General features: G+C 45.4%; 2 long non-coding RNA genes across 3 annotated transcripts; one reads left to right on the top strand and one right to left on the bottom strand.

The window, feature by feature from the left end:
* Positions 1-21,942: 21,942 nt before the first annotated feature.
* LOC136305161 (uncharacterized) lies at positions 21,943-30,144 on the bottom strand. Its single transcript, XR_010725087.1, has 3 exons — positions 29,999-30,144; positions 22,733-22,955; positions 21,943-22,565 (listed from the first exon to the last, which is right to left on the bottom strand). It is a non-coding gene; the product is annotated as an uncharacterized lncRNA (long non-coding RNA).
* Positions 30,145-31,205: 1,061 nt separating this feature from the next.
* LOC136305160 (uncharacterized) lies at positions 31,206-63,038 on the top strand. 2 transcript variants are annotated; one of them, XR_010725086.1, is made up of 3 exons: positions 31,206-31,492; positions 55,951-56,058; positions 62,824-63,038. It is a non-coding gene; the product is annotated as an uncharacterized lncRNA (long non-coding RNA). The 2 variants fall into 2 exon arrangements; XR_010725085.1 differs by lacking the exon at positions 62,824-63,038 and adding an exon at positions 57,094-58,413 and having other exon boundaries at positions 31,212-31,492.
* The last annotated feature ends 8,379 nt before the right edge of the window (positions 63,039-71,417 follow it).

The raw sequence follows: 71,417 nt of genomic DNA, 5'->3' as shown, positions 1-71,417 counted from the left end.
CAAAAAAAAAAAAACCAAACCTCCCCCCCCCCCTACCAAACAACTACAGCATTAATGACAAACGACAACAGTACTAAGAACTTTGAGGGCTTTGTTTCACAAGACCCAGGGCAGTTTGGTTTCGGTGTCTCTGCAGGATCTTTAGAGCACCAAGCTGAAACAGTGGAAAAGTCCCGGGCTGGTAGGTGGGATGGCAGAGTGTCCCGGCAGGCAGGGGCAGGATGTCCCGGCAGCGCAGGGAGTGCAGGGTCACGCTGTAGCAAGACGAGCAGCGCCGAAGAAAACCGAAGGAGAGGCAGGGCCTGGACCAGCTCCCCGCGGGTGGCCGGGAAAACTCAGGATTCAGGCCGAACTGGTGATAGTAGATTTCCCAGGACTGGATTTTTTTGGCCACAGTCAAACTCCTCCAGCCAGCAACAGCCGTGCTCCGCTCGGCATGCCTTGCGGCCGCTGAGATCTTCTAGGAGCGGCAGACACACGTCTCCCCGAAGGCCGGAAAAAGAAAAGCCCACAGTTGCCTCAAGCTTTGTCTTTTACTTGCGTTATCTCCCCCTTCTACCTTTGTCCACCTCTTTGTTTCGGTTAAGTACTCTCAAGTATCTAACACTTGGTCTCCTTGGTAACTTGTGGGGAAAAAATTCTTTAGAGAAAGAAGGAACAAACCTAACCCCCAACATTATCCACCCCGAATTTTTTTCCTATACCAACATATTACATTGAGTTTTAACTGTTAAAAATACATATATATATGCAAATATGGATACAGCCACATTGTCATGGGTAGTTCACCTTAAAACAAGGTCTCCTTGAGGTATGCATCGGGTCTCTCCATTCTTTTGCATTACCTAGCAGGTGCAGCCTGGTCTCTGAGCGAAGACAACCCCACGGATGGGATTGTCTTTGCTGGAGGCAGGATTAATCCAAACAGTTTTTTTTAGCATACTTCTCATGTGTACTACTGGAACTTTATCTCCGTCTGTTTTTTGCAAGGGCTCACATTGGGCAGGACTTGCTCGGTTGGTGGAACCTCGAGTGTTCACCAACCAGGTGGCTTTTGCTAAATTAATATCTTAATTTTTGAAGGTTCCCCCACCCAGTGCCTTCAAGGTAGTTTTAAGCAGGCCATTGCACCGTTCAACTTTCCCGGCTGCTGGTGCATGATAAGGAATATGGTACACCTATTCAATGCCATGTTCTTTAGCCCAGGTGCTTATAAGACTATTCTCGAAATGAGTCTCATTGTCCGACTCGATTTTCTCAGGGGTGCCATGTCTCCACAGGACTTGTTTTTCTAGGCCTAGGATGGTGTTCCGGGCAGTAGCATGAGGCACAGGGTAGGTCTCTAGCTATCCAGTGGTGGCTTCCACTATGGTTAGCACATAACGCTTGCCCTGGCGGGTTTGGGGAAGGGTGATGTAGTCAATTTGCCGGGCTTCTCCATATTTATATTTGGACTACTGCTCACTATACCATAAGGGCTTCACTCGCTTGGCTTGCTTGATTGCAGCACATGTCTCACAGTCATGGATAACTTGAGAAATACTGTCTATGGTTAAATCCACTCCTCGGTCTCGGGCCTACTTCTAGGTGGCATTTCTGCCCTGATGACCCGAGGCATCATGGGCCCATTGGGCTAGGAACAACTTTTTCGTGTGTTGCCAATCTAAATCTATTTTTGACACTTCTATCTTGGCAGCCTGATCTACCTGCTTGTTGTTTTGGTGTTCTTCATCAGCCCGATTCTTGGGAACATGGGCATTTACATGGCGGACTTTCACAGGCAGCTTCTCTACACGAGTGGCAACGTCTTTTCATTCATCAGCAGCCCAGATTGGTTTTTCTTTACGCTGCCAGTTGGCTTTTTTCCACCTTTCCAGCCAGCCCCACAGAGCATTGGCTACCATCCACGAATCAGTGTAGAGGTAGAGTTTTGGCCACTTCTTTCTTTTAGCAATGTCAAGGGCTAATTGAACAGCTTTGAGTTCAGCAAGCTGACTTGATCCCCCTTCTCTTTCAGTGGCTTCTGCAACCTGTCGTGTGGGGCTCCATACGGCTGCTTTCTACTTACGGTTCATTCTCACGATGCGACAGGAACCGTCAGTGAAAAGAGCGTAGTGTGTTTCTTCTGCTGGCAGTTGGTTGTACGGAGGAGCTTCTTTAGCTCGTGTCACTTGTTCTTGCTCTTCTTTGTTCGTGAGATCGAAGTTTTCTTTTTCTGGCTAGTTTGTAATTATTTCCAAAATCTCAGGGCGATTTGGGTTTCCAATACGGGCACGCTGTGTGATGAGGGCAGTCCATTTGCTCTATGTGGCATCGGTGGCATGGTGCGTGGAGGGAGCCTTTCCTTTAAACATCCACCCCAGCACTGGTAGTTGGGGTGCCAAGAGGAGTTGTGCTTCTGTGCCAATCACTTCTGAGGCGACTTGAACTCTTTTATAGGCGGCCAAGATCTCCTCTGTGGGAGTGTAGTTGGCTTCAGATCCTTTGTAACTTTGACTCCAGAATCCCAGTGGTCGGCCTCGGGTCTCCCCTGGCATTTTCTGCCAAAGGCTTCAGGACAAACTATTGTCCCCGGCTGCAGAATAAAGCACATTCTTCACATTTGGTCCCGTCCTGACTGGGCTAAGGGCTACTGCATGAGCAATTTCTTGCTTGATCTGGGCAAAGGCTTGTTGCTGTTCTGGGCCTCAGTGGAAATCATTCTTCTTGCGGGTAACTAGGTAGAGAGGGCTCACGATTTGACTGTACTCAGGAATGTGCATTCTCCAAAAACTTATGGCTCCTAGGAAAGCTTGTGTTTCCTTTTTGCTGGTCGGTGGAGACATTGCTGTGATCTTATCAATGACCTCAGTGGGGATCTGCTGCCGTCTATCTCGCTACTTTACTCTCAGGAACTGGATCTCTCTGGCAGGTCTCTTGACTTTGCTCTTCTTGATGGCAAACTCGGCTTTCAGCAAAATTTGGATGATCTTTTCTCTTTTCTCGAACACTTCAGCTGCAGTCTTTCTTTACACAATGATGTCATCGATGTACTGTAGATGTTTTGGAGCCTCACCCTTCTCCAGTGCAGCCTGGATCAGCCTATGGCAGATGGTGGGGCTGTGTTTTCACCCCTGGGGCAGCCGGTTCCAGGTGTACTGCACGCCCCTCCAGGTGAAAGCAAACTGAGGCCTGCATTCTGCAGCCAGAGGAATGGAGAAAAATGCATTTGCAATGTCAATAGTGGCATATCACCTCGCTGCCTTGGACTCCAGCTCGTACTGAAGTTCTAGCATGTCCGGCACAGCAGCGCTCAGCGGTGGAGTTACTTCATTCAATGCACGATAGTCCACAGTCAGTCTCTATTTTTCATCAGACTTGCGCACAGGCCAGATGGGGCTGTTGAAGGGTGAGTGGGTTTTGCTGACCACCCCTTGGCTCTCTAGCTCACGGATCATCTTGTGGATGGGGATTACGGCGTCTTGATTTGTCTGATACTGCCGACGGTGCACTGTCGAGGTGGCAACAGGTACTTGTTGTTCTTCTACCTTCAGGAGTCTTACTTCAGATGGGTTCTCTGATAGTTTCGGCAAGGTGTTCAACTGCTTAATGTTGTCTGTCTCTACAGCAGCTATTCCAAAAGCTCATCTGAGTCCTTTAGGGTCTTTATAATATTTATTCTTGAGGAAGTCTATGCCTAGAATACATGGAGCCTCTGGGCCGGTCACAATCGGAAGTTTTTGCTACTCCTTCTCGGTCAGGCTCACTTCGGCTTCAACTAGAGTCAATTCCTGTGATTCCTTTGTCACCCCGGCAATGGAAATTGGTTCTGCCTCCACATGTCCCGATGGCATTAGAGTACACTGCGACCCAGTATCTATCAAAGCTTCATATTTTTGTGGCTCTGATGTGCCAGGCCATCGAATCTACACAGTCCAAAAAACTTGATTTTTCCGTGCCTTTTCCTGGCTAGAGGCAGGGCCCCTCTAGCACTGGTTATTATTCTTTTCTTGGACATACATGGTAGAGGTTTTTTCGAGGGAATCTGACACAGCATTCCCACCTTCGTAATACCTGGCAGCTTGCTCATAGGAGGCTGAGGCTACCTTCATTCTAGTGGAACTCTTTCTGTTAGTGTTTCTCTCCTTGAGCTCACGTACTCATGCTGCCAGGACAGAAGTAGGTTTCCCATGCCACGCTCTCATGTCTTCCTCATGGTTCCGCAGATAAAACCACAGGTCAGCTCGAGGGGTGTACTCTCTCTCTCTCGCTGGGGGATGTTGGACTCTGATTCTGGGGCCTGTGACTCGCACCGGTGCTACATGGGAACTGTTCCTTCTTATCTCCTCTCTCATTTCTCTCATCTCCTCTTTGAGTTCTTTCACCACCGCAGAGACATGAGCTTGCATTGGGCCACTGATCATACTTTCATAATTTCTGAGCTTGTTGGCAACAGAACCCACTGTCTCTTGGTTATCTTCGGCATTAATTGTTGCGATGAATGTGGCGTATTGAGATGGTCTATGAGTTGCCAGATTCCATAACATGTGCCCTGTGCATTTAACTTTGTCGGGGTCATTATCATGCTGTCTGGTCCTTCCAAAAAGTACTTCCAATACTGCCACTTCTCTCAACTGTTGGATTCTTTCCTCAAGGGTCTTCCATCGCATTCTATTGTTGTGCTCTTGCATTCTGTCTCTGTGGACAAATTTCTTTCTCACACTTATTAGAAGTCGTTCCCAAAGGGGAAGGGGCCTTTGCTCTCTTACAAATACTTGATTTATACTTGAGTCCTGGGTCAAGGGTCTCAAATTTTTTGCTTCAGCACTATCCAGTTGCACACTTGTACCCATAAGGTCGTAGACCCGAAGTAGCCAGGCTGTATAAGCCTCATGTCCTCGTCGTGCAATATCTTTTTGCAGATTACGTAGACTTTCATATGTTAGGGACTCAGTGATGATCTCAGCCTGTGGCTCTTCTGTGGACTGTGAGGACCCTCCTTTTTTATCTTTAATACCAGGATTTGACGATTTCACTTTACACTTCCTTGTTTCCACAGGGGCGACTGCTGCTGGCTGTGGCTGCTCTTGTGGTTCAGCTGGAACTTGGACAGTTGTGACGTCTGTGGGTTCCACTGCTGCACCATCAGTCTCTGCCTTCTCGGGGCAGGGGGAGGGTTTTTCATGAGCTGGGGAAATGTACTCCTTCAGTATCTGGCCCATCTCATGCATTTCTTTTACCAGAACCTCAACCCAATCCGGGTGGGTCCTTTCTGAGGCAGGCTGTGGGGCAGAGTCAGGCTCTGGGGTATTATCCCTATTCTGTGGGGTAGGTATCAGGGTGGTTATCTAGGTCAATCTTCCCTTATCTCTGAATGCTAAATAGAATATGCATATTAGCAGCACCAGCCATTGTATGATATCATTAGCATTCAGAGAGGATTTAAACCTTTCAAAAACTGGTGGGGCAGACCTAAAGAGATGGGTAAAGGGTTGGGAAAAAAAAACCTCCCCCGGTGTCATTTCTTTACAGTGGGTACTATTGTTAAAGTAACTCCAAAAACACACAGTTAGTGTACAATAGCCCTGAATCCATGTGCCTGCCTTCCAGAGGAAATTAAAAATCCATGAGTTTTTCACCTTATTAAGCCATAAAATAAACTGGATGACAGTCACAGTAGCCTTAGTTATAGGGCTCATGTTTAGATAAGGGCCTCTAAATGGAAGGAATACAGCCACAACCACATGCCACCCAAACCAGGCTAAGTTAGACCACATGATGCAGCCTAATGAGGTTTTTATATTTAACGCACACAAAAGAAAGAACTAGGTTAGTTAAGAACTGTTATTTCTCTTCCCTTTTCTTTTCTCAGTGCCCTCAAGCCGCACGTTGGGCGCCAAAATCTGTCTTGGTTTGGGAAGACAAGTATCTGCTAGGTAAAATTACAATCAGAGGCTCTTTGGCAAAGATTTGGGAAATAGGAATAGCAGTTCTTTACTAGTATGTAATACAAAGCAAACAAACACAAAAAAAAAAAAACACTTCCCCCCCCCCCCACCAAACAACTACAGCATTAATGACAAACGACAACAGTACTAAGAACTTTGAGGGCTTTGTTTCACAAGACCCAGGGCAGTTTGGTTTCGGTGTCTCTGCAGGATCTTTAGAGCACCAAGCTGAAACAGTGGAAAAGTCCCGGGCTGGTAGGTGGGATGGCAGAGTGTCCCGGCAGGCAGGGGCAGGATGTCCCGGCAGCGCAGGGGGTGCAGGGTCACGCCGTAGCAAGACAAGCAGCGCCGAAGAAAACCGAAGGAGAGGCAGGGCCTGGACCAGCTCCCCGCGGGTGGCCGGCAAAACTCAGGATTCAGGCCGAACTGGTGATAGTAGATTTTCCAGGACTGGATTTTTTTTGGCCACAGTTAAACTCCTCCAGCCAGAAACAGCCGTTCTCCGCTCGGCGTGCTTTTCGGCAGCTGAGCTTCTCCAGGAGCGGCAGACACGCGTCTCCCCGAAGGCCGGAAAAAGAAAAGCCCGCAGTTGCCTCAAGCTTTGTCTTTTACCTGCGTTGTCTCCCCCTTCTACCTTTGTCCACCTCTTTGTTTCGGTTAAGTACTCTCAAGTATCCAACACTTGGTCTCCTTGGTAACTTGTGGGGAAAAAATTCTTTAGAGAAAGAAGGAACCAACCTAATCCCCAACACCCTACCCAATCTCAACCCCTACATACAATATACAAAACCCCAATAACACATAACAGAAGTCTGTTAAAAAGCTACTTAAATTAATTCTACCTCAAATATAAACAGACCCATCTACAAAGTTATCTTCACTCAAAAACCAAATTACACATAAAAATTAATACCAAAAAAGCTCCCAACAAAACACTATATATCACCAAAGAATGCAATATTGAATAAAAACCACATATAAATACCACTATTTAATAAAATCCCAAGTGGAGGGGGATTCATCCCAATTTAAACCTCTTTTTTCCTCACAACCCCCATGTTTTTTTCTAGGGGCACCAGGGAGGGGGCTGGCAAGATAAAATTGAAAAGGGAAAGGAGACACCCCCCCCCCCAACCTACACTGGCTCACCTACTGCTGTTGCCTGGCACAAATATTTGTCCCTTGCACCTCCTTTAAGCAATGCCCCACATCCAAGTGCATCCAGAGCCAATAATCCCACCATCATTCCATGAGACACCCCCAGTAGCCAACCCTAAGCCCCTCTCCTCCAGCAGCTCCATGCCAAAGTAAACTGAGGGAGACCCCCTCGCAAGAAGCCCTCGGCAGGAGCTGCCCCCTCATCACCCTCACAGCTCGCACCTGGGGTTTCTGCCACTCAGAGTGTGAGGGCAGGGGCAGAAGCGGTTTGCCAGTCATCCCCTGGACACTTCAATGTCTGCACCTCACACACTGGGGCACTGGGCTTTCCTTGCTATGGATAAGGACCCCCCTCTTTTCCTGCAGGTGCCCAAGGCTGAGACTGGGATTCCAGTTCCAAAATTCCATATGTGTGAGGTTCATAATTCCTAAGGAAATTCCCCAGCAATCATTACCCTTTATTTACAATTTTTGGAGGGGTGGTAGGTGGGACAGGATGGGAGGGTTCAGTTGTTTGGCTGACACTTTTTCTGTTCACACTGCAGAAGTGACATGATCCCTTCTGCTTTCCCCTGCTCCCACCCCCGGACCGGATAAGGGGGTCCTGAGGAGGAGGCCGGGGCGAACCCCGATCGGAGGAGAGGGCCCAGGGGAAGGGGCTGGGACTGAAGGGGATAAAAAGTCATCCCTCTGTCCCACCCCCCTCCCCCCAAGGGGGCTCACCCAGGGACCCCCTCCTCCGGAGGGAGCCCTTCCTAACCCCCTAGCCCAGGACCCCCTCCTAAGGAGGGGCCCTCCCTAACACTCAGCCCCCCCACCGCGGGACCCCCCTTCTCTAAGGAAGGGGCCCCCCTAACCCCTGCCCCAACTCCCCCAGGGGCACCCCAGTGTGATGTGGGGAAAGTCAGATCCCCGGGTGTGTCAGGCCGTGTTTTTAACTGCATGGGGGGACAGCCGCAGAGCAGGCCGGCCTCGTGTGGGGGCTCCAGCGAGGGCGGGGGGTGCCAGGCTCCAGCCCTCTGGGCTTTAGTCTCCCGTGCCCCCGAGACCCACGGATGCGGGAGGAAGCAAGAAAGGGGATGACGGGAAGAGAGGAGGGCTAGCAGGGATGAGAAGGGTTGAGCGGGGGTGTTGTCAGGGTGTGTTGGGAAGCAGGAGGGGAAGGGAAAAGAAGGGTGGGGGGGAAGAAGGCGGGTGGATGGGGGAGAGGGGGAATAGAAGTGGGTAGCGGGGTAGGGACAGGAGAGGAAGAAGTGGGGGGTCAGGTTTGGGGGGGAGAGGAGGGGAGTGCTTTGGGGACAAAGAACAGGAATACAGGGAGAAGAAAGGAAGGTTAGAAGGGGGGACAGGAGGGCAGGCCAGAATGGGAGGGAAAGGCTTTGGGGAGGAGAGGGAAAGGGGGAAAAGGGAGAGAAAGGAGGGGAATACGGGGAAGAGGAATGAGGGGTAGAGGGGGGGGACAGGAGGGGAAGCCGAATCCCGTCCTGTCCCAGGCTGTGAGCCCGGACAGTGGGCTCCTGTCTCCAACGAGCTCAGAGTGAGCAAAGGGCTGGCAAAGCGATTTCCATAGATTAAATCACTTCGTCCCGGCCCCGTGCACCTGATCCGAGCCCGAGACCCGCCCCTGAAGCCGCGTCCCTGGTACCCCCCTGCCCTGCCCCCGGCCGCCTCCAGGGTGTGCCTCACAGAGCCCCGGCCCTGTCCCAAGCCCGGCCCGGACCCCGCCCTGTCCGGGATGCTGCATTCTGCGGAGCTTGGCTCGGTTCGGCTGCACTCGGTGCCGCTCTATGTGTTCGGCGTGGCTCGGCTCGGTCGGCTGAACTCGGTGCCGCTTGCTGCATTCGGCCAATCTCGGCTCGGCTGCCTGGGGGTGGCGTGGGCCGGGCCGAGGCGCCGCACGGGGAAGCGGAGCTGCCTCACGTTAAACACGCAGAGCTCGGTGTCTTCCGGCTGCCGAGTCCCGCAAGCCGGCGCACGGACACGAACAGGGGCACAGGGTCCAGCAGCACCTCACCATGCAGTGACTGCACTCGCGCTAATTAATGGGCATGAGAGCAGGCAGCTGGGCTCGGCTGAGCTCGGTGCCGCTCAGCTCAGTTCGGCTGCACGCTGCCCAGTTCACTTAAACTTGGCTCGGTTCGGCTGAACTTGGCTAGATTTGGTTAAACTTAGCTAAGCTCAGCTAGATTCGGCTCACAGATTTCCTCATGTCAGCTGCTAGTAATTCTACATGACACAAACTGTAGCTTTTAAAGGGCTTGGGGGTTTTTAAAGAAATGAAAATTTAAACTCAAGTCTTGGTACAGAGCCAATGGCTCCTTTAGGACAAGAATATTTAAATGTAGAAGCAATTCCCTTATTTGCATCTCATTTTTATTTACCCCTTCCCTGGAAATTCAATGCATATCACAAGGAACTTGCAGTTCTGGTTTTCCCCTGTACAGTATTTGTGCAAAGGACCCGGGACAGGACGCAGTCATGAGTCAATTGAATAAATCCTGGTTTACCTTTCACAGGTGCTTGTTCTGGCACTGCATATTTGCAGATGTGGGGTGGCATGTTCAACTACCCTCATGGCCACATTCGAGAACAGCTTATCAGATTTTGCACGTATACTCAATAAGCAGAAAATCCTTTGGGGTTTAGTTCCATCTCTCACCTGTTCCAAATGGAGGGAAGATGGGCTTTTGTTGCACATCACAGCAGCAGTGATGGATGAGGGCTTTTTTTAATTAAAAAAAAAGGGTAATAAAAAAACCCAGGTCTGATATCAATGTCTTTCCAAGCCAATAAAGTTTTTTTAAACCCAAGAAGACCATCATGATTCCCGAGTTCAGTCTTTTATTCATACTGGTTTTGGTATCATGAAATCAGCCAGATTCTTCGAAATAGTAAATTGTCATGACTAAACCTCTGGCTCCTTGTCATTTGCACTTACAGCCCATTGTGGGAAGCTCTGCAGCCTTTTTTTCCCCATCTTATATTGGAGAGAAGATGGATATTAATAACACACACGTCCACAAACAGTCTCTCTGGTTCTACAAAAAGTTAAAAATGTCAGTAATAAAAATGATATAAGTAATATTCTGTCTCAGACTGTTCAAGAAAAGAGAAATTGAAGCTTTAATGTTCCACTGAGAGATACTGAATAAAATCTTTCCCCTAAGTTTGCACACAGTAATAAAATACTGAGTTTTTTTTACCAAACAAGTCAGGTCTGTATGAGAGCAGCTCAGGAGGCTTCCATGGCACACAGTGATGATGGCAGAGCAGAGAACGTTAAAGATGAAGTGTTAGTTCCCTGAATTAATGCCCTGATGTAGCCAAATTTTTTTTGCAGAGAGACATAATAGCTTCTTTTCCTTGTTTCTGAGTTTCCGAGTCATCCTGTAATTCATAACCTGCACGAGTGCAGACCCATCTGACATGAGTAAGTAACATATCCGGCTCCTGGGCTCCAAGCCACGTGTCTCCGTTGTAAACGGAAGTCAGGAATACAAAAACAGCTGTGGAAGAAAGATGAGAGAAAAATCAGAACAGATATTCTTCTCTTTCCACACAGTAATAAAAAACGGCCAAGCTGTTTACCTCCAGGACTACATTTTAAAATAGTTCCCTAACTAGTTTTCCTAGATGGAAAATCTGGAGTGGCTTTGCCCATGCCAAGCCAATGATCGTGCTCACAAGTGGGAACAAACCAGTTTCCTGTTAAATAAAATAGTTTGAAATCTGACCCGTCAGCTGCTATCATTGACCAGCAACAGGAATCAGCATCCATGCCCACACGGACCTGTTTTTTGCAGACTGTTTTCCCTCTTGGAATTACATTTCTTTTATACCTTTTGTTCCAGTTTAGTCCTTGAAAGGGAAGTTTCTTAGAAGGAGTGTGAGTGTTGTAGTGTCAGAAAACCTCATAGAGTAACCATGCTCCGTGCTACCCACCCCTGCCCCCATCCCAAGAAAGACACTGCTTCTGCTGTGGGAAGCCATGAGCCTGGGTGGATATGGGTAAACTGGTTTAAAACTGGATTTAAAAAGCCATGGAATTTCCTAGTTCCTCCCACCACTGCCTCGTAACGAGTGATAAGAACAAGACAAGGCACCTGTCTGGTCCGCATCCTCTTCCGTCGCTGGTGACAGGCACAGGGATTTCACAGGCTTGTGGAAGGTGCTGGACAGGGCCTGCTCCTCCAGTAGCTGCAACATGATGGAACTGAGCACTCCGAGCTCCCTGGAGAGCCCAGCTGAGGCGCTGCTGGCCTGGCTGAGCCGGGTGTAAAGCCTGAAGAGGTCGTTCCTCAGTGTCTCATCCCTGAGCATCACGTGCGCAGCCGGCAGGCATGGTGGGACGTGGTTCCGCAGCCACCTCAGGGCTGGGGACATGTCCTGCTCCCTGAGGAGGCTCTGCCTGGCCAGGGACCTCAGCAGCCCCTCGGTGACCACGTGAGTGGACGCACAGGTGACGGCCACTGCCTCGCCCCCAGGTTCACCAGCTCTGAGGGTCTCCCCTCCCTGTGTGGAGGGTGGTGCTGGGAAAACAGGGGCCCAATGGACTGCATTTCTTCAGCTCAGACACTTCCATGTCTGCAGCAGTGTCACCTTCTTCCTCGTTTTTTTTCTGAGAGTGATGATTTTTCTGATGAGATGAGGCTTGAGATTTGTTCTTGTCTTTAGTATTTTCTGTAAGAAGAAAACCCCACCAAAACAAACATCAGATACTCCAAAGGATTTTCCTGATACAAACTTGTGCAAGTAAGGTGCTCTCCTGTGTTGATTCAGTTTTTACCATGGTAGGCACCAGCCTCGTTAAGCAGCCAGATGGAGTCTGCGCCGTTCCAATGGGCTCCGGGAGCTCCCAGGGACTCCAGTGTGGAGAGTGTGATTGATAACTGGCTAGCTGCAAAAGGTCACGCAGACATGAGAGAGCTTTGCTGAGCACACAGGCACTCTCATGAAAACCAGCAAGGCAGTAAGCTTCGTATGTCCTTGAGCACAGCTGCTATACGATAACAAGACCTTGTAGCTGAAAGATATGAGGGAGAAGCACGGTAAAACTAAAACTTACTCAAACTATGTAACCACAAAGAAATGTAGAAAGAGGCGTAGCTGACTTTTAGTCTGAGCACCAATCCTGAGCTTAACTTTTGCAATATGTATGAGCTGATTATAGAAGATATAAATGTGTGTATGCTACCTGAAATAAACGAGATTTGCTGACCATGATAGCATGAGGCTCTTCTCCTGCGGCTCCGGTTAACCCAACATCTGGCGCCCGAACAGGCTTCTCCCCTACCCTCTCTAGAGCTGCATTGGGGTCGGGTCCCTTTGGACGGCGGATTTACGCCCGGGGTGGTCACATCGGTGCGCCCTGCCGCTACGCGCTGCCGATGCCTGGGGGTTTGCAACGGTACCGGTGAGTATGGAAAGGCAAGCAGCGTATGATCTCTTTACTGCTTTTCTTAGAAAGCGGGGATTTAAGGGGCTTGACTTAGATAAGGAGCTCCCCCCTCTTTTGAGCCATGCTACCTCTTATGGCTCTTTTGCTAACCCCCATACTGTTCATGAATTAGCCGAATGGCGCAGGTATGGGGATAAGCTTTGGGAATTAGTGCTAGATGATGATAAGCCAGCAAAAAAGATGAGCAAGTTGTGGAGAACTGTGCATAATGAATTGCTTATGTGTCAGGCGGAGAAGAAAGCTGTCGATAATGCTCGTGAAATGCACACTAGGAATAGGGCTTATGGGGATGACCCTTCCGCTCCAAACCCTCCGGTCTTTGCAACCGTTGACCTCCCGTCATCTGACTCTGTAGAGCCGGCCAGTACACCCACCGTTCAGCCCTCGCCACAGCCCTCTGCTCCACTAATGCCTTCACCCCCTACCCCCATGAATGCAGAGGCTAGGAATGCCCCTCCCTGTCCTGTTGCCACGGAGCCGTTCCCCGGAGCCTTATCGGACCTCGCGGAGGCTATGGCACGAGAAAGACGGGAGGTATGGGCGGCACTGGCAAATCAGGGCTGGCGGGAGGGAGATACGGATCTGGCCACGGCAGCTCAGGAGCAGATGTCGTCCCCCCTCGCCCTCCCAGTTATCTTTCACAACAACCCACAGGGAGGGCAACGGGCGGAGGTTACTAATTTAGACTGGAAACTTTTGTCACAACTACGATCTACCGTAGCGAGCTATGGGGTCACAAGCGAACCCGCTAAACAAATGTTAGAATTCCTTTTTAATATGAATCTCCTGTTGCCCGCAGATGTTAGAGGTCTTTCTTGTTTAATTTATACCCCACATCAAAGGTTACTGTTTGAAGCCCGATGGAGGGAAGAGGCGGCTGCAAGTGCCGCACTCCCTCGACCCCAAGGAGACCCCTTACTTGGCATTACCGTTGACGAGCTTATGGGTCAAGGACCGCTTCATAGAGTAGAGGCTCAAGCTACCCTAGGTCCTGATAAATTGAGAGAGGCCATGGCGGTAGCTAAAAGAGCTATGGAGAAAATTAGAGCTCCAGGAGGTGTTCCTCTTTATATGGGGATAAAACAGGGGAGGGAGGAGCCTCTTGGCCCCTTTGTGGACAAGATCATTGATGCTTTAAGTAAAGCAGGCATTGCTGAGCACATGCAAGATGCCCTAGTTAAACAATGTATCTTGCAGAATGGGAATGCTAACACTCGTTCCCTCATAGCTTCAGCCCCTGGGAATTGGAATGTTCAAGATTTGTTAGATAAAGCGGCAGCCATGCCTTCCGGCACTCAGGTATTTGTGGTAGAAGCGCTGCAAAAGATAGGTGAGGGGTTACAACAGCAGGCTCAGGCTTTTAGAGAACAAGCAGTATCAGCTCAGACTCAGGTTTTAGCTGCCCTCGCACCCCTCCAAGCGGCGACAGCGCGTCAAAGCCCCAATACCGGTGGGAGGATGAAGTGTTTCCGCTGCGGAAAGCCGGGACACATCCGCCGCGAATGTGGCGCCACGGGCGTATGGTGCGGCAAGTGCCGATCCAATACCCACAACAGCACCGCTTGCCGATCTGGATCGGGAAACTCCAAGACCAGCGCGAAACTGGGCCGCGCCGGGACACAAATAGTTCCAGCCACACCATCGATGGGCAACTCTTGCCAGCAACCTCCGGCAGCCTCGGATTGGACCTAGCAGCAGCAGTAAAAGTTACCCTATATAACAGCAGTCCACATGTGATTTCTACCGGAATTTTTGGACCTATTCTCATTAATGGACAACCCACAGGAGGACTCATTTTAGGTCGATCGTCTGGGTCTGTTTTGGGCCTAATGGTAGAACCTGGAGTTATCGACGCTGATGCTGAAGGAGAGATTTTTGTTATAGCTCATACACTTTTCCCGCCGGTGAACATTCCAAAAGGCCAACGGATCACCCAGTTCATACCTCTACCGCAATTAACTATGAGCATACCACCACGATCTGATGAGCCGCGCGGAAAAAAATGCCTTGGCTCCTCAGGAGGTATCACTCTTCCTGTCATAGACTTATCTACAAGACCCAAAAGGATTTGCTGTTTATGTTACCAAGGACAAACGATCATTTTGCATAAGGCATTGTTGGACACAGGGGCGGATACATGTATTATTGATACGGCCAAATACCCAAAGACGTGGCCGCTTTTACCAGCTAATACCACAGTTTCTGGCATTGGTAGCATTAAGCTTGCACAACGATCCCCCATTCTTGCTGTAGAGATCGACGGCAAACAAGCTAAAGCAGTGTTTTCGCTGACACCCCTGCCATCGGAGGTCGATTGCATCCTGGGAAGGGATGTTCTGACACAATTGGGATACGTACTTACCGATCGCCCTTTATTGTGATGGCCATTGCTTGGACATTCCCTCTACCATTGACCTGGACCTCTGATGACCCCGTGGTAGTTAAGCAGTGGCCGTTAAAAAGGGAAAATCTTGAGCAGGCACACCGCTTAGTTGCGGAACAACTACAGCTTAAACACCTTCGCCCATCAACTAGCCCATGGAATACGCCTATTTTTGTTATAAAGAAAAAATCAGGAAGTTATCGTCTGCTACAGGACTTGCGAGCAGTCAATCAGCAGATGGAGCCAATGGGAGCTCTACAACCAGGGCTCCCTAATCCAGCTATGCTACCACAGGATTGGCCTATTCTTGTTATAGATTTGAAGGATTGCTTTTTTACGATACCCCTACATCCAAAGGATACTAAGAGGTTTGCATTTACCTTGCCTTCCCTTAATAGGGGTGAACCTGATAAGCGCTTTGAATGGACAGTTTTGCCACAAGAAATGCGCAACTCGCCTACCTTGTGTCAGCTATATGTTGACACAGCTCTGCAACCTGTTAGACAAGCGATGCCTAAAACAATTATTTACCATTACATGGATGATATTTTGTTTGCCCAAAGCTCGCCTTTTACAGTCATACAGGTACAATCCATCATTGCCATGTTGAGAAATTATGGCCTTATGGTTTCTGATGAAAAAATTCAAACCCATGCACCATGGAAGTATTTGGGATGGACAATTACACAGAGACAAATACGCCCGCAAAAACTTACCATCCAGGCTCCACCGTCCACTTTGCATGAAGCACAAAAACTATTGGGAGACCTCCAATGGCTTAAGCCTGTAGTTGGCATTCCTAACACCCTTCTAGAAGCGTTGCGCCCCCTCTTAAAAGGCACGGACCCCTGTGCTTCGGTTATACTTTCTGCAGACCAAATCAGTGCCCTTCAAAGTATTTTGTGGTGTGTTGCCAATGGCTTTGTCACCAGGTACGATCCATCCCTTTCTGTTTCACTGACTATTTGGAATAACAAAGATCACCTTCTAGGAGCTATTACGCAGAAAAAGAAAACGGGGGAGAGGCCAGGAAATATGGAGGACTTGGGGGTCCTGGAATGGATTAGCCCTCCCTTACAGCAAAGAAAAACAATTACACAAAAAATTGAAAAACTTGCCTTGTTAATTATGAAAGGCCGATTACGCACAATAGAGCTAAGTGGCAAGGAACCTAGTGTGATACATCTACCTATGGAAAAAGTGTCTCTGGACTGGTTTCTGCTCAACTCCGCAGAATTGGCAGAGGCATTACTACAAGCACCGAGTTTTGTTACAACAGGCCCTCTTAAACCGAAATTATTGCACTGGCTAGGAGAATGGCAATTAATTACTAAACCTTTGAGAGAAGACCAACCTATTCCACACGCAATTACAGCTTTTACTGATGCAGGAAAGCGCTCCCGCCGAGCAGCAGCTACTTGGAACAAGGCAGGCCAGTGGCATCATCATGTGATTCCAGCAAGCCCACAGGACAATCTCCAGACGTTAGAACTATTGGCAGTTATATGGGCTTTTCAAACCTTCCGAGAACCTGTTAATGTAGTTTCTGACTCACTTTATGTAGTGGGAGTTGTCTCCAGAATTATAACGCAAGTCTCAAAGAAGTTAACAACCCCCGACTGAGTGAACTTTTCATGCAACTTCAGCGCACATTACAGGCTGGTTAAAACATTTGATACAAGTAGTGCTTGTGATTTTGCTTGTAATTGTTGTTTTGCTTTTAGTTTTGCCTTGTGTGTTGCAATGTTTGCAGCGTATGGTATTGTCAATGTTTGATAATTTTAAGATAACAATGATAGCAGTAAAAGAAAACGGGGGAAGTGTGGAGAGTGTGATTGATAACTGGCTAGCTGCAAAAGGTCACGCAGACATGAGAGAGCTTTGCTGAGCACACAGGCACTCTCATGAAAACCAGCAAGGCAGTAAGCTTCGTATGTCCTTGAGCACAGCTGCTATACGATAACAAGACCTTGTAGCTGAAAGATATGAGGGAGAAGCACGGTAAAACTAAAACTTACTCAAACTATGTAACCACAAAGAAATGTAGAAAGAGGCGTAGCTGACTTTTAGTCTGAGCACCAATCCTGAGCTTAACTTTTGCAATATGTATGAGCTGATTATAGAAGATATAAATGTGTGTATGCTACCTGAAATAAACGAGATTTGCTGACCATGATAGCATGAGGCTCTTCTCCTGCGGCTCCGGTTAACCCAACACTCCAGGCTGGAACTCTATTCCAAACTGGATCCCCCGGCCTGGAGGTGAGAGAAGCTCCCGAAGGCTTACTTTATTCCCCATGGATTCAAATAGCTAAATCCTCCTTTCAAAGAAATAACACCCAAATTCACTACTCAAGACACAAATTGAGGGTGAAAAAAGCCATTCATCTACCAGAGATAAAGAAATCCTCCTGGCCTTAATAGAATTCAAACTAAACAGAGGATGAAATGCAAACCGACTAAAACAAAGTACTTATCAAATACGTTTGATTAATGTGGCCAAAACATACAGAAATTCATTTACAAGCTGAATAGGAAGAAATTTCCTCTTCACCTGGGATTAATTCTTGTTTTCTCTCATCTAAATTTGTTAGCCCCAGAGTATGGAGTAAGGAAATCATTTTATTTATCACTTTGTTTTCCAGAAACCTGAAAAAAACCCCAAAACTAACCAAACAACAACAAAACAAAAGAGAAAACCACGTTTGGAAGGCAGATCCTCACCAGCAGCTGGTCCATCACCTACAGGCGACCATATCCTAGTGCACTTGCCTGAAACTGTCAGGGCGCTCTGTGCAGAAGAGATTTTTGGTGGATGTAAATGTATGTGAGGGAGAGGCAAGGGGAGGAGGAATGTTCTAGACAGCTCAAAGCCATTACTGTGCCAGTTCCTGTGCAGCAGGTCCTGTGACAGGATGTGAATTGAGGGTGTTCGTATTAGTGTCTTTACCTTTTAAATTCCAAAGTGCCATTTTGCTTTCTCAGTTTTTCAAGGAAGTGGTTTTCAATTCATGAAGCCCCTCCACCATCATCCCTCCTACCACAACCTGAAAGCATCTTGATTCTGTTTTCAAAACCACAAGGGACACTTCAGAGTTCAGCAAGTTGTGCCAGTCCAGCCCTTGGTGCGTCTGGCTCCCTGCCTGTCACTTTTCATACTCAGTCATGCAATTACTCTACCGTGGACAGCCAAATTGTTCCCACTTCTCCTGTACTTCTCTGCTTACCTTTTCTCTAAGCTGTGCAGGACCCATGTGAGGTGGCTGTGATCCTGGATCAGCTCATAGGCAGCTCTGCTGGCATGGGCAGCACTTTGGAATATCTCCAGCATACAACTCTGAAACAGAAAATATAACTTGTTCTTTTACCATCAAGATCTAATTATCTAACTTGGAATTAGCAACTGGATCAACTTCAAGGTGAAATGAACACCACCTGCTCTCAGCAACTCCAGGGAAGGAAAGACATTCTCTGTTCAAAGCTACTCTTACAAGAAGTCTCCAGGTAGCGAGAGGATTTTGTCCTTTTGTCCAAGATTTTGATACCTGAAATACTCAGGGTGGATGCTCCCAAACTTGAGAGCTACTGGCACATGAGTTTCCCTCCTGCTGAAGCGCAGTTCAGGTAACAAATGTGCTGCCTGGGGAATGGAGAGCCCCAAAAAAGAAAAGGCCCTGACTGTAGGCACAAAGGCACGGTGCCCACGTGAGGCTCTGTGATGGCAGCAACCTGTTCCAGTTGATAAGGGTTTTACTGGTTTAGACATAAGCAATATGTCTTAGATATATTGCATAGTTTAGACATAAGCAATTTTTTTCCCCCTCCACACATCCAGAAAATCAACAAGGAACAGGTTTTCAAGAAGACGGAGGCAGAGTCAGCTGCTCCTTTTTACTTTGTGCTTGAGATCTCAAAGCCATGCAAACTTCTGTGCTTTGGGGTGTTTCGGTGCTTTCCTTTTAAATTCTTACCTGGGAGCCCTCATCACACAAAGGACTGTTGAAAAAGCAGAGAATGACCTGGAAAATCCTCTGGCAGTCATGAAGCTCACCGCAATGTTTGTCACGCAGCCCTTCCCCAAGACATCCAAGGATCTGCTCACGCTGTGCTTTGTACTGGAAGCCGCAAAGAAAAATACCACCATCAGACATTTAGGCATTTCCAAAAAATAACTGCCCCTAAGAGCATAAAACCTGGTTCCCTGCCAGTGCCAGCTCAGGGCTTACCACAGCTTGTTCTGAACTTCTACAATTCCATTTCCACTGCATGTTTGGGCTGCAGACTGATTGTTCCTGATGGATGTTAGGGATTAAATTTGGAAGGAGTGGAAATTGGGAAGTTGCTATTCCTAAAACACTTCAGTGGAACTCAACATTACTAATCTAAACTCAGAGATGAATGGAAGCTAGCTGGGGCAGAATATGCTGTTTATTGCGCTCACAGAGCATACACAGCACAACTCACTGTGTGTTAGTATGAAGAAAACAACAAAGCCACCACAGGAATAGCAGTTTAAATTCCAATATGAAACAAAAGAAAGATGCTTCTAAATAACCACCGAGGGGAGAATGAGATTTCAATGTATTTTTATGGCCTTTTTCCATAAATTTCTGAAGAATTACTGGATACCTAAAACGGTACACTTACCTCAGAATCAAAACTGTAGAAAAGCTGGAAAAAACTGGTACTTTCCTCAGGTCCGAGTACTGATGTGACAGAAGAAATCTGTTTACCTTTATGTACATGTGCTCCTCTGTGAAGAGAAAAAGGTGGCATCATTTCTGCCACTCCAACAAACGGACTTGACTCACTGCCTCAGGTCAATGATAAGCTATTCAAACATTGTTTCAAGAATCCCAGGCTTGGAATTCTCAGCAACTGCTCAGCCTGGCTACTTCAAGGTATTTCCCACCCAGGGAACCCAGCGCACCCAGCCTGAAACACCACATTTGCTACAAAGCCGATCAAAAACTTGCACACACAGAGGACACGAGGCTCTAGCGAGCCCTCTTCGGGCAGCGGCAGCTCCCGGGGGGATGTGAACAGCAGACCCCGCTCCCAGCTGGCTCAGCCCGGACTCCCTGCAGCCCTCAGCCAGAGCTGCGGGAAGCTGAAACTGTCCCCGGGAAGCCCTGCCCGGACAACAGGAGCGTCCCCCCCACAACCCCTCTGCTTACCTCGGCCTCGCTCAGCTTTGCAGCAGAGAGCAGCTGCCTCCTGCTGCTGGCTACAGGACGGGGACGGCTCGGGGCAGCTCCGCCGACGGTTCTGCCAGAATGATTTTGTGTTTTCCTCCATTTCTCCGGGGCTGGAGGGCTGCAGGAAGGGGCGTGTGGGGACGGCGGGGAGCGGCGGGAACGTGGGGAACGGGACGGGCGCCCGGCACAAGGGCCACGCCCAGGCCACAGGCAGTGGCAGGACCTCGGCAGAGAGAGGCGTCCCCGCCGCTGCCTGTCAGCGCCGGCCCGGCTCCCGCCCACCCGTGGCGCCGGTGAGCCCACAGCCCGTGGCCGCGCACCTGGAAATGACGCCGAAAATCGCGACCGGGCGGCGCCGTGGTCGGGGCAGGGCACAAGCAAGTCAGGTAGACGCCCCCGGGGTCCTTGCCTTTTTCCCGCCGTCTTTGGAAGGTCAAGCGCGTCGTGCCGAGCCGCCATCTTGGAAGTGACATCACATGATCTCTGCCCTTCTTTGCTGCCGTCTTGGTTGTGGGTGAAGCCATTTACGGTCGTCCCACCATCTTTTTTATGGCATACCTAAGGCCCCCCCGGCGCCTTAAAGAGGCACCTGACTAATTCGACTGCCTGAACACAGCCACAGCACTGCCGAGCCCACATCCTGCATCCGCACACCTGGAAATGCTGTGTAAAGTTGTGCCCAGGCGGCGCCGTGGTCGGGGTCGCGCACAGGCAGTTGCCTGCCATGCACCCGGGGTTTCTGCATTTTTCCCGCCTATTTTCCCGCAAACTTTGGACGGTCGGGCGGCAGCACTGTCCCCAAGCTCACAGCCCGGGGCTGCCACGGACCTCGGGGACGGGCGACAGCTGCAGTGCCCCTCCCTATCCACAGGACGGCAGCACTGCCGCACAGCTCGGCCCGGGGATGCCGGGGGGGATCGCTGCAGTACCACTCTCTGTCCACACGGTGACAGCCCTGCCGCACAGTTCGGCCGGGGACACGCATAGGGGACAGGCAGAGAACAGAGGCAAAAAAGCACGTGGCCAAAAATCCTCTCAAATAAATGCCCCAAAAGACCCTCAACCACAACTTCAAACATCCTGCCTCTAACAAAATTCAACCCAAAAAAGCCTTTAGTTTAAGCTTTGTTCCACAAAAAATAAAATTTTTGTATTTATTTTTTTTATATTTTATCATTACCATTTAACTTTTATATTCATATCTACACCTACTATATATATTATAATATATCTCACATGCAATATTGTAATTAGTTATATAATGGATATTTTTTGTATTTTCTATTTCTATTTTTGTTCCTTATATTTTTCTATTTTTGTATTTATTTTTTAAATTTGTGTTTATTTGTTTATATTTTAAATGATATGAATTCATTTACCTAACACATCAGAACCACCATTATTTATAATAAATGAGCCTGGTTTTCTAAAGGGGTAAAGATTTGATTTTTATTTAAATAATATTGGCATACTTTCTCTTTCTGTGCTCTTTCTTGGGGGGGGTGGTTGTAGGGGCTTTTGTTTCAGATTTTTTTTTCTCTTTGTTTTGTTCTGGATTTCTTTATTAGTAAACAAGGAGGTGCAGAGAGTTACAAAAGATAATGTCAACTTTGTTTTATTGCTACCTCTGAAATACACCTTGACACCAAGTTACGGCTCGTAATACTGTGCATGGGTAGAATTAGCCGTGTTAGGGGGTTGAAAGGAAAAAAATGGCACCATGGTGGTGAATAGTGTGAAATAGCTTCTGATTTACCAACATGCATCTGGTAGATTTCCTTGGAAATGTGCTCTAAGACGTACAAAAATTCTAATCAGGATGGAAATTTGGAAAAAATAAATATTCCCTTACTAGAAGCAGAGAGAAAAAACATCAAATAAAAGGAAGGAATAATCTCTAAATCCCAGCTTGCCTGGAAAACAAGCTCAGGAATTTCTAACACTGAAAACTTTTGGAACAGTCATCAAGTTGGTGGAAGTTCATGGAACAATGGTTTAAAATCTGCCTCCTCTGCTCTGAGTTTAAAGGGAAGGGGGAATTGAACAGGTCTAGTTACTCCTATCCAAAAATTATCTGTGTTTTGTGGGAGTAACAACCCAAAGAAACTCCAGTCTTACTTGTATTTGATATCTGAAACTCTGAGCAGAGTTGGGAAGTTTCAGTGGAACAAAAGAGCCACAATTCCTGCAATAAAAAAATTTGACTCAACAAAAGCCAGAAATTTTATTTACAAATCCATGGAAGAGGAGGAGGATGATACCATGAACACACTCCAGCTGAAAGCAAGGATTTATTGGAAAAGGCAGGAAATCAAACTGAGAGTCTCTGGTTATGGTCAGGCAATTATCCAGGAGTCAGAGAGACCAGTGGGAACCTTGGACTGGGATAAGGCCTTCCAATGGCTTCACTTCCTACTGGCTCTTTCCTTCTTGCCAACAACCTGGAAAAGGAAAAACAGCAGGAATAAAGTTACAAACATAGGCAGGCCATCCTTGGTTCAGGCAAACTGAAGTGCAGCTCCCAGGGAGCAAGTCCATGCTGTGCCTCGGGGAGCTCCGGGAATCTGGGATTGCCTGTGGGATTAAAGGGCTGGAAAAGCACACCCACCTGCCAGGTTTAGTGCTGAGACAGAGCAAGGCCTGGGCTCAGGGGCAGCAGTTAGAGCTGGGACTGCAGGAGAACACCCCAAACCCGGGTTAAATATCTGGCATGACACACAGCACGCTCCAGGAGAAACTCAGGTGGGAGAAGCCCCTGGATCATCCATGTTCTTCGCCCTTGGCAGCTTTGCCAGGGCCTCCCTCAGAATTCTGACCTCACCGTGCAGCTCCTACAAAATAGGAGAACTTATGGAAATCATCCAGCAATCCATCGACTTACACTTATTAAGAACCAAAGCTGCAGCAAAATGTGCTCAAACTCTACTGCAAACCAGCAGGTCTGAAGAGACGCAGAAATTTCTTCCAGAGGGGGCATGTTGGTGTTACTGCTTTAATCTCCTGACACTAGAGCATATTTGTACAAAAAATTCATTGAAGCAACTAAATTTAAATGAGATTCTTTTACAGTAAAGCTGGCCAAAAAGGAGTCTCAAAATTAACATATAAGCCACCGAGTTATTTTTTAAAAAAAAGGTGTCTTTGGTGCATATAATTTTCCAGCGCCTCATGTGTTCAGTCCTTGCCATTTATGTTTACAAAGTTGATGCTTAAGACCTTGTAGAAAGCTCAAAAAAATATCCAGGACAATCCAGGTGTTTTCACAAGTACCCTCACTATGGAGCAGTGCCAGCCCCAAGTGTTTGCTCCCTCAGCCCAGCCCGGAGCAGGGTCGAGCTGCTGCCCAGGACGGTTGCCAAGGGACCCACTTGTTTGAAGCTGTAAATGCAAGGGGCCTGCACTGGAGTGCCAATAAATTTGACATAAGCGACTCTCATCTTTAACGGTGACTGATATTCTCAGGGAATCCACATCACCTTAGATGGGGCATTCCGCCATGGATTTCATCCCTCTGCATCTGAAACAAAGCTAGGACAAAAGTCAAAGGGCTGCAGGATAACTGGACAGCTCCAGACACCTGGTGGCAATCTAGGAATACCCTCTACAGCCCTACTACACCCCACATCACAAATTTCAAGTCCCCAGGACTTGTACTATTACCCATACACCCAGACTGAGCAGCAAGGCAGAGCAGCTCCGGGCCAAACACACACCAACACCCGTGAGACAGGACAGGACAAACAAGGGGACACAACAGGGACACAAATCCTCTGGCAAGAAGAATAACCCTGAAGGAGCAGTGAACTAAGAACGAGATGACCGAGGTAAGACTGAAGGCGAGCTGACCAGGCTCAGAGAACCCTGCAGGAAGAAGATGCCAACGGGATGACTTATCCCAGAAGACACAGAGACAGATGCCCAAGAATCCTACGGTCAGAATCCTCTACCTATCTTGGCATTCTTACAAGACCTAATCCACCGGAACGGATAAGGGCGGTGCACAGCTGGTGATACAGCTCAGAACAAGACTTGAAGAGGCATCAGCCTGCATGCTTGCGAAGAGAGACGGATTCCAACGCGTGTGTCCGAGAACACGAAACAAAGACGCCTGGCCGAGGAAGGCAGAGACCAGATATGCTAAGACGGATGCCAGGATTTTTAATAGGCCCCTCAAAGGGCTAAGGGACAAGACATGAAGCACAAGACACCCAAAAGACACAGAGTGCACAAAAGACAAGTGACACAACACACACCAGGACTGCTCTGCCCTGCACACCTCAGCACTTTGATCCAAAATGAGACTTTCTCTTCATGTAGCCTAAGGGGTCACATCTGGGACATCCCTGTCTCTAAACCTGACTCAAAAAATCCCTCCCACTGACCCCTGCCCTGGCACCCCGCTTTCATCCCCTCTGTGGGGCTCCAAGCCCTCCACTTCTCTCTCAGATGTCCAGGGAGGCAAATCCACGCCAGGTGCCAAAGAAGGCTGCCTCTCCCTCAGGGAAATTCCTGCTGTTGCCGGGCAGTTGTCTCCTAAGTCAGCTACAATCAAGAAAACCAAATATCAAAGCATAATCTTAGCAGCACGTCAGCCAAAAACCAGCAATTCTGCTACTCACCATCTCCTAAGAAGGCCCGGGTCCTCGGGCAGCACGCCTCAGCTGCGTCCAGAGGCTGACACTCACAGTGCCAAAGCCTTAGAGGCATTACTGGCACTGAGCCCACCCACCACAGCCTCCATTAGGGGTGTGAGCATCCCCGGTTGGGGCAGGACAGGAACGCACGGTGGACATCCCCAGTGAACCTCAACCCTGTGGACTCTGCCCCACCATGGGAACTTCCTGTCTGGCCCTAGCTTAGGGGTACTGCCTGCACCTCTCAGGACTTCTGGCATTGCCTTGCCATTAGGATTGCTGCCTGCACCTCTCTCAGGGAAACAGTGTTGGCAGCAGTGCTGTGAGGGCTGGTATACCTGTACTCTGACTTGTATCCTAGGCTGTACCCCTGATTTTCACTGTGTGTTCTCTAGTTCTTGACTCCTTTACCTCTCAAGCCCTGCCTCAGCCTCTGTATGTGTCACTATAAGCTCCCCCCTTCTGAACCCTACTTCTTTAGAGCCCTACACCTTCAAGGCGGGGACGCTCTACACCGTTAGTGTCCCAAGAGCTGTCCTGCAAGCAGGGCAGGTACATCCACAGTTGTTCCCTGCCTACCCTAAAAAACGTGGCCCTGAGACAGGGCAGAGGCTGACAGAGCCAAACTCTTTGCACAGGCAAAGGCACGAAGCCTTACCAACCGCCGCCCCGAGAGGGAAATCAGGAGCACTTCCACCGGCTGCGGAGAGACGGGGAATCCCAGGGTGGGTGGGGCGGGAAAACCCCCGTTATCCCCAGCCCTGCTGGATCCTGCTCCCCACTATCGCTTCCTGTCTGGCCGTGTCTGCACATGTCAGAGCGTCTGGTACGTTCCCGCACTAGGGCTGCTGCCTGCACCTGCTCTCAGGGAAAGCGTGCTGGTAGCAGCGCTGTGAGGGCCAGTATACCTGTACTCTGACTTGTATCCTAGCCTGTACCCCTGATTTTCACTGTGTGCTCTCTAGCCCTCGAGTCCTTTACCTCTCAAGCCCTCCTTCAGCCTCTGTGTGTCACTGTAAACCCCCCCCTGCTGAACCCTACTACCGTACACCTCGCAATCAGCATTGCCCTATAACAGGATGCTCCTGGGAAAGGGATCCCAGGGTGTGCTGGGCCAGGAATCCCCCGCTGCACCCTAACCCTTTGGACTCTAAAAGGAGACCAACAATGTCAAACTCCCTAGAACATGGAGATGGGTCAGAACTGCCCTGCCAAGGCTCTGGTGCTGCTGAGGAGAAACCCTCACCCTTTAATCCTGAGGGGATCATCCCACTAGGGCCCTCTCCTGTAAGGTAACTTTAAATCACCACCCAAGACTGAAAAGGTTTTCTCCCTTCTCCCGACCGCCAGCCCCAACACTTAGCTTTTGGAACACCAGCAGGCGAAATGCATCCTCGACAGAAACGAACATCTCAGCACCGTGGACGTCCAGAGGTTCTCTGCGTCCACCTCAGGGCCGCTGTACCCAAACTTTGGCTCCACACCTCCTCACACTACCTAGGATCACAAAACAGAAAATGCGACTATCCCCCTCCAGAAGAGTAATCCCCGGGGCTCCTCAGCACCGCTGTCGTGGCTCCCCCTCAGATCTTCATCCCGCTCCAGAGGCTGCCGGGAGCGTACCCAGCAAAAGGAAAAGGTACGTGCTGAGCACGGCGCACACCTGTGGGTCACTCTGCCTAAAGGCCGACTCACCAGCTCCCTCTGTTCCTTGGCACGCCTAGGACAGCAGCAGCACCCGCAAAGCAAAAAATCACGCCGAGTTGCTGTGAAACAGCACCTCCCAGCTCTGACTGAAGCACGCCACAAATATACCTTAATGCTGCACCCATCTGGCCTCTGGCATCCGGGGCCAGCACATCTGGTAGGGGGACACCCGAAAATCAAAAAAAAAAAAAGAACAGTGAATGCTTAGAGTTGCACCAGCAAATAAGACTTGAGCAATAGTAACTACTACTGCCTACCCATCACTGCTCACCTTGCCCGCTGATATCCGGCCGTACCTCCTAAAAAAAACGACAAAGAACAGCGCTGTAACATAGCCACCATTTACACCTCCACTGCAAACACAAACAGTGACTGACCTTCTCGGGGGAGCCCCCTCACCCAGGATGGGGCATTCCGCCATGGATTTCATCCCTCTGCATCTGAAACAAAGCTGGGACAGAAGTCAAAGGGCTGCAGGATAACTGGACAGCTCCAGACACCTGGTGGCAATCTAGGAATACCCTCTACAGCCCTACTACACCCTACATCACAAATTTCAAGTCCCCAGGACTTGTACTATTACCCATACACCCAGACTGAGCAGCAAGGCAGAGCAGCTCCGGGCCAAACACACACCAACACCCGTGAGACAGGACAGGACAAACAAGGGGACACAACAGGGACACAAATCCTCTGGCAAGAAGAATAACCCTGAAGGAGCAGCGAACTAAGAACGAGATGACCGAGGTAAGACTGAAGGCGAGCTGACCAGGCTCAGAGAACCCTGCAGGAAGAAGATGCCAACGGGATGACTTATCCCAGAAGACGCAGAGACAGATGCCCAAGAATCCTACGGTCAGAATCCTCTACCTATCTTGGCATTCTTACAAGACCTAATCCACCGGAACGGATAAGGGCGGTGCACAGCTGGTGATACAGCTCAGAACAAGACTTGAAGAGGCATCAGCCTGCATGCTTGCGAAGAGAGACGGATTCTACTATGTGTCGAAGCATAAGGTTTAATGGCATCAGCACCTCACCAAGGAATAGGATCTGTTAGGAACAATGCCTAGCATTTCCAAGAGGTTGTTCAAAGGCCTAAGTCAAAAGACACACCATACGAGACACCCAAAAGACACAGAGTGCACAACAGACAAGTGACACAATACACACCAAGACTGCTCTGCCCTGCACACCTCAGCACTTTGATCCAAAATGAGACTTTCTCTTCACGTAGCCTAAGGGGTCACATCTGGGACATCCCTGTCTCTAAACCTGTCTCAAAACCCCTCCCAGTGACTCCTGCCCTGGCACCCTGCTTTCATTCCCTCTGTGTCTCTGAGCTTTCCAATTATCTCTGGGATGTTCAGAGATGAGAATCCATACTGTGTGCTAAAGAAGGCTGCCTCTGCCTCTGGGAATTCTTTGCTGTCACCCAGCTGCTGTCTATCTAGTCAGGTACCATACAGAAAACCAAACATCAATGCATGATCTCAGCAGATCTATCTGCCGGTCAGTGGGAGGGTCTCAGTATACTACCTGTGGACCACCTAATTCACACAAACAGTAATGGATGCTTAGATTTACACCAGAAACACCACTACCCTGACCACACAAATACAGGAGTTTTAGAAAAGAAAAAACAAACAAAAATCCACCAAACAAAAGCCAACTATTATTTCTCCTAATCCAGCTACCAAATACAATAAAAATAACTCCTATGTCTAGTCTCCTGAAAAAACCTCCAAAGTAAATACCCAGGACCCCCCCACCCTAAAACTAAAAGATCCATTCAACTATAAACAGTATCTCCCAAATTATCCATAACTATAGAACACATACTATAGCCAAACAAGCTAAATACACAAATCCCTATAACACAAAAAAACAATAATCTGATTTTAAATATTATTATACTCCAAGAAATGAACTACTGCCCCTTACCTCAAACCCACCAAAAAAACACTACACACCATGATAAAAGCCACCCCTAAATAAATAAAACCGCCCCCATACCTCACACTACAACCAATTACACCACTGTAAACCTCAGGAAACAAATCCTTGGAAAACATAATACCCCACCAAAATAAAAACCTCCAACAACACAACTCAGTTCAAAAACAACCTAACCCACATGTAAACTAAGAAGCCTAATGTAAAGTAAATAGATCACATTCCTCATCATACACTATTGCCAAGCAAAATAAAGCTACACAATAAGTTATTAAAGGCCGCTTTAAAACCATTAAACAGAAAAAAATTTGGAAAAAAAAAAAAAAGCTGCCTCTAACAATACACCTAAACTTCAACCAGCCAGGGTGGCCCTACCCAATCTGAATCCCTGCACACAATGATCAAAACCCCAATAGCACATATCAGAAGCTTATCAAAAAAGCTACTTAATTGTATGTTGTTGGGGGTTAGGTTTGTTCCTTCTTTCTCTAAAGAATTTTTTCCCCACAAGTTACCAAGGAGATCAAGTGTTGGATACTTGAGAGTACTTAACTGAAACAAAGAGGTGGACAAAAGGTGGAAGGGGGAGATAACGCAGGTAAAAGACAAAGCTTGAGGCAGCGGCGTGCTTTTCTGCTTCCGGCGTTCGGGGAGACGTGTGTCTGCCGCTCCTGGAGAAGCTCAGCTGCCGAAAAGCACGCGGAGGGGAGAACGGCTGTTGCTGGCTGGAGGAGTTTCACTGTGGCCAAAGGGATCCAGTCCTGGGAAATCTACTATCACCGGTTCGGCCTGAATCCTGAGTTTTCCCAGCCACCCGCGGGGAGCTGGTCCAGGCCCTGCCTCTCCTTCGGCTTTCTTCGGCGCTGCTCCTCTTGCTGCAGCGTGACCCTGCACCCCCTGCCCTGCCGGGACATCCTGCCCCTGCCTGCCAGGACACCCTGCCATCCCAGCTACCTGCCGGGACTTTTCCACAGTTCCATCTTGGTGCTCTGAGGATCCTGCAGGGACACCGAAACCAAACTGCCCTGGGTTTTGTGAAACAAAGCCCTCAAGGTTCTTGGTACTGTTGTCGTTTGTCATTAATGCTGTAGTTGTTTGGTGGGGGGGGAGTTTTTTTTTGTGTTTGTTTGCTTTGTATTACATACTAGTAAAGAACTGCTATTCCTATTTCCCAAATCTTTGCCAAAGAGCCTCTGATTGTAATTTTACCTAGCAGATACCTGTCTTCCTAAACCAAGACATATGTCAAATACAAACCCACCCATAAAGTTATCTTCACTCAAAAACCAAATTACATGTAATAAATAATGCCAAAAAAATCAAACAAAAGACTATATATCATAAAAGGAAGCAACAGTGAAAAAAAACACGTATAAGTACCCCTATTTATAAAATCCCAGGTGGAGAGAAATCCCTCTTACTTTAAACACAAACAAAAACAGAAGAGGAGTTTCATTATTCATTTTGAACTCTTTTTGCCTTCGTAAGCCCTTTTTCTTCTGGGAGCACTTAAAAGAGATTAGCAAAACAAAGCTGAAAAAGAGAAAAATCCCCCCTACAACTCCACACTGGCTTACCTGCTGCTGCTGTCTGCCACAAAGAAACACTCCACATCCATGTACTCCTGCAGGCACTATAAGAGGCTTTCCCACCACTGCAGCAACCCCACATAGAAACTCAACATGAGTTCCTCAACCTCTACAGCTCAATGGAAAAGTGAACCGAGGCTCCTCTGTTAAACTGCCCCTGGCAGGAACCGCCCCATCATCATTGTAACATCTCACACCTGCAGCTGGTCTGCTCCCTCATTATCCTGACAGGTCACACCTGTGGCTGCTCTGTTCTCCCCTCACCGTTTACAGCTCATACCTGGGGCTAGTCTGTCCCCTCAATCATTCTGTGACAGCTCTCACCTTGCGGCTGCTGCCACTCCGAGTGTGAGGGCAGGGGCAGAGCGGACTTGCTGCTTATTCCCCAGAGAGTTCAATGTCTGCACCTGACACGCTGGGGCAGCGGGCTTTCCTTGCTATGGGTAAGGGTCCCTCTTCTGCAGGTGCCCAAGGCTGAAACTGGGATTCCACCTCCAAAAGTCCATATGCCTGAGATCCACAATTCCTTAGGAAATCCCCCAGAAGTCATTACCCTCCATTTAGAATTTTGCCTTGGAATCATTGTTAACTTGTCTTTCTGTGGAAGTGTTTCAAACATTCATTGAGAGTTCAGAAGCCTGGTTGGCTTTTTTATGACTTAGCTGACAATCCCAGGCTAAATCCAAACACCCAGAATTACGAGGAACTACGGAGACCATTTATAAATACTCCCCTTCCTTGCAACTTTATCCCTTATCGCAGATCCCTGGGGCAGATTTACTTTCTTCCCAACAGCACCATTCTGGCAGAGATCCTACTTCTCAGACACAAACCGAACGCAAACCTGCCACGGGGGGGATGGGGCGGGCCGGGGCTGGGCTGGTGTCAGAGCCGGGGCGGAGCCTGGGCTTGCAGCGGGGGAGCGGGGCTGGGGCCGGGGGTGAACGGGGCCGGGGGGGATCAGGGCCGGGGGATCTGGCAGAACCCCGGGCCCTCAGAGCAGGGCCGGGGCCGGGGCCGGGGTGGGGGGGCCAGGGAGGATCGAGGGAGAGGGCGGAGCCACGGGCCCTCAGAGCGGGGCCGGGGCAGAGTCTGGGGCAGAGCACAGGGCGGGGCCAAGGCGGGGCCGGGGCAGGGACGAGGGAGTAGGACCGGGGGCGATTGAGGCCGGGGCCGGTACGGGGGTAGAGCCCAGGCCGGTGCCAAGGGTTATCGGGGGATCGGGGCCGGGGGGCTGGTGCCGGTTCTGAGGGCGGGGCGGAGCCCCCGGGCCCTCAGCGCAGGCTGGGCAGGGCCGGGGCCGGGTGGGTTCCCAGGGCCCGCTGTCCAATCAGCGCTTCCGATGCCTCAGAGAGCCCACGAATCGCGAGCCGGGTGGGGGTCAAAAGGGCCCCGGAAGGGGCTGTGGGGATCTGTGGTTCGGTGTGGAATGCTGAGGTCTGTCTGTGTGGGTATGGAGTTTCTCCAGGCTGTTTTAGTGCGGTGAGAATTTGTTCATTTGTTTCTGTATAAGCTGTGCTGTGTGGGATTGTGTTTATTATGTAGTGGGTGATGGTAGGTAGGGCTGAGGGGCTGTTGTTCTGTGTGTTTGTCAGAGTTTCTCTCTGAATTCCAAGATATTCTGTTATGTGTGGTTAGGAGGCAGACGTTGTTTTAATTTAGCTTGTTTTTGGCCTTTTTTGGTGCTAAATCAGGGATTTTTTTGTGCATTCTGTCTCAGTGTTTTCTCTTGCTTGAGCTTTCCTATGGTTGAGGTAGAGGGAATGTGGGGAGTTTTGTGCTGTGCTATAGAATTTTCTTGGTAAGTTCTCCTATAAATCAAAGCTATGCTAAGCCTTGATGTGTTTGCAGGTGTTGGGGGGGGGGGGGGGGGAGGACGTGTACTCTTGGGGTGTGTTGTTTAGGGAAGGTACCAAAGTTTTCCTGTCTTTTTTTTCCCCCTTTAATCTCCCGTGACATGTGGGCCTGGCTGGTGTCTGGTAGTGAAGGTTTTAATTAGCCTTTCACTAGGAAGAACATGGTAGGAAGAAACAACCTTGTGAGGTTTGCTTTCTTGGCTGGTTTATGGAGTGACTTCAATTATAGAATTTCTGTGGAAAGTGCTATCATGTTTCAAAGGGCTACTTATTGGAAGCAGAGACAGCTTTTGAGTAGTGTGAGTTATTTCTGCTAGTTTAAGTTTTTTGTTCCATAATATTTAGGTTGCCTCAGCCCTGGGCAGGGCAGTGGTGCCTGAGGGGCAGGGAAGCAGGGGCAGAAGAGTTGGAAAAGGTGTGTGAGACCTCCCTTAAGTGTCCCCAGTCTGGGAAGGGGCTGAATGATAAATGGCACTCAGGGCAGCTGGGGTTTGTTTGGGTTGCTTTGTTTGCTTTTGGTTTGGGGGTATGTTTTGGGGACTTTTATCGTGGGGGTAGAGAGTGTTTAACTTGTTTTGTCTGGAGGAGCTTTTTTCCTTGTCTTAGCTTTGTCATGAAGCATGAAGGTTTTGTACTGGAAACTTTGTGTACTAGGTCCAGTGTTCGGGGCTTTTGTCTGGCTTGGGAATACTTCCTGTTGTAAATGGCTATTTGAGTTCTCAGGAGATATGCTTAAAGGCATGCAAGAGTTTCCTTGTCTATGGAATTTTCTTATGGTTATTCTTTCTGTTTGGTTTTATTTACAGAGCAAGATTCATTTTTGTGTTTATGCTCTGTAGCTCAGCATGTACAGAAGGTGTATTGACCCTTCAAACCAAGCACTGCAAGTGCACGGTGGTTAATTGGTTTAATTGTTGTCTGAGGAATAATGGATGAAGTCTATTCCAGTTTCTTTTGCCACCCTGTGGGAATGTGGTGTTCCTGTGTGCATGGGGTTTTAGGCGCGCTTGGGGAGAGGTAGAATCAGCACTTGGATTACTCCGGTTACTTGATGGGAAATGTGTGTTTGGAGCAGCCCCGTGAATAAACTGGTCTGGATACATGATGGGAAATGTTTTGTCCTTCAGTATACCCAGGAGCTCAGTGGATCCTCCCACACCGAGCAGTGCCAGTGCCCGGCAGTGAACTGGAGCAGTTGTTGCCTGAATGGGTTGAACCTGTTGGTGCTCTTGGTACACCGTGAGGATTTGATGTTCCTGTGCACCTGGGGGGGACCTTGGCCGTGCTTGGGGAGATGTAAAATAAGCGCTGGGGCTGCTCTGGACCCGTGATGGGAAATGTGTGTTTGGGGCAGCCCCCCGTGGATAAAGTGCTGTTGTGTTGCAGATCTGCAGCAGTGCTGGGTTTGGCAGCGGGACTGAAGGGTTTGTGAGAGCAGAGCGGGGAATGGACCCATCAGCTCCAGCAGGGGGAGGAGTGTCTGCTTCTGCTTTTAACCTGTGCGAAGCTGAAAGCCTGTGGCTGTAAAATTAGCAGCAATACTGGTGCCTTCTTTTATCGCTCAAGGTCACTGGCCAGCATGGAACAAGAAGCAACCCAGGACTTGTTGGTGCCCTGGCAGAGAGAGAAGCAGCAAATGGTGCTGAGAGAATTTCTGGGAGTGCATGTGGGGTCCTGGTTTTCTTGATAGCTTGAGAAAGGATCTGAATGGAAAAATATCTATCTTCTTATGGGAGAATCTGATGTGGAACATTGGACCAGGATGACTTGCTGTGACTTCTTGAAAGCTGGAAAGAAGGCAATGTTAATCTTTTTGGCTAGAGGCAAAGTGTCTGCAAAGCCTTGGAAGAAGCCTATGCCAGGTAAGTGAGGACACGAACAGGAAAACACCTGGAGGCTGTGCTGTGATTTCACGGAGGGTTATGGATTCCTGTCTCAAATGTCCATGTGTCAGTAGGGCTGGATCCAAGTGCCCCGGTGGAGAGGCAGGGTTGTCCTGCGTTCCAGCTTTTTAGTGGCTGGAGTTTTGCCCAAGGAAGAGCAGCATCCTGATTTTGCTGCCATGTTGAGCCAGCACAGAGCTGTTGGGTGCCTCCGTCCAGGAGCAGCAGGAGCCTGGATTTCTGTCCCTGGGATTGCCTTGCTGTCCAAGATGGGGGCTGAAGGTGAGGGGCAAGGCAGGCCTGGGAGCTCTGGGAGTCAGGAGTGCCAGGCCTTTCATCTCCTGGTGCTGCTCAGGTGTTCACCAGAGGGTTTTTTGACGGCCTTTGGCTTTCTGGATGGAAGCAAAAGGGTCCTTTCCCCTCCCTGCCTTCTGTCATTCCCAGGTCAGCCCCTGCTCTTTGCTGGCAGGCTAAATAGCCTCAGGAGTGGGCCGAGGAAGTGCTGCCTGATCTGTGAGGTTCCACAGGAGATGGGAGCAGGCTTTGCGCAGAGGTTCAAGCAGCTTGGGGCTTCCTGAAGGCCTGAGGCCTGAAGCAGAGTCTTGAGGCAAAGCTGACCTCTGGGTGAGCCTTCAACTCAGATGTTGTGTTTGTATCCTGTCGGTAGTGCGGTAGCCAGGATCGTTAGTGTTCTGGGCTAGGTCCGTGCTCATTAGTGAAACATGGCTTGACCTTTCTGTGTTCAGAGGCCGGACAGGGCCCTGAGATGAGTCCTGTGGCCTTGTTGGGAGGAGCGGGGCCAAAGGCAGCTCCTGCATTGCTCCTGAAGCCCTGGCCAGGCTTTGGGGCGACGCCGGAGGAGGCTGAGCCCAGCTGTTCCCACCGTGGGAGTTGTGTGCGCCTGTTTATTGCAGCATTTGCCCGACCTGGGCCCTGTCCCGGCACAGCCGGAGCCTCTTGGCCTGCGGGCGGACGCACCCGCGGGAATTGCCAGTTCTGGGGGTCTCTCCAGGGCTGGGTTGTGACAGGGGATTCCCAGCTGCTGGGGGTAAGGCTCAGGGTCCCTGGTGCTGGATCTCAGTCCCTGTAGGTCACCTTGGGTAGCAGTGCTGGGGAGCATTGCTGAGCTTCTCCTTGGGAGGTTCTTGGCTGCTCTGAGCTGTCGCCAAAGACCCTGAGCTCCTGAGGTTGGTGTCTGTGTCTTTGGTGCTGACCCTGCCCCCTGGCCAAGCTACTTTGGAGGGTTTGAAGGGTCTAGGGCTGAGTGCCCTTTGGGCAGTTTGCTGCCAGCCTGGTGTGCTCCTGGAAGTGCCGCTGACCTGCCAGGACTGAGGAGCTGCTGGCTGGGTGCTGGTTCTGTTCTGCAGTGGGAGCAGGTAGCCCCTTGGAGGGCTTATAGAGAAACCTGGAGATGGGCTGGGGGAGCCTGAACTGGGTTCTTCTCCCTTGCTGACCCTTGATAATAGGGCATTAGGGAGTTGCACGATTCTAACTCATGCTTGCTTGGGCAAATGAACAGAGCTCGGGAAGGTCCTTGAATGTGTGGGGTTTTTGTTGTAGTCCTGGTTTAGAAGCACCTTCTGTTGTAAAGGAAACAAATGGTGCTTGCTGCCACTGGGAGACCTTAGTTCCTTTCCTTCAAAATGTTTGTAGTGCTCTGTAGCTGATGTGCTGCTATAAACGTGTGTAAGGTTCTTGTCTTTGTAATGTATTTCATCATATTCCACGTTGGATTGAATCTCCACATTCTAAGAGAGACTCCAATCTTCCCTGGCAAATACCTGTCTATCAAAACCAAGACAGTCTCCTAGCCCGGAAGCAAGAAACTGCTTTAGGTGGATCTCAGTGCTCTCGGAGGTTCTTTCTGTAGCTTTGCTTGGACCAGGAGCCCCGCGCGGTTTTTGGGCTCTCCACAAGCAGGGAAGCTACCGCAGCATGGCAACTGCATCTCCTCGTCCAGGAAGCAAGAATTCGCTTTTTCGGCAGATCCTGTGCTCTCTGAGGCTGTTTCTTGTAGCTTTGCTTGGAACAGCAGCCCCGTGTGCTTTCTGGGCTCTGCGCAACCAGAGAAGCTACTGCAGCATTGCAAGAGGGTCTCCTAGCCTGGGAAGCGAGAAATTGCTTTAGGGGAAAAAAATCGAATATCTCAGGTAGAATTGGTTAATCAGTGTTTATTATCTTGGTGCCAAAAAATTCATAATCAAAAGAGCAATTCTTATTTTATGAGCAATATGTTTCTAATACTAATAAGACTTGGCACATTAGATTTTTTTTGAAAGATATAACGATATTTTGTATTGAAAAATTGCAGACTGTTTATAGGCCTGTTATTTAGCTCCTCAAAGTCATGCTAGTGAATATGGTTTTTTTAAGAACTATTAATCTCTCCCAAACTATTTCAGAATTTATTTCAGGGAAGTAGTTGATGATTTTTTTTTTTTGCTTCATCTTTGTTACAAGTATTTTGAGTTTAGGTTTTTGATAAAATCACGGTATGGATTATACAGATACAAGAGTGAGCAAGAAATTGAAAATACAAAGTAGTGTGGTTTGTTTTTTAATTTCTTGTCCTGTTCTACTTCCTCATGTATTTCACAGCACAAAGAGGAATAGAGCAGAGTGAGAACTTTGCCAGAAGGTATGCTTTTTTTCCAGGGAGATTGGAATGGTTCATCTTCTATTTAGTGACAGATAAAAAATTACTTTAGCTACTTTGCAGATTGTTCTTCTTCTCAAAGTAAATGCTATACCATTTCAGACTATAATTAAAAAGGATGTAAAATAATTTCATAAAACCCCATTTTTAATTGTAAAACTTTTTAAATTTTGGCTGTCTGGAAGTATTTTTTTAGAACATGCAACAATTTTAGTCTTATTTTAAAGAGATATGTAAGACACCTTGTATTTATATACTGATATACATATAAGAATATTACATAGTTGAATTCTAGATATTTTTACTCCTGATAATTGCATATACTACTCCAGCTGGAAACATGCAGTAGGTATTGTATCATTGGGTTTTATTGGTCCAACTGTATTTCAGAGCTTTTTCACTTTAGAGTAGGAAACAGGACTAGAAAAAGATTACTTGTCATTGAAGGAGAACATCATCTATTCTAAATCCTGAATGTACAGAAGCTGCAACTCTAAATGGCACGTGTTTTTAGTGCAACAATAAAACAAAGAATTGTATGTGAAGCATGAGTCTGATGTTCTTGTGAATCCCTTGAGATGAGAATACCTATGCACAGACAGATAAATTTAGATGGAATACACACCGAATTCCATGAATTCTGTTAATTGTGATAGAATTTATTCTATTTGAAACCACTTACTGGAATCAAACTGCAAATCTGATTTATTACACTAAGATTCAAGACGTGAGAATTCCTTGCATAATTGAGTGAAAAATGTGACGGGTGGGGTGGAAAACTAAATCCAGCTCTTGCAACTTCTGTTGGACTAAATCTGCAGAGGAATAGTTGTAAACTTCCATTCATTATTCCTTTCTTGCTTGTCCACTTCATTGCAGAAACTCTCAGCTTGTAACAAAGGATTTATGTAACCATTGAAGCTGAAATGTGCTGATATTTGTTTGGTTCCAATTAGATAAATGGTGTCCTTAAAATTAAGTGCCTGGGTAAGGTGTGGCTGTTGAAGTTGTATCACTGTGCAAAGAGCTAAATAACCGTGCTTCTCCATGAGGGAAAATGGTAAAGCAGCATACTTTCTGCCCTCTGTACAGAAAATAAAGAACGAAAATCTATCTGGTTGTTCTTCGGCTTGAGATCTCAATTTTGGCGTGGTGTTCTTCCAAGCTGTGCTGGGTCAAAGCTCACATTCAGGTCTGAAGTGCTGAGTAATAGATCTGCCCATGTGAAAAACTTTGGTATGTGTCCCATCTATCCTAACTTGGTTTTTATCTAAGTTATTAATTTTACCTTAATAGGTTTTTTCCCCCTAGAGTTTCTTCTTTTCAGTAGAAAACATTGACTAGTGTGTGCAAATACAGGTCAAATCTGTAGAAGTGTATCTAATTCTTCTTTTTTGTAGTCAATACAATGGCCGACTTAGCATGTTAACAGTGTGTCATCTGGCCTGAAGATGGTTATTGAGCAAAAGATAAACATTTAAAGTTGTTTGTGCTAAATTTTACTTGCTGTATTCCTAGCAGACAACTGAACCCTGATATAGGAGAGTAAGTTCCATCCTAATGACTTTGAGTAAATTTGTGATGATTAATTGATGCATTTCTTTGTCAGTGTTTTCCAGTCCCAAGTGAGGATATGCTTGAAGTAGTGTTAAATTGTATTGCTATAGCGGCTGAGGAAAGCAATTTGCAAAGAACAATAAATGCCAAAGATAGAAAAGAAGTGCTCTGGCTATCAGCAAAACAAACCAATAACCTAACAAAGTGTTCATTTAACACCTTTCCAGACGGCAAGAATTTTCCACAAAAGCACATTGTTTGCCATCACTATCGCAAACATAGGCATTTTCTCCTCTAGTGAAGGCAGGCATCAAATTATTCCTATACTGATATGAAGATCTAAACCTTGTTCCTACATACTCCTAGCAAGAATATTTCTCCGTGCATGTAGGTAGATTGAAATCAAAACGTGATAGAAAAGGAATTGTATATCATGATTTGTCACAAAATTGAAAATGAATTGTTGAAAGGAACTTGATCCTCTAGTGCATTGTGCAATCACTCTGCAAAGTAGTTGATTTAATATGCTAATTTTCTACTTTTCCATCTTCGTATTGGATCCTCTGCATGAAAGTGAACCCCAAATTTTTGTACAACAGGGATTCTGTTTCAATGCTTCTAAAATGAAATAAAAAAGTTTTTGAAGCGACTGCAACATTTGATGAAGCATGATGTAACTCAATTATAGTAGCAAGTGAATTTGAACAACTTTTTATGTGGAACGGCACAGGTATATCTAAATATTTAGGTACTGGATTTCAGCGGTATTTGAGGAGGTTTTAAATTTTATTTCAATCTATTTCTTAAAAAAGATAAAAATCTAAAAGCTAGAAGAAAATACCCAAGGAAAGTCATTATTCAGTGACAATTCTATAATTTTGTCTTTGTAGCTACCGAATTCTTTCCTTTTTAATGTGTCTTTTAAAGAACAAAATATTCCTTGAAGTTTGAAATTCAGTACGAACTGTACTGAATTTTTCGGTCAAGTCTTTGCTTTGACAGTTGTCCCACACAAGTTGTGATCATCATTCCATGATGTGATGCTGTGTTGTGCATTTGATGTTGTCTGTTGGGTAATAATTGACTTTTTTTTCCCCCCTATCATAGTAGTAACCTTTTTTGGTATTCAATGGCAAAAATGGCCCCTGGAAGCTTTCTGGTGCACATGCAAGAGCAAAGTCTCAGGGAAAGCATTGCTCAGAGCATTGCATTCTGTGATTTGCAGTCTCAGAACGTGCACTGACTTGAACATACCTCTGCATCACATGGGGAAGTGCCATAACTCTGGAGGGAAGAAATGGAAGCTTAATGTCAAATGAAAAAAATGTGTTAAAGCTTTTAAGAGCAAAGTTAAAGACAAAGATGAAGGAAGGAATGTGTTCAGAATAAATGAATTCATTTTTAATTATAGCACTTTGCTTTATATCAGCTGAGATTATAAGGTGAAGTAATGATAGAAAGAAAGAGTGCCTTCATAGCCTTCAATGGATGCCTGTAATGCAAAGAATTCTGCTCTTACATCCATTCCACTTTTAGACATTTTGCCCCTTATGCTGATTTCTTTCATTCTGATCAGCCAAATACAGACATCTGTCCCTCAGTACCTCTAGCCAGGGAGCTGATCTTAACTGCACTCTCTGTTTCCATTGAGTTCAGCATGTTCTGATTTTTCTCCCGTTTTCCTGCTGTCATTCTCCCTCTTTCTGTTTTGATAATAAAGCCAGTTTAAGGCAGCCTCTGTCAGCGGTATCCAATTGTGATACCCAGGAAAATTCAGTTATTTTCTAGTCTAGGCAGTGAAAATGCAGTTCTGCTCTCTGCATCCTTGTTAAATTAACCTTTGCTGTGAGGATTCTGACTAATCAATAACAGTGAAGTTACGGGCAGTGCAAAAGAATCAGAAAACTATTTTCTGAATTTTGGTAGGAGAGAAATTTCCACCCCCCCTTGGAATCTAACCATTCAAAACATCCCCCAGATTTTAGGACAGAAGGAATTTTCTTCTAATGAGGGGGAAAAAATTGAAGATTTGGGGAGGAAAAGCCATGAATATAATGAGAAGGAAAAAAAAAGTGGAGAGATTTTAGGTCCCAACAAACCATGAACATGTTGCAGTCACTGTGGCAGTGCAGGAGTTCTGCTAATTTCTAATAGTGAAGAAGTTAGCCAACAGAGATTGCATCTGGTTAGAGATTTCAAGACTAAACAAGTGCCAGGTGTCATGGGCCCTTACTGTCAAATCCATTTTAGCCTTCAAACTCAAGAGCTTAGTCATGGTGTGTATTTTCTTTGATCCAGATACTGTCAAAAAATGAGAAAATACAATTTTGTTGCTAGTGTTTAGTGTTTTTCAGCAAATGTTTTCTATGTAAATGTGCACGTTTATTACCTGAATGTATTTTAATTTGATTCATTATTTATAAATTAGCTCACGTATCATTGGCCTGCAGAAATTGTTGTAGATCTGTATCAAGACGTTAGTAGAGGTGAGCTAGTGGCAAAGTGTTCTGGGTGACACATCCATACCTTTGAATGGAGGAAAAACCAAAGGAGGCATTTTATTCTCCCATCCAGTATTTTGTGCTTTCAGTTGTAACTTGTGCAAGACAAGGCTCTGCAGTCCAGCAGCTGCACTAATCAGATTCAGCTGAAAATTAATTAGTGTCCTAGGAATACTGTCTCTTTTATTCTAGAAATTGGAAAAGAGAGTGAAGTTCTTGAGAGAAGGTGTTTCTGGAAATGACAGTGGAAGTCTGTATAAATACATCTAATATTCTAGGTTTTGTACTTGCACCTCTTTCTATATGTTTCTAACAGTTAATCAGGACAGACATAATCTGGAAGATAAATAGGAAAGTGAATTCCTGTCTTTTTGCACCTATCCTGGTGTAAGACAGTTGTGTGACAATGGGGTTATTTCTTACAGGAGGCCTAGGCCTACAGCCTACCTATTGTGTCTAGCAATGTTAGCAATGCTCTGTTATGTTTATATTATGTCTAGGAATTAGTTAACTTTCTAAAAGGCAATGCTACTGAACTTTGAACTGGACTTGAGGGCTTTTCTGTCAACCAATAGAGTCTCTTCTTTGCTTAAGGCACTTAAGGCATATTTTGACTTTGTCTACAGCTAAAGCCAATCAAGAGCCTGAGTTTAAGAGCAGGGAAGGGCTGTGCACTTTCCTTAGGATTTAGCTGCTTTCTCTTGTCTCTTTCTCAATTTGTCCTAAGCTGGGGCAGCCGAAACTTTTGGCAAGGGGAAGATGCAGTAAAAGGCTTTAGGCTGTGCCTTTATGTTGTATCTGTGTACAGGAAGATGGAAAAGGTAATGGTTAGAGTGAATTAGCTGCTGTTTTGAGCTACTGTAGCTGGGCTTTCAGAAGCCTGCTTCTGGTTAAATGTTTGCAAGGCTAGTCCTGGAGATTCTTTCTGGATGAAGGCTGCTGTGGACTCTTCATTTGGGAGTAAGTCAAATCTTTGAAACCAAAACTAAAAACTCCTATAAAACAGGTATTTCTATTGACAGGCAAGTTTTTAATCCTTGTTTCTTTTTGTTGTTATTGCTGTTTGTTTGGTTTTCTTTAGTCGGTTCTTCAAATCTTGGAATTCTCAGGTGCATAAACTCAGGATTATTGTTTTAAGATCTGTCCCCATTTAGAAGCAGTGCCTTTTTTAGGTGTGGTCAACTTGTGCATCTTGCTTGGTCTAGTTTTCAACGGGTAATAATTTACTCTTTCTCCATTTTTCTTTCCTACTTACCCAGGCACTGCATGATGCTTCAAATGAGTTTGGTATTTCTACTGGTGGCTTCTTTAGAATTGACTGTGAGTTTTTTGTCTGAGGTTTTTAGAATGACCCTAGGAGCTCTAACAGCAGCTTCCTTCCTTGCAAAGAAGACTCATTTCACAGCAGTAATCTCTGAATATCTTGTTGGGGAGACCTTACTTTCCTTGGTACTAGGTAAGGGGTAGGAAAAACTCTTCTCCTCTGCAGCAATCCACAGTTTTTGATGACTTCCAACTGACTCAATTAGCTCAGAACTGGAATTTCTTCCAAAAGTGAATTGAACAACAGGGCTGTTAATTTATGGTACTGCCGCTCTGCCTAATAGTGACTTGCCTAAAAAAGTCTCCCATAGTAGTTTAATCCTGTTTAGTGAAAAACAGACAGTTTTTTGCCGTGTTCTTATTACCTTCTTTGGGTGGTTTGGAGTCTTAGAAGCTTATCGAGCATCTCCCTTAAATTTTCCCTCTTAAATCTAATAAAAAAACCCAAAACCCAAACAATTGCTCTCCAGCTGTTGACTTGACACTGCAGGAATGTTTTGGGATTGGATCACAGTGGAGACTTCAGGACATACATTATGAAATCAAACACTGCATTTTTCTGTGTAGGTTCTTTTCTCCTTTATATCGCAACCAGAGAAGCTCCTGCAGCAGCGCAAGTGCATCTCCTAGCCCGGGAAGCGAGAAATCTCTTTTTCGTCAGATCTAGTGCTCTTGCCGGCTCTTTCTTGTGGCTTGGCGCGGCAGCCGCGTGTGCTGTCTGTGCTCTGCAGAAGCAGAGAAGCTACCACAGCAGCACAAGTGTGTCTCCTAGCCCGGGAAATGAGAAATCACTTTGGAAGAAAGCAATCCTCTGCTTCCGTGTTTCTGGGTGCTGACTGGTGGGGCGAGCCGTGTGATGTCGCATGAGGGCGTGCGGTGTTCGCTGGCGGGAAGGGCGTCATGGAGAGGGGCGCTCCTCTACTCCTCTAGTGCGGTGCTTCCCTCATGAAGGAGAAAGGGCCGTGGGTGTCCTCACAGGCGACTCGAACTGAACGTGCCCGTCAGGTTCTGGGCGTGCAGGTTGCGTTTGTTGCAGAACCCCCCACAGTCTGAGCTTTTGAACTCTAGGAAAAATGGGCGGGTTTAATAGGCTTATGAGTATTAACTTCTTTGTCCAGGGGTTGCCTAAAGCTGGTTCCTGTGCTGCTGAAGTCTCAGTTAAATGGTCAAATCACTGTGCAAAGATTTTGAAAACAATATGAAGAGTATCAGGAAGAGTGAGGTAATGGTCCAAAAATGGAGAAAGTATGTCTGAGAGCATATCTGTGACAGTGACCAGGTTGAAGTTTGGGTTTGTTCTTATTTTTAGTTTTGGCTTAAAAAATTAAGGGGAACTGAATGCATTGTGTACTTGCTTTTACTATGTATTGATAGAAGATGGAAATGCAGGTTAAAAATGGAACTGTACTTTAGGAAGGCTGAAAACTTTGACCTAAATTGGACTCTAAATTTGAGATAAATTTGTAATGAAGTTGAATAACGTAATATTTATAGTAGAGATGCAGTAAATGGTTTCCAGGTAAATGTGGATATTATTTAGGGAAATGGTAAAATATTTATATGCAAGTTGTTTGGATTGAAATTGGAAATAAATGGTTTATGAAGTAGATCAGATCTTTGGAGGAAATGTAGATGATTCTCTTAGCTAAATCAGAGAGGGTTGGCAGCAGAATGAAATGGATGGGATTTTGGTTGAATTTTTATCACTGGTAGCAATGGTAGCCTGTGTCGTGGTACTGCTAATAGGGGTAATCATATTCCTGGGTTCTGCATCTGTTTCCCAGGAGACAGCAGTGGTGGGAATGTTTGGGTGCCAGGCTGTTGCTGTGGTCATAATGGGCTGCTGTCCATGGAGTGTTGGGGGCGCCAGGCGGTTGCTGTGGCCCCAGTGGGCTCCTGGTGTGTTTGGGGTCAGTGTGCAGTGCTGGGCACGGCCCTGGGCAGAGCAGCCTCGTGCCTGAGGGCAGGGGGAGGCCTCAGGAGGCTCTGGAGGATCAGCTGCGCCAGGGAAGCCCTTCTGCCACCAGGAAAGCCCTTCTGTCACCAGGCCTGTGATGGTGGGTGAGTTACTCGTACCCTGTGACCCAACCAGAATGCAAAACTTTTAACTTGCAGTCAGGCCTTAAAACAAGGTTTTTTTTCTTTCTAGATGTTGCTGAAACATTGTACAAATGCAGTAAGCCATGTCTGTGTTAGAATATCCTCCTTTCCTCATTGTTTGACCCACGTTATTTTTAGTGCAATAGCATTGTATCTGTCAAAAAGAGTGTTCTAGAAATAAGTTGCTGTCATGGTGCAATGCAGTTTCTAAATGACATAGCAGGTATTTGAGACATGTTCTGGTACTAATGACAGCTTTTTTCCTGAAATGATTTCTTTAGGGTTCTTGTAGGTAGAAATAAGTGTTCTTTCAGCTTTAATGAAATGTTCTCGGAAGATGGTGTTGGGCCTAGACAGGCTTGACTTGTGTCATGAGGTCATTCAGGGCTCGGATGCACTGCAAGTGATTGCATTTGTCATTTTCCTCTTAATTTCTGAGCCACAGAACAGACTCATTTAAAGAGTTTTAAGCAACAATTGTTTAAGAGACTTACAGATTTATTTTGCATTATGGCTGTCATTGTGTGCAATGATCTGGTTCTGTTCCTTAACCCCCAGGGGAAATGTGAATCATTCTGGGCTGAATCCATAATTTGTAATTAACTTTCAGTTGTGAGAAAGATAACATTTACGCTAGAGATGCAGTAAATGGTTTTCCAGGTAGTTGTGGACCTTACAATGAAAGTGCAAGTTACTTATCTGCAAGATATTTGGATTCCAGATAGGAGCAAGTCTTAGTAACGTGCAGTAGAAAGGTCATGGTAATGGATATTTATTTTCTAGCCCAAAGCTCGCATCATCTCTTGTGAGCCTGGCAGCCAGACTGTGTTGTGTAGGTTATCAGGCTTCTGAAGTGATATCCCATTTGATAACTGCAGGGAGGAACTCTGATTTATTATCAGTGTAGTTTCTCAGTGTCTTCATTACAAGAATCTGTGTCTCTGGTTCTGTTTTTGCAGTTGTTCTGATCATAGCAAGAAACTAGTCATAAGTTGTGCCTCCTTTAGCTCTGAGCTGTCACAAATCTTAATTCTAGCCATGTGGAATTGTTGTGGCAATTGTCTCTAGTTACTATTGTTCAGCTAAAGTTACTGGCATTTGGCTTTTTTGCTGCCTTAACCTGCTTTTCTTCTAGCAATGCTTTGCAATTAAATAATGATTCTTTTCTCCCCTTCCCTGTACACTCTGCCCTCTGCATAAATACTGAGTTGGAAAAAATGTGTCATATTTTACTGTGACTTTGCATGGTACAGGTGACTCTCTTAAAAGACTTGCTTCTCTGTAGTGCAGCAGGTAATGTTTTGTACTGCATATGTAAGGTGAAAGGGTTCAAAATTTTCTTTTGGCCAACTTTGTGGATGATTTCTGCCAGTAAATCGTGCGGAGAAGGATTTTGTTGTGTATGCAAGTTCCAAGCTTTATTGTCCTGAAAAAAATGGTGATTCTACCTGTATTAGAGTTCAGGCTGGCTTAGTCCATGATTTCTTAAAATATTCACATCAGTCCTGTATTTTTACTGTATTAGAAATGAGTGTCTGTGTAGTGGGCTGAAAACATTTGTTTAACTTTACTTTAGAATCCCTCAGGTCTTTGGTGTGGTTCCTTGAAGTTTGATCATGTTTTTTGTAACAGCAATTTTGTAACCTGGTGTAATTACCAACAGAAAAGCTGGCAGAGTTAAGCTTGGTTTTAGTCTACTTGTTGGTAGAGGGGACTCGATTTCCTCCATCTTCCAGTATGCTTTGTATCTACCATAAAAAACAGGGCGCTGTAGGTCAGGGTGAACAGGACTCCTGAAATAGCAGCAAACAAACACCTTTTCTGTAGGCGGGAGGGAAGCTGCATGCTAGTGCAAGATGACCCTGCAGTTACTGGGTACTTTGTGCTGTCAATAAACGAATTCTAGTGACAGGAGATTGTGTAAATCCAGTTTTCATAGGCATATGGCTGCACTTGAAGTGTCTCTTGAAGTACTGTGTGGAGTCTTCATGTAGGGAAATTTCCTTTCTCCTAATGTATTTTTTATTTCTTTTAACACTAAAAGAAGGTTTTCACATGTGTTTTAAAGCATTTGTCAGAATGGATTTATTTGAGAGTGTGAATTAGAGAAGCCAGTTCCCCAGTAACCTCCTTCATAAGGAAGCTGCAATCTGTCTCTCTATTCACTTAGAGAGAATTCATAAGAAATTCATTTTTCAGCAATAAGCTTTTTAACTGACTTTTCTTTCTTCTCGGTATTATATTAGAACAATAAAACAAGATCACTTAACATTCGGTCCTATTCAGATAGTAGTAAAGTGCAATGGGCATATCAGTGGTGGCATCAAATTTATTCCAAAGGAGAGGCTGTTTTAGATAGTTTTATGTAATATGAGATTGAGGAAATAATAAAACACGGGTACTTCTATTAAAATTTTCTCTGAAGATGCTCCAAAAGTATGAAGAGCCATCCCTCTGTCCCTTAACATAGGAAAAGAAAGGAAAGTTGGTAGAGGAGCTTCCAGAGAGTAATGGAGAGATTGAGAGCAAGTTGGCAGTGAGTGAAATGGATAGGTTTTGGCTGACTCTTCACTTTTGCTGCCAGGGATTTTCTTTAATTTCAGGATGAACCGTGGACAATTCACACTGACAGCTCAAAAGACTGTTGCTGCAGGAGAATGACTGAGCATTCTTGGAAAAATTCTGATCTTAAAAACCAGAATTTGCAATAATATCTAAACTTAAAACATTTTATCTTCCTTTTTGATTCAGTTTGTATTAATTGTTGTCATAAATCCTAGTGTACTCACCAGAGACTATTTGAATGTGTTATCTGGAAAATCCCTCATACCTTCCTGAACAGGCCAACTGTAGAGCCAATGTCTCCTGCTTTTGGTGGCATTTAGGGAATCTAAAAGAAGTTCTGACCAAGGCCAGGGGGAAATGGTGATTTCTCGAAAATATAAACCAAAGGGGTTTTCATGCCAAGCCTTGTATGCTTCTCTTGGAGCAGAATGACAGTCAGCCTCCTCCTTTAAACCAACAGAAAGCAATATTCATGTTAAGCAGTGTATTTTTATTTTTCATGAGTTGCAGTTAATGACAGTAATGTGTTATTATCAGAGTGATAATAATACAAATTACCTTTAAAAGAAATCTTGTCATTAGTGTTATGCTGCAGAGTTGAGCAGGTTATGCTAAATATTTGTTTGCTTAGATGCAGGATAGAGTGATGCTGGACTCTTATAAAAATACTTGTAGATATTTATAACAAACACTTTCAGTTGCTCAGTTCCATCAAATGTCTAATTTTCTACTGCAGCTGGAAATTTCTTCTGTAATTCCAGCATGTTCAGTGCAGCTATTCACATGAAATTTCATGAATGGAGTACTGTTGTGAAGAGCATGTCATTAAAAAAGCTGTGGTCTGATACCTCTTGATGAAAGCAGTGCAGAGCTGGTGGGGGGCTTCTCTGTGGGGTTGTTTGGGAATTTTCTTTGGTTCCTGGCTGTCTTTCTGCTGCATGATTGTACAGTCAGGAATTCTGTTCAGAATGACAGGGAAACTCAGAGGTGTGTGTTGTTCATCACTCAGTAGCATCATCATCTCCTGTGGACTCTTGGCCAACATCAAACGTTGTCATCCTCTCTCTGAAACCACTGTGGTCATCATGAGCTGTAGAATTCAACTTCATGAACCTTAGGAATCTGAAATTTGGCATCCTCCTTTGTTTACTTAGATTTCATTCTGGTCATGGAATATCCTGCAAAGCCCATATAATTTAGGGAGAGTTGTTTCAAAAGATATTTTTTTTCTTCTCTGTCATGTATTTTATCTAAGGAAAGAATGCCTCTCTCAGCTGGGTCATTTAGAAGTCACATTAAATATTCTTATGTAAGAGGGAGAAATTAAGTATTTTCAGTCTGTTCTGTCAGCATGTTATTCCATTCCATTACTGAAAGGAAAATGCTTCATAGTTCACTAACCTGTCTGGATGCCGCTGTGGGAAATTAACCTTGTAAATCAGCGAGCATTCTCTGGAGCCACCTGATTCCTGGATTCTCTCAGTTTCTTGTTACAAATTGCACGGCATGAGATCACCTGTAGGAAAAATTATGTAGGGAAGGTGGTCCTGCAACAGCAGCAGTGTTTGTTTGTTGTGCACCTTGGGCAGGAGCTGTATGTGTGCCCAGCTCTGCCCTCCACACCCTGCTCGAGCGGGTCACACACCCACTGTGTGAATCCAACAAATAAATGCCACTGTATCTTCCTCATATAGGACAGTGAAGCCTGTGGAGATCATGCTGGTTTCTTAGAGGGGTTATAATCAGCTTTTGATGAAAAGAGAAAAAACAGTGCCTATTTTGAGCCATTGCTTTTAGTTTTGTTTGTGTTGTCTTGCGTGCTGGGCATTAAACTGTCTGCTTCAGAGAGTCGTTTTTTCATTTGTTGTTGCTGTGCTTGTTCTGCTTATGTGAATTCTTGATGGATGTTATTTAAATTCGGGTTTGAAAAATGAAAAATACTGAGGAATCTTTTGAAAGATTTATATTAACTTACAGCGATGTGCAAGTGAAAGATTGCATTTCTCAGCAGAAATACTTTGTGCCTAGGCATGAATGTTTGCATGCCTGCTTTGCAAGGTTTGGTATGCATGAAATAATTTGAAATGGATGTAGTTATTTTATTCCCATATGACTCTTAGGAAAAATTTTTGCTCTTTTCTGTTATCCATTTGCAATATAAAGCTTGGTTTCTTAGGTTTTCTTAGTAAGGATAAATGAAGAATTAGCAAGGGCTCATTATCTTAGGAAATATGTGATTGTTCTTGCTGTGTTTGAGTCTTGCTAATAAACATGAGATGGAGGTACTCGTAAGCCACAGAGTGAAAATTCCAGAATAATTGTGGACTTGCAGGTCCCCCTTGCTCAGTCAGTTAGGTGAGGTGTGTATGCTCCTGGCTGTAAGCATAGTACTGTTGCTTAAATTAGTAAGCTCATTCAAATGTTAAATGCCTTGATCAGTTTGAACTGAAGCATTTGTTAGGAGGAACATCAGCTCAGAGGAAAAACGCCCATAATTTTTCCTGTTTGGGGGGTGGGAAGTTGCTTAATCCATTTCATAATACAGTGTGCACTGCAAAATAAGGCAACAGCTGTACTGTGCTTACCTCTGCATAATCTAAAATTTATAAGGAAATAGTTTTATTTCTATATTAACTTGCAGGCATACTGAGTAACGTAACAAAATCTGTTGCATTTATCAGTCTAACCAGAAAGTATTAAGACTGTCATACTGATGTATAGTGCCTAATCAAAGGAAGAACACCCAGTTTCAGATTAAGATCATTAACACTTCGATGTTTTGTGCGACAATAAATCTTCAATGCATCCGAAGTTCTTTGATATTCCAGTGCAACAATAATCCCCTAGTGGTTTTACTAGGATAATTTTATTATTCCTTTCTTCTCAAAGATGATTTGAAAAGCAAATTATAATTATTATATAATTCGGCATTACAATTAAAACAAAACTTCTGAAATATAACAACATTTTGATGTTGTAAATTGTTTCACATTAAGATCAAAATAAGAAGAAAGTCAAAACAGTATCTAAGGGCTTGGGCCTTCTTATTTTAATGAATAATTTCCAAGCCCTAGGTTGCAGATACACTTCATATTTTTTCATATAAGCATGCATGAACTTTTCTGTTGTTACATCTTTGTACTCAAAACCTTTAACTTGGCACAAAGTGTACTAGCTTTTGATGTTTCTCTTTAAGGACACACTGCATCCTTGGTGTTTAGGATTTGCCGTTCTAATTTCAACCCTAACATCAGAAATTCTGTGCAATGTAGGGTAACTTGGGCCCAGCAAAAATAGGACTATTGTGCAAAGATGTAAAAATGCCACTCTGCCCCTCCTTTAAAAACAAACGTTATCAAGAGGTTTCTCTGCTTGGCCATACTCCTTACCATATTCTGACTGAGTCAGAAATCCTGTGAGGACTAGTCAGGGAAGTCACTGAGATGAGATGCTCCTGACAGCTTATGGTTTGCTGGATTGCAAAACACATCCCGAGGTGAAATATTCACTTCACAGCAACCATCTCTCATTACTTGCATTGGTGAAACGCTCAGTTCAAGTTTGCAGAGACTGTTTTCCTAGTTAAAATCATTTTGCTGTGAGTCAAGACCAAAAAAATTACTATAGTTCCTGATTTAGAGCAACTTAAGATATTCTTAAATAGTTTTTCAAGTTCTTTCTCCTTTTATTTCCCAAGGAAATTTGATTTCTAGAAGAATGTGATACGGTTTCCCTACAAAGCAAATTTCTAAGCCATGAATTTGAATTTAGAAAAAATCTGAAGCTATGAATTTTGTACTAGAAACAATGTTGTATATATATCCTGTACACATCTATAATCTTTGCACCATTTTCATAAGAGTATATGTAGCTTATTCAAGTAAAATACTGAGGAGTGAAAGAAAAATGCTTAAAGAGTTGGTGTATTTTGAGCTGAGTGGATGTGCAGTAGCATCTTTACAGAGGAAAGATCTTCCCAAGTTGCCTTACCTTCAACCTATCCTTGTTTCTTTGCAAGTTTTGTTTTAGGTCAGACAGATGTTTTATGAAATTACTCTTTGGCTGGTGAAGTCAGCACGACTCTGAAGCAGCTGAGGGGGGAAGTGCTAATTTTGGCTTCTTGTGCAGAGCTGAAGGTTGTGCAGGGGGTGTTCTCAACGTGGTGCTGTTGTAGTCAGCTTCTGTGAATCTACAAGTCCCTTGGCACCACACATTCGAGTGTTTTTACTCATATATCAATGTACAGATGGTCAAGTCGTGGGGAGGTGTTACAGAGGGAATTAAAAGAAGGCTTTTTATTAGCCCACATGTAATTTTTTTTTCTTCACATTAAAGCTATTAATGTGCTGTATCATAATACCAGTGAAACCTTTATAGACTGTTTGGTACTTGCTCTTTTCTTCCCTGAAATCTCTTAAAGAATTTTTACTATAAAAGAATCAAAATTAGCAGTAAGTGTGTCCTTTGCTATGTCTCAGGCTACTCCAAGGTGCACAGATGTTGATGAAGCAGCTGGTAAAACAGGATGCAATCTTCAGAGGTCACATTCACTTTTGGAAGTTTTGGGTTGATCTTTCTTGTCTTGTGACTCTGTCTTGCTTGCCAAAATCAAACTGAAGGTGCAGTGCAGATTTAAATGGAAAGAGAACATGCCTTTAAAATGAGTTAATGATAAAAGCTGACATTTAATGTCCCAACCCCCGTGTTAATGACACTTTCTAGTAAAGGCTAGAAAGCCTTGATGATGGACTGCTTAAACAGCTATGTGCAGAGCAAAATATTGTGTGCTGTGCACTTGAAGAGGGATCAAAAACCTGCATTTTTTAATGCAGTTCAGGTTGCCATTTTTCCGAGAGAATGGACCCGTTCTCCTGAAGGATTAGCCCAGGTTTAAGGCTTTGAGCTCTGTGTTTCTGTGCTCAGGTAGCCATTCTCCCAGCACTGTGGTTCTCATTGCGAAGTTGATCTAGATGACATCAGGTTTTGATTTTTGGTGGGGGAAGAAATAGCAAGGGAAGAGCAAAAGGAACAACTTGATTTTGATGCTAAGACCAGAGAGACTGTAAAGATGGGAGTGAGGAAAGCAAACACGCTTTTCTTTCTTTGCTGTTGGTTACAGAAAAAAGCTGTCTTGATTTTGGGGGTTTTTTTGTTTGGTTGGTTGGGTTTTTTGGTTTTTGGTTTTGGTCTTTATTTTGTTTGGTTTTGTTTTTTTCTCCTGGCTTTCAGTTAATGACTTAGGTAAACCTCAGTCTCAATGTCGTCCCTAGCTAAAATACTTGGAATAACTGTGGGATAACCAGATCTAAAACATGTCTTAAGAGAGCAATGGAAGGCATTAGGAAATAAATAATCTAGAAGTGGGAATGAAAAATGTTAATTCTGGGATGCTGGGGTAATGACAGCAGGCAAGTTATAAAATGAACTGAAAAATCTTTTGTATTTTAGACTTGTTTCATTGAGTACTTGGAATTTGATCACTGGCTGAAGAATGCACTGGTTTCTCTTTTGGGTAGATGATTTGCAGTATAAGACCATGTGTGATGAATGATGGTCAGAGGTGGAGGGAGGACTAGGTCAAAGGATAATCAATGACAGGAATGAAGAAAAGGACAAAACCAACAAGCATAACTATTGAAAGGATATGATGCTATAAGCTTGGATCTAAGGCATTACTTTGCTAAGTTCTATTAATATTTATTTTGTTAAGCACACAATAAACACCATTTGTAGGAACCATTCTCATTATGGTAAAGGATCTATTTTTCATTCCTTAATAAGATTAGTTCTGTTTCCTCTCCTTTTCTCTATTGCTGTGCTTTGATTCTGGCATTTTTGCACTTGAAACGACTTCAGTTAAAGGGCAACGAAGGATTTTTTAACCTTTCTAAAGATCATGACAGTGTCCCACAATTAATTTTAGTAACTAATAATAATATTGCATGTATCCAGTGGAAATGAAAAGGTTGCATTGTGATTTTTGTGTAGCATGAGGTGATGTTGAAAACAGCAGTTGGAATACAGTTTGCAAAAGCAAAACTGTATCTTAGAACTGTCAAACAATATAGAATTCCTTAAATATCTTTATCCTGTATAAAGTTAAGGTGTGGTATTCAGTGAAGTTAGTGGAAATTGGAGGGATTTGCTACTGTACAATCTCGTGCCTATTGCAATTAGAAGAATAATGAGATTTTAGTAAATCAAAACGTAGTTTTCATTTAGTTTGGACTTGGATATGTAAATTACTCATGTTGAAAAAAAAATGGATTAGAGATTGTAAATGTTTAGAAGCTGAAGTATATTCCCTGCTTTGGCTATAAATAAGGAATATCATACACAAAATGAATTATTCTGAACGCCCGTTGGAGGCCTTCGGAGTTAACCTTACAGGGCTCATGGTATCAAAACTGGGAGGAACTATCCTGTATCTTTTCTCTTAATTATTGTTCGTTAGAACTTTTATTATTATGGATTACTCAAATAATCCACAGGAATAATAGAATAGGCATGATGATAGGATGATATGGCAGTATTTTTTTTTGATAATTATTCTATTATGCTCCATGACTTGAGAAAGGAAAATATTTAAATTATCAATCATATTCTTGAACTAAATCTTGATATCAGTACGGAAGGCTACACATGATTTCAAATGTATGACCTTTGACTGTGTGTTTAAAATACGTTAATTATAAGTACATAAAAATATTCCAAAGACAATAACCATGGTAATTGTAGTTAATGAATTCAGTCTTTTGGAGTGGATAAATTAAGCAAGCAGAGAAAAACTAATGAGGAAGCATTCACAGAATGCAGAAATTGTGCCTAATGCGATGTAAACAATTATAGGCCCTATCCTTTATCTACTTTATAATGTTAAATAAGGCAAAAAGTTAAACCCAAGCATGTTAATAGAGCACAAAATTCATCTAATTAAATATTCTGAAGATAAATTATAAGGTGGGTTCAGTGGCACTCAAACTGGCACCAAGCAAACTAATAACAAGGCCAAAACCTCTGGGGAGAGTAGTGAAAGGTCCCAAGGTTTTTTGTGGAGAGTTACAATGAAAAGTGTGTTTACAAACTTAAGTCTCATGTTGGCAGCTGCTCTAATTCTCTAGACTCCATCCATTTCCCCAGTGCAGTGTTTTGGTGGACACATGGTTATCATCTAAATAATCTTGGACTTCCTCCTAATTGTTCTGACTTTTTTTTCTGTGTGAGAGAGACAATTCTGGGCCAGGCATTGTTCCCCTTGCTCTGGTTTTCATGGCTCTGCTCTAGTACTTTTATGTGGTGTCCACTATACTCAGAAGATCAGGGAAATGTCTTCTTTTTGGCAGTATTTCCTAAATTGAATGTCTATCATATATTGGTCAGGCAGACCTGGAATTTTTAAGACAGGATAACCCACTTGGTTTGCCTAGTAGCTTGGAAGATAATAAACGTGATGAACAAATCTCCAGTAACTCTAAATGGAGTTACCTGGATATACTAACTCTAAATGGAGTTACCTGGATATACTGAGATGAGAACAAGTCCGAGGAGTTCAAGAAGAGACTGTAAGAAAAGCTCTTGAATGTTGACCTCTTAGATGTTGATGTGAAATGAGGAGACAGGGGAAGGAGGCAGCTCTTAGGAACAGAATTATTCCTTTTTTCCTCTATATGCCTGTTTAAGTACTGCCTTCCCTTAGGGGGATAACTCAAGCAAACACCTGTTGGATGCCATTGTGTTTTCATGGATGATTTAAGGATCGCTGCCCATTTCTAGTGATCCTGTTTGGAAGTGATTTAAAATGTGCAGTAGTGTAGGCGGAAAGTCAAGCTAGAGCTGCTGTGACAGTGCTTCCATCATCTGTCAGCATCCTGAGTGTTGTGAGCTAAACCTGAAATTTGATTTGAACTGCCTGATATCTGCCAAGGGGCAGGATATCATTGCTAGAGAGAAATCCTCTCATCTTCCGTGACTACATCCCCAGTCAGATGTAAGAACAGTTTGGTATCCAGAGGTGAATGGCACTGGACCTTTACAAGGCACAGAAATCATCCATATCCCCATCCTTTTAAGGAAAAGGATTCTGAGCAGAGGGCCCTTTGACTCTGCAGCAGAAACTGTTTGGAAAAACTTGCTTTAATAATAAGATTCTGACTGAAGACTTTTGCAGAGGATGTTTTGTTTATGGAAATGGTCAAGTGGTTGTTCTGGTATTTGGACAGCAGGTTACAAAAAGAGGAAAACTAATGAAAAGTTCAGAAGCCAAAGCTGGAGAGAGGTTCAGAGTAACCCAAAATTGCCATCCAAGATTCTGGGGAGGAGGGTTGTAATCTTTCTGAAATATTACTGTGCATGTACTCCTTAACTAATACATTGGGTGTGTTAGACCAAACCAGACAATTAATTTTTAACACAGAAGGACTTTGAGGACAACTCTGACACCCAGAGGAAAGAAAAGGCTTTATGGAAAGTTTCCATCTTCGAATCACTGCTAAAGTAGAAGTGCTGTTTTGTTAGTGGAAAATATCAGTGAAATTTAAAATAATGGTGTATTCCTGAGAGGTGTCACTACAGTAAATCCCCTTTGTGGAATAGTTAAGTCACAATTGAAATTTGGTGCTGTGCAGTAGTCCATTGTTCTGGTACTTAAACTCTTTAGGGAACAGTCCCCATGAGGGGTAATGATTTGCTGGTGGCCAAGAAATGTATTTTCTGTATGATCCAGGTGGAGAAGTAAAGGAAGAAATGCTGTGAAATAGACACATTTTTTGTACACCTGAAAAGAGACTTGGATGTGATATGCAGGCAGATATCAGCTTTAAATTAGATGTAGTCAATGTTAATGGTATTAACATACAGATCTTTATCAGCAGAGGTGTTTACAGGCTTCTTCTATTTTCCTGTCCATTTGCTTCAGTGTAGCAGTGTGAGATCAAAGCCCAAGGCTTTGCAGACTGGCTCCTCATTTGTGCCCCTGGGTGTGTGATCATTGTTTGATACAGGAAACAGGCAGACCTGAGAAATAGTGAGAATTCCAGCACAGGCGCTCCTGCTGCATGTGCTGATACATCCGTTGTATGGGATGGAGACTGCCCACTTGGTTTGAGGATTTGCTTCCAAGCACCTTATTTCTCTGAGATGGTGTTATTTTCTATGTATATGTGCCTCTATGGCTATAGCTGCAAAGAGTTTAGTCTGAATAGTATTCATAGGTTTGATTGTTTCCTGCTCTCTCTGACTTTGTGGTGCACAAGTCAACCTAAATGTCTCAATAATGAATTATTGCTGGGTAATTAATCAGCTTCCCCTGCTTTAGACAGTTGCCTCCTAGAACTTACCATAATTCACCTCCATCAGCCAAGACATACAGACATTAATTGCCTCATAATATTGTCAGGAAGATGTCAGGTAGTACTGACAGGGTGTGAGTGCATCTCATTGATCTAAGCAAAATTTGTTAGTATTTTGCCCCTAATCTCATTCTACACATTTATCTTGCCAGTGCCATGAGCTGGACTGAGGACACATCATCAGGGTGCAGTCAGGAGCAGTCTGTCCAAATGAACAGTGATTTCAGATTTGCAATGGGAAGTGAGTAATTCCCCAGCAGGTAAGTCACAAAACCAGTTACTGACAGCTGGGATAGTGGAAATTCTCCTTGCAGTGGCCTTGTTTTAAGCACCAAGATGAAAATATAATGCATGCTTAGAAGGTGCAAACAATGTCTACTCTCATTTCATACAGTGAAATTTGCTCAGCTTCATCTTGGAGCACTGGAGATATTTTAGTATTTCAAAGTGTATCAAACTATTTGCCCAGTATTTGGAAAAGCTACTCAGATTTAATGGAAATGTTTCTATTTCAGACCCAAACCACTTTGATATTTGTTAATTTTATTAGTGTATTGAAGTTCATTGACACTGGAAAAAGTGATCCTGTTCCTTCAATTAATAATACCACAGTAATTGCCTTTTTATTAATCTTTATTTGGATGCCTCCCTGTCCCTATGGAACAATGGGGTTGAAGATGCCGTGAGGTAGAACACTGGAAGGAAAAAGCCAGGCTAAATATTCCTTGAAATAAATAGGCCTCTTTTCCTTGACTTCAAAGAAAAAAAAAACCTAATTAAATACATTTGAGGGGAAGAGGAAAAAAAATGAGAACCTTTGATTTGAACACACTTTGGAGCAGAGCATGGAGAGATAGGAGAATGATCTCTGTGAGATGAATAAGTTGCCTCTCCTGCTGCATTTGTTTTGGGGGTGGGTGACTCATTTCTTGAGGATTCTGTTTTTAAAAGTTGGATTTGACTTGGTTGATATTCCTTTCAGCATCTAGATTTTCTATTTGGGCATGTATTTTCCACGTTGACTTTAATGATCATAGTGTCAAAAAGTCAATATGCTGTTGTAGAAGTAAGAAGTTTTCCTGAGTACTTGATTCCAGGGAGGAGAAATAGAAGAAAATAAGTAAATACTGTTGCAGTTTGTCTATTTAAAAGCTCTATTTAATATATTTTTTACCGTGTTGATTGCTGAGTTTAATCAGAGTCCGAATAGATTTCAAACCTTCTCTCCAGTTTTAGGAAGCTTGAAGATGGCAATTTCAAGATTACCTTATCTTGTTGGCGTGGTTTCTTTCTAGGAAGGCTAAATGGTACATCAGAATCTACTTTGTTGTTCCAGAAGCATCAGTACTTCATGGTATTGTGGAAAAGTTCAAGTCATTACCGTGCCAACCCGTCACAGTTAATTTTTTGGCAAAATGAATCCATAACAACACATGGTTTCAATCGATTTCTTATGCAGATTCTGCAGTAGATGTGCAGATCTGTTGATTAGCTCAGCCTGTTGGAAGTGTGGGGTCTGCCCCATTTGTTGTCCTTGGGGACAATCATGGCTGGGTTATTTCTGTGGGCCTCTCAGCTCACAAGGAAATGCCCTTCAGCTCTTACCATGACTCAGATCAGCATGAGGAACATCATGACATTATAGTTATTTTTTTTAAAATGTTTTTCATGTATTTGTCAACTTGTACTGGTGCTGCATAAATTCATTAGGAGTCTTTATGGAGTGCTGAGCACGGTTGTGGTAAATGAGTTTTGCAGGTGTGGATTGGTGGAATTGCAGTTTGCCCTGCAGTGTGTTTTAGTCTCCTTTGTGAGTGTTTCCCCACCCCTCACCAGGCTGTAATATGTATAAGTGCCTAAGTGAGCAGTTATTTACCTGTGGCAAGTCTGTTGTACCTAAACTCAGGAAACTGTACACCTCCTGGTCCTATTTACCTTGATCTTATTCCATAAAATATTCCTGCTGATAATCTGTGCAGCTCAGAGGCACTGAAAGATGATCTGCAAAAAGAGGGAATACTTGCTCTGAACTCTATGGAGGCCCTCAGGAGTCATTCTGATTGATGTCTAGGGATTTCACAAGGATTTGACATGCTTGATCTTGAGCTTGTAATTAATTGTCAGAGTTGCTATCAGCTTTAGAAATGGGTTTCTACTAACTGGCCAAAAAAAGCAATATTGGGCTTTGAAACTGTTGCCGTTTATGTGTGAAATCAATTGCACCAAGTGCATGTTGTTTTCATGAGTAACAAAAAGGATCCTGTTCTGTAATGTCATCGCATTTGTTAGAAAATGTTAGCACCTCTCATTTCACAAGGCTTTTTTTTTTTTTTTTTTGTATACGGCAAGGATGCATTAAATTTAGTCATGTGCAGAAAGAAATCTGCAACTGGATACTCCTTGTAAAGGCTCTAGATATGTGTGATTTCTCTGTATTTTAACATTTATTTGAATACAATAGATGAAGCTGGTCAGATGATGAAAGGGCTCTTTGGCTATTGAAAGTCCTCTTGCCACCGCATCTCTCCTACTGTCAGTGTATGCCTGCTAGTTAATAATAGCTTGAAACTGGTATAGTTTCAAGCTATTTTTTCGCCATTTCCCTCTTGGTTGCAATAAAAAGAACAGGTTCTATTAGGGGAGCCTTTCTTCCTGCAAGTAAATCGATGTTTAGTGAAGAGAAAATGCATGGCAGTGGTGGAAACTTAGCAGAGCTTCCTGCTCCTGCTGCACTGCTCATCATCCCATTTATCCATGGGGAAGTAGGGCAGTGTCTCTCTTTAGGATATCATGACCTGACTCGGGGAGATTTACCTGGTGGTCCCACCCCAGAATGGTCCATAGGAAGCCTGGCAGGCTGCCAATTTCTTGCTTAGACCGAGGAATCTAAGGGGCTAAAACCAGGAGAATATGTTCTGCCTGTGTTATGTGATAGACATGAGCAATGTGTTATCACAGAGATGTGACATGGACCTTGTTAGGCCCAGCAGATGTTTTAGTCCTGGCTCTCCTACTCTGAATGTGAGAGCTGGAAACATGCTGGTAGTGTAGTGCACATCCTCAGAGGATGGAAGGTAATTTGACAGCTCACTTTAACCCTCTTCAATAATGTTGACTCTTCTGGCATCGATTTGTTGAGAATGTGGCTTCTCATGTGGAAAACTGAGACTTTTTGTAGTAAAAATAAGGATTTCTTTTCCTGATTTGGTTTTCTTTTTTTTCCTGGCTTAGGTTAGAAGAGAGAAATATTTGAATGTAGCATTAACGTGTTTAATTTCTAAGCTTTATTTGGAGACTTTGAAATAGTGAAAATACGTAAGCATTATTGAAGGAATAAAGTGTTCTTGTTTGATGCATTCGACTGTTCTTTTCTTTCTGAAAATCTGTGTTTTTAGAGATACCAGGCAGTACTTTTTCCTTTAGCAGTACCAGAGTCCTGCTGTCTGTCTCAAGAGAAGCCAAAAAAGGTCAGATAAGAACTGTTTAGATAAGATAGGTGGCATTTCTGTCAGTTCTCAATAGCCGGTGAATCAGATGAGGAGCTGCACAAAACTGAAAACAAACAAGTAATGTTGCTCTGTCCCTGTCCCCCAAGTCCAAAAAATCCTCTCAATGCCCTCAAGCTGCTGTCTTAGTGAAGGGAATCTTTTCTCTTGAGTGCAAATTTAGAAAATGTTTTGTTGTACTGGTTATGTTAATTAAAGCGATGTTTGTTTTACAAGACAGCGATTCAGAGGGCTGTCCTGCTCTGCATAATTACCTGTCACAGCAAAGAGAATATATTAAGATGGGAAACTGAGATTGGTGTAAAATTCTGTCTTATCTGCAAGGTATATCAGCAGTGTATTTCATAGAGCTTGATTGTATCCAAGATTCCAGGGGGCTCCTGGTGTCAGGTGAGAATCTTTCTTTATGGAAAGCACTTGCTCTTTTCCTATTGTTATTGGTGAGCTAAAAATACTATTTTTTGTTGCTTCTTGTAGCAAACCAAGTGCGAAATGTGAGCTGTAACAGCACTGCCTAAGCCTCTCTGGCAGCCTCATGCAGTAGCCTGCTTTTAATATTGGTTGGTAAGATGACAGCACTTTGCTGCCAGTCTGTGAGGTATCCATGTAACGTGGGTTATCTTTGCTCAGGTGCCTGGAGACTTGTTCTTACAAGAGATACAAACAATGCATTTGAGAATTGGGCACATCTGGGACATTTTATCTTGCTCTTGGAGAAAAAGATCAAATGCTCCACAGCCTGTTTCTCTTAAATAGCAGAAAATCCCAGCATGGATTGAAGATTTGACCCCCATTAAAATACATCAGATCTAACATAGCTGTGTGGTTTTAGCTGTGTACATAAATACATAACTGCAGATGAATATTTAAGCACTCCTAGTGTAAATAGAAATACGCAGATGCACATGCTAGGCATACTCATGCATGCCTACAGCTGCAGAGAAAATGTACAGCAGGCAAAGGACTTTCGGATACAATGAAATGAATGGCTTTATTAAGATCTTAGTTCCTCATTAAAAAATACTGAGAAGTAGAACTTGTATGAAAGACTAAAGCTGGGATTTCAAATTAATGTGTATGATAGTCAATATGAACTCAATTCTGAAATGTAAGAGTGTCTATGGAGATCTGTTGAACTGTGTTCATATATATCACTGTTTCTTCTTGTCCCAAGTTTTTTTTTTTTTTTAATTTGGGTTTGCCATTGTGCAGTTTTAGGAAGGTTAATATTTAGTGCAATTTAGAAGTCCTAAAGAAAGCAATTGTTTTAATACAAGACATTTCTCCCATTGTTTTAAGAGGAAAAAATGATCGTGTGTCAATGGTATGGACTCTTATTCTCCTGCTTCAGTATTCAATTATTTTGATTCTTCTAAATTTTCAGCATCATGTGCATATGAAATTGGCCTCTTAAGTGATAGATATTTTTTGAAGGTTTGCTCAATTGTGCTTTCAGATTTTTCATTCACCTTCTGTTGGCTTGGCTGGGTCTGCATACACAAGTGCATGAACTGAACTATCATTAGCAAGTGGTGGTTCAGTTTTTCCTCTTCTACTCTTTGTGGCCTCTAAGTTTTTCTTGTCTGCTGTCTTTGCAAACCAGTTTTTCTGCAGGGTCACTTTAAATCACTCGGTGTAACAAACCTGAGTATGACAAATGTGTGCATTAGGGAATGTGTCTTGCTTGTTGTGGCCATCAAAATAGGTTTCACATGGTAGAAATTTGATAGTATATCTACAGTTCTCAAATCTTGCTTTTGCCAGTGTCCTTGAGTTCAGTTTTTTAACAGTCACGATGAGCTACTGACTAGCTGGCATTGAAAAAATTTGACTTTATCCTCAGGGGCCACTGTAGGCTTTGTTCTGATAAATACTTGTCCAAACATCCCCATTATTTTTTCTTCAAGACAGAAAAATGTGACACAGGGTGCTGTGCCTGTTATCTCCCACCTAGACTTGTTTGGTTGTGTTTTTTTGGTTGTTTGTTTTTGTTTTTTTTCTTTGAGAGAAACTTCAACCTTTTTATTCATTGGCCTGGTAAATACTTTATCAATGTATTAAGGTCCTTTAATTAGTGTGGATTTTTTTAAAAGCTTAAAATAAAAATCAGGGAAATATTCTAGTTGTATGATTTACATGGTTGGTTCTACTCCAGAAGAAAGCTTAATTGTTGAAATATTTCTGAGTTCCTGTGTTCTGATTTCTTGAGTAGTCTGTGCTAAGTCTTGAGCAGAAACTTGCAGAAGAGCTGCAGGATTGAAGGAGAGCAGAAGTGCCACAAAGTAAAGTTCTCCTGGGAAATCTTATGGAGGTTAAGCAAGTGCAGCAGGATTTGAGCAATGCTGCTTAGTCCATTTGTTCATGTGTGGATGCCAGGGTGGAGGAGACTGGAACTGGGAGCCAAGATCGCTTAGAGGTGTGTCTGTGAGAGAAGCCAACTGCAATCTGCTGGTTTCTGGTGACTTTAGAGGTACCTGTCCAGTGTTAGTCCTGTCTCGTACTGAAGCAAACTATTGATCACCTGGCCAAAAATGTTGCGGCTTTAAAGAACTTCCCCAAACTTTAGGGAATAGTGAGACTGTCATTAAGAAAGAGATATAATTCCAAGCACTTTCTCTTGGTTTTAAATGCTGACTTCATGGGGTTTTTCCCTAAGAGTAGGAGAGCTTCATGTAAGTCTTGAAACTGCTGGTGGTTGATAGGCTTTTATTTATTTAATCAGGGCAGTGCATGTTACAGAACTGACAGCAAAGGGATCAGGACTGGAAATATTTTTTCTAGACATCAACATGCTGCTGTGCTGTTGGGAGAAAGTGGAGATTGCTTTGCCAGCACCATCTGGGAGCCTCTGCTTGGCTGTATGGTAGGCAGACCTTTTGTGAATCAGAGGAGAATTGCCTTTGGAATAAAGCCTCTTGGTGGCAGGTTTTTTTAATCTGCTGCACTGACAGAATTGCTCCATCTTGTCCTCTTAATGCAAGCGAGTGTGCCAAATCTGACTGAAGGGATCTGTATCCAGGAGAGAAGGAAATGGTGATGCCTCTGAAAGGTGCTTGCCTTCTTTTGCGAGACAAAATAAACTTTTGGTGGCTTTGTGGGGCTGCAGCCGGCGCTCTTGGGTTATATATTCTTCTTATATAAATGTAGTACACACTTTAAATTTATTGTTGGAGGAAAGAATAGAAATGTTGGCTGTGACTTGCAGAGGCAAACAGCGTATGCTGTGTGTATAATTGTCAATTTCCTTAAAAATAATGTTTCAGAGTCTGTTGCTCCTCAAGATGGTGGCAGAGATACCGGAGTGCCCCTGGTGGGCTTCAGGGGTGGAGGGATGGATACAGTGTTTGCCTGTGGAAAAGGTGGGGTGGCAAATATATCGAGTTGTATGAAATAGCATTTACAGAACTTGCAAATAAGAGCTTCAACTGTTGAAGCTTCCTGCCCTGAAGTGTTTGTGATTTAGTCTCTCCTCTCTGAAGAGCACTTACGTAGGTTTTTTTTTTTCCTGTGTGGGGCAAGGTGGAGAAGAAAGAAGCGGGTATGAAGAGAGCAAATTGAACAGCCAATACTGCCAACAACCAGTAACATCTTCAAAGTTTACCTGCAGCTTGTAAATTAAAAATGCCAAGTCTTCCTTGTGCTGAAGTGAAGCACGCAGCCACCAAACATACACCTGGTGACTGCAAGGAGAGATGGCAGACATTTTAACTGGTACCTTTTTCCAGTGGTCTTGAATTAATATACTTCCTTGAATGATCCAGGAGTATTTGTACACAAGTCCTGATGGCCATCTGCAGTTGCTTAAAGTATTTCCAGTGTTTTTCTTTACTGCAGCTCCAAGTTGGTTGGAACCAGTATTCTATCTGCCTTTGGAAAAAATGTAGTAGATTCCAGCAGAAATTAAATTTCTCTATGGAAATACGAGTGAGGAAATTGAGGCTTGAAAACACTCCCATTCAATTGTGATTGAAGTTCAGTCACAATTTGAGCAATGAGCAACACCCTGGAACGTTCACATCTAAGTAGCATCTGATCTTGTAGGGCTTGGTAACGTGTTAGGGAAGATTTGAGTGGAATCTAGGTATTTTTGGGCAGTGACATTATTCTGAGGGAGTTTTGGATTCTCTTAGGCACCAGTAGTACCCTAGTACAGCTCCTGCAGGCAGTGGTCTTGTTTCAAATACATCAGAACTTCATTTGCTTTACTGAATATGGAGCAATGTGGTATGAGAAGTGGGTGCAGTTTGAAATAGAATTCCCGTATTTGTGGAATTTAGGTGTTACGCTGGGGAAGAGCCACCAAAAGAACTGTTAGACAAACAATGAAAATAGGCAATAAGGTGTGGATTTTTGATGTAGCTTGTCTCCCTGTTGAGCTAAAGAAATATTTCCAGATAATGTAGAAAGGGGCGATGATCTTGCGGCTGAACTACTCTGCCTGCAACAGCCTTCAGGGCACAGTGCTGAGCCAGATCATCAGTGCCATTTTGTAGCCTTTGTCTGATAATCCAGGTTTCTTCTTTTCAAGGGATTGCTGAAGAAAGCGTGCCTGAATTCCTTTAAATATTTGTGGTGACCAGTAGTTAAACAGGAGAGTGCGCACTTACAGACGTGTCAGTTGGAAAACTCCATATTAAGGAAGCTGAAAATGACTTTAAATACAAGTATGGAACTTGGATGTTGACAGAAGTGCTGTAAAAACCATTAAATGTTGGGAGCGTTTAGAAGACATGAAGGCATCAGGGGTAAGTAAGGAGCAGTGGGAAATGTCCCTGTGGCTCGTGAGAGCCTTGTGAATGGGCAGGAGTGTTTAGAGCATGACTGAACATCAAGAATGATGGGAAGACATTGTATCCTGGGTGCTTTGTTTTAATAGCCACAAGAACACTATCAGTACTAAGGAAGTATTCAAGTGAAAGAACTACTGGAATAGTTTCAGAAAGTAATAGAACAGAGGATCTTGTAACCTTTCAAATCCTATTTTGTTGTATGACACTTCTTTGGATGGGAATGTTTTAAAATTGCTCTTAAGTACACAAAAATAACAAAACCTATCCAAACAAGCAAACTCCATGTACGTTTACAAAAAAAACCCCAAAAACCTATGAATAGAAGCCTCCCATCAAAGGGGTGAAAATATTAGGACGAAGAATTCCCCCATGTAGAATAGCATTTCCAGGAACAAGAAGTAATTGCTTAGAGCACCAAACAAATAATTTGTTTGTAGACAGAATCCAGAAATGCCGATCATTATGTGCTATATCTTTGAAACTGAGTGATATTTTCTTCTGATCATTAAAAGCATATACACAAGCTATTTATACAGCTGGTACTAATGACTTAAACTTGTGATCAGTCACACTTTTCCTTGGCAGTGTATCTAGTTTAAGGATAAATGAGTACAGGTGGGTGCAGAGTTAGAGCTGAAGAAGCAGAGCATTAGTAAGTGTTCGGCTGATCTTGATTGAGCCACAGTCAAGAGTAAAAGACCCCTATGAGCAATTACAGACATATTGTTTCATAATTTATAATCACTCAATTGATTCTAATTTGATGGACAGCTACTCTGACAACTTGTGTTTTGCTTTTCTCATTTCATTTTCTGGTTTATCTAACTCTGAATTAAAAAAAGAAGCACGATGCCAGGCAGAGGGAGTTGGGCACAAAGGAATGGCCCTTAGAAAAGGGAAACTGAACTCACCTGCCTAGGTGCCTTATGTCAGTTTGTAGGAGGTCTTTGGCCCTCAAAGGGAAGCCAGGCTTCCAGCTTGTGGCAGCTTGCATCTGAAAGGAATCCTGATTCATTCGGGGTTGTAGGTGGCCGAGGCCGAGTGCCCGGCAAAGGGAGTTAGGCACAAAGGATGGCCTGTTTCCAAGGGTAAGTAAAGTCAGCTGCCCAGGTGCCTGATGTCAGTTTGTAGGAGGCCCTTGCCCCTCCAAGGGAAGCTAGTCTTCCTGTTCTAGGAAGCTTGCATCTGGAAGAAATCCTGTTCCGTTCGGGATTGTAGGTGGCAGAACCACGATGCCGGCACAAAGAGTTGGGCACAACGATGGCCTGTTTCCAGGGGTAAGTAAAGTCAGCTGCCCAGGTGCCTGATGTCAGTTTGTAGGAGGCCTTTGGCCCTCCAAGGGAAGCTAGTCTTCCTGTTCGAGGCAGCTTGCATCTGGAAGAAATCCTGTTCCGTTCAGGATTGTAGGTGGCAGAGGCCAGGTGCCAGGCACAGGGAGTTGGGCACAAAGGATGGCCCTTAGAAAAAGAAAATGAAGTCAGCTGCCCAGGTGCCTGATGTCAGTTTGCAAGAGGCCTTTGTCCCTCCAAGGGAAGCCAGGAGAGACAGTTTGTGGCGGCTTGCCTCTGGAAGAAATCCTGATTCGTTCAGGAATATAGATGGCCGAAGCCAAGTGCCCGGCAGAGGGAGTTGGGCACAAAGGATGGCCTGTTTCCAGGGGTAAGTAAAGTCAACTACCCAGGTGCGTGATGTCAGTTTGTAGGAGGCCTTTGGCCCTCCCAGGGAAGCCAGTCTTCCAGCTTTTGGCTGCTTGCATCTGCAAGAAATCCTGATTCGTTCGGGATTGTAGGGGGCCGAGGCCGAGTGCCCGGCACAGGGAGTTGGGCACAAAGGATGGCCTGTTTCCAGAGGTAAGTATAGTCAGCTCCCCAGGTGCCTGATGTCAGTTTGTAGCCGGCCTTTGACCCTCCATGGGAAGCCAGGCTTCCAGCTTGTGGCAGCTTGCATCTGGAAGAAATCCTGATTCGTTCAGGATTGTAGGTGGCAGAACCACGATGCCGGCACAAGGAGTTGGGCACAAAGGATGGCCTGTTTCCAGGGGTAAGTAAAGTCACCTACCCAGATGCCTGATGTCAGTTTGTAGGAGGCCTTTGGCCCTCCCAGGGAAGCCAGTCTTCCTGCTTGTGGCAGCTTGCATCTGGAAGAAATCCTGTTCCGTTCGGGATTGTAGGTGGCCGAGGCCGGGTGCCCGGCAGAAGGAGTTGGGCACAAAGGATGGCCTGTTTCCAGGGGTTTAAGTAAATTCAGCTGCTCAGGTGCCTGATGTCAGTTTGTAGGAGGCCTTTGGCCCTCCAAGGGAAGCCAGGCTTCCAGCTTGTGGCAGCTTGCATCTGGAAGAAATCCTGTTCCGTTCGGGATTGTAGGTGGCCGAAGCCGGGTGCCCAGCAGAGGGAGTTGGGCACAAATGATGGCCTGTTCCAGATGAAAGTAAAGTCAGCTGCCCAGGTGCCTGGTGTCAGACTGTAGGAGGGCTTTGGCCCTCCAAGGGAAGCCAGGCTTCCAGTTCGTGGGAGCTTGAATCTGGAAGAAATCCTGTTCCGTTTGGGATTGTAGGTGGCCGAGGCCGGGTGCCCGGCCTAAAGTGTTGGGCACAAAGGATGGCCTGTTTCCAAGGGTTAGTAAAGTCAGCTGCCCAGGTGCGTGATGTCAGTTTGTAAGACGCCTTTGGCGCTTTAAGAGGAAGCTAGTCTTCCTGATCCAGACTGCTTGCATCTGGAAGAAATGCTGTTCTGTTAGGGATTATACGTGGCCGAAGCCGGGTGCCCGGCAGAGGAAGTTGGGCACAAAGGATGGCCTGTTTCCAGATGAAAGTAATGTCAGCTGCCCAGGTGCCTGATGTCAGTTTGTAGGAGGCCTTTGGCCGTCCAAGGGAAGCCAGGCTTCCAGTTTGTGGCTGCTTGCATCTGGATGTAATCTTGATTCGTTCGAGATTGTAGGTGGCCGAGGCCGGGTGCCCGGCAGAGGGAGTTCGGCAAAAACGATAGCCTGTTTCCGGGGGTAAGTAAAGTCACCTGCCCAGGTGCGTGATGTCAGTTTGTAGGAGGCCTTTTGCCCTCCCAGGGAAGCCAAGCTTCCAGCTTGTGGCAGCTTGTATCTGGAAGAAATCCTGTTCCTTTCGGGGTTGTAGGTGGCCGAGGCCGGTGGCCCAGCAGAGGGAGATGGGCACAAAGGATGGCCTGTTTCTAGGGGTGAGTAAAGTCAGCTGCCCAGGTGCCTGATGTCAGTTTGTAGGAGGCCTTTGGCCCTCAAAGGGAAGCCAGGCTTCCAGCTTGTGGCAGCTTGCATCTGGAAGAAATCCTGATCCGTTCGGGATTGTAGGTGGCCGAGGCAGAGTGCCCAGCAGAGGGAGTTGGGCACAAAGGATGGTCTGATTCCCGGAGTAAGTAAAGTCAGCTGCCCAGGTGCCTGATGTCAGTTTGTAGGAGGCTTTTGGCCCTCCAAGGGAAGCCAGGTACCCAGCTTGTTGCAGCTTGCATCTGGAAGAAATCCTTATTCCTTCGGGATTGTTGGTGGCCGAGCCCGGGCGCCCGGCAGAGGGAGTTGGGCACAAAGGATGGCCTGTTTCCAAGGGTTAGTAAAGTCAGCTGCCCAGGTGCGTGATGTCAGTTTGTAAGACGCCTTTGGCCCTTTAAGAGGAAGCTAGTCTTCCTGATCCAGACTGCTTGCATCTGGAAAAAATGCTGTTCTGTTAGGGATTATACGTGGCCGAAGCCGGGTGCCCGGCAGAGGAAGTTGGGCACAAAGGATGGCCTGTTTCCAGATGAAAGTAATGTCAGCTGCCCAGGTGCCTGATGTCAGTTTGTAGGAGGCCTTTGGCCCTCCAAGGGAAGCCAGGCTTCCAGTTTGTGGCTGCTTGCATCTGGATGTAATCTTGATTCGTTCGAGATTGTAGGTGGCCGAGGCCGGGTGCCCGGCAGAGGGAGTTCGGCAAAAACGATAGTCTGTTTCCGGGGGTAAGTAAAGTCACCTGCCCAGGTGCGTGATATCAGTTTGTAGGAGGCCTTTTGCCCTCCCAGGGAAGCCAAGCTTCCAGCTTGTGGCAGCTTGTATCTGGAAGAAATCCTGTTCCTTTTTGGGTTGTAGGTTGCCGAGGCCGGTGGCCCAGCAGAGGGAGTTGGGCACAAAGGATGGCCTGTTTCCAAGGGTAAGTAAAGTCAGCTGCCCAGGTGCCTGATGTCAGTTTGTAGGAGGCCTTTGGCCCTCCAAGGGAAGCCAGGCTTCCAGGTTGTGGCAGCTTGCATCTGGAAGAAATGCTGTTCTGTTCGGGATTATACGTGGCCGAAGCCGGGTGCCCGGCAGAGGGAGTAGGGCACAAAGGATGGCCTGTTTCCAGATGAAAGTAATGTCAGCTGCCCAGGTGCCTGATGTCAGTTTGTACGAGGCCTTTGGCCCTCCAAGGGAAGCTAGGCTTCCAGTTTGTGGCTGCTTGCATCTGGATGTAATCTTGATTCGTTCGAGATTGTAGGTGGCCGAGGCCAGGTGCCCGGCAGAGTGAGTTCGGCAAAAACGATAGCCTGTTTCGGGGGGTAAGTAAAGTCACCTGCCCAGGTGCGTGATGTCAGTTTGTAGGAGGCCTTTTGCCCTCCCAGGGAAGCCAAGCTTCCAGCTTGTGGCAGCTTGTATCAGGAAGAAATCCTGTTCCTTTCGGGGTTGTAGGTGGCCAAGGCCGGTGGCCGAGCAGAGGGAGTTGGGCACAAAGGATGGCCTGTTTCTAGGGGTAAGTAAAGTCAGCTGCCCAGGTGCCTGATGTCAGTTTGTAGGAGGCCTTTGGCCCTCCAAGGGAAGCCAGGCTTACAGATTTTGGCAGCTGGCATCAGGAAGCAATCCTGTTCCGTTCTAGATTGTAGGTGGCCGAAGTTGGGTGCCCGGCAGAGGGAGTTGGGCACCAAGGATGGCCTGTTTCCAGGGGTAAGTAAAGTCAGCTGCCAAAGTGCCTGATGTCAGTTTTTAGCAGGTGGCTATTGGTCCTCCATGGGAAGCCAGGCTTCCAGCTTGTGGCAGCTTGCATCTGGAAGAAATCCTGATTCGTTCGGGATTGTAGGTGTCCGAGCCTAGGTGCCCGGCAGAGGGAGTTGGGTACAAAGAATGGTGTGTTTCCAGGGGTAAGTAAAGTCAGCTGCCCAGATGCCTGATGTCAGTTTGTAGGAGGCCTTTGGCCCTCCTAGGGAAGCTAGTCTTCCAGTTTGTGGCAGCTTGCATCTGGAAGAAATGCTGTTCCGTTCGGGATTGTAGGTGTCCTACGCTGGGTTCCTGCCACACGGAGTTGGGCACAAAGGATGGCCTTTTTCCAGGGCTAAGTAAAGTCAGCTGCCCAGGTGCCTGATGTCAGTTTGTAGGAGGCCTTTGATCCTCCAAGGGACGCCAGCCTTCCAGTTTGTGGCAGCTTGCATCTGGAAGAAATCCTGTTCCGTTTGGGATTGTAGGTGGCCGAGGCCTGGTGCCCGGCAGAGGGGGTAAGGCACAAAGGATTGCTTGCTTCCAGGGGTAAGTAAAGTCACATGCCCAGGCGCCTGAAGTCAGTTTGTAGGAGGCCTTTGGCCGACCACTCGAAGCCAGGCTTCCAGCTTGTGGCAGCTTGCATCTGGAAGAAATCCTGTTCCGTTCGGGATTGTAGGTGGCCGAGACCGGGTGCCCGGCAGAGGGTGTTGGGCACAAAGGATTGCCTGCTTCCAGGGGTAAGTAAAGTCACCTAGCCAGATACATTATGTCAGTTTGTAGGAGGCTTTTGGCCCTCCACGGGAATGCAGCCTTCGAGCATTTGGCAGCTTGCATCTGGAAGAAATCGTTTTCATTTTAGGATTGTAAGTGGCCGAGGCCGGGTGCCCGGAGGAGGAAGTTGGGCACAAAGGATTGCCTGCTTCCAAGGGTAAGTAAAGTAACATACCCAGGTGCCTGATGTCAGTTTGGAGGAGGCATTTGGTCTTCCAAGAGAAGCCAGCCTTTCAGCTTGTGGCAGCTTGCATCTGGAAGAAATCCTGTTCCATTCGGGATAGTAGGTGGCCGAGGCCGGGTGCCCGGCAGAGGGAGTTGGGCCCTAAGGATGGCCTGTTTCCAGGGTTAAGTAAAGTCAGCTGCCCAGGTACCTGATGTCAGTTTGTAGGAGGCCTTTGGCCCTCCAAGGGTAGCTAATTATCCAGTTTGTGGCAGCTTACATCTGGAAGAAATGCTGTTCCGTTCGGGATTGTAGGTGGCCGAGGCCTGGTGCCCGGCAGAGGGAGTTGGGCACAAGGGATGGCCTCTATCCACGGGTAAGTAAAGTCAGCTGCCCAGGTGCCTGATGTCAGTTTGTAGGAGGCCTTTGGCCCTCCAAGGGAAGCCGGGCTTCCTGTTTGAAGCATCCTGCATCTTGAAGAAATCCTGTTCCGTTCGGGATTGTAGGTGGCCGAGGACGGGTGCCTGGCAGAGGGAGTTGGGCACAAAGGATAGCCTGTTTCCAGGGGTTGGTTAAGTCTCCTGCCCACGTGCCTGATGTCAGTATGCAAGAGGCCTTTGGCCCTCCATGAGAAGCCAGCCTTCCAGCTTGTGGCAGCTTGCATCTGGAAGAAATCCTGTTCCGTTCGGGATTGTAGGTCTCCTAGGCAGGGTTCCCGCCACACGGAGTTGGGCACAAAAGATCGCCTTTTTCCAGGGGTAAGTATAGTCAGCTGCCCACGTGCCTAATGTCAGTTTGTAGGAGGCTATTGGCCCTCCAAGGGAAGCCAGGCTTCCAACTTGAGGCAGCTTGCATCTGGAAGAAATTCTGTTCCGTTCGGGATTGTATGTGGCCGAGACCGGGTGCCCGGCAGAGGAAGTTGGGCAGAAATGATGGCCGGTTTCCAGATGAAAGCAAAGTCAGCTGCCCAGGTGCCTGATGTCAGTTTGTAGGAGGCCTTTGGCCCTCCAGGGGTTTCCAGTCTTCCTGTTTGAAGCATCCTGCATCTGGAAGATATCCTGTTCCGTTCGGGATTGTAGGTGCTCGAGGCCGGGTGCCTGGCCGCGGGAGTTGGGCACAAAGGATTGCCTGTTTCCTGGGGTAAGTAAAGTCAGCTGCCCAGGTGCCTGATGTCAGTATATAGGAGGCCTTTGGCCGACCACTCGAAGCCAGGCTTCCAGATTAAGGCAGCTTGCATCTGGAAGATATCCTGTTCCGTTCGGGATTGTAGCTGCCCGAGGCCGAATGGCCGGCAGAGGGAGTTGGGGACAAAGAATTGCTTGCTTCCAGGGGAAAGTAAACTCAGCTGCCCGGGTACCTGATGTCAGTTTGTAGGAGGCCTTTGGCCGAGCACTCGAAGCCAGGCTTCCAGATTAAGGCAGCTTGCATCTGGAAGATATCCTGTTCCGTTC

The sequence above is a fragment of the Chamaea fasciata genome, unplaced genomic scaffold (genome assembly GCF_029207755.1).
Source record: "Chamaea fasciata isolate MVZ Bird 193981 ecotype frontalis unplaced genomic scaffold, bChaFas1.0.hap1 SCAF_297, whole genome shotgun sequence".
In the NCBI taxonomy this organism is placed as follows: domain Eukaryota; kingdom Metazoa; phylum Chordata; class Aves; order Passeriformes; family Sylviidae; genus Chamaea; species Chamaea fasciata.
Note: the sequence above shows the minus strand (reverse complement) of the source record. Positions and strands in the feature narration are given on the sequence as shown.